General features: G+C 33.2%; 2 protein-coding genes and 5 non-coding genes across 7 annotated transcripts; 6 read left to right on the forward strand and 1 right to left on the reverse strand.

The window, feature by feature from the left end:
• Positions 1-12,701: 12,701 nt before the first annotated feature.
• Positions 12,702-16,031, reverse strand: LOC127110546 (uncharacterized). Its single transcript, XM_051046123.1, has 10 exons — positions 15,966-16,031; positions 15,262-15,327; positions 14,921-15,175; positions 14,427-14,828; positions 14,101-14,351; positions 13,859-14,026; positions 13,654-13,758; positions 13,491-13,557; positions 12,996-13,091; positions 12,702-12,905 (listed from the first exon to the last, which is right to left on the reverse strand). Exons 1-10 carry the CDS (start codon positions 16,029-16,031, stop codon positions 12,750-12,752), a joined length of 1,632 nt encoding a protein of 543 aa, XP_050902080.1. The 3' UTR covers positions 12,702-12,749.
• Positions 16,032-35,845: 19,814 nt separating this feature from the next.
• TRNAL-CAA (transfer RNA leucine (anticodon CAA)) lies at positions 35,846-35,929 on the forward strand. Its single transcript has one exon. It is a non-coding gene; the product is annotated as a tRNA-Leu (tRNA).
• A 15,760-nt stretch (positions 35,930-51,689) lies between these two features.
• TRNAL-CAA (transfer RNA leucine (anticodon CAA)) lies at positions 51,690-51,773 on the forward strand. Its single transcript has one exon. It is a non-coding gene; the product is annotated as a tRNA-Leu (tRNA).
• Positions 51,774-53,990: 2,217 nt separating this feature from the next.
• On the forward strand, positions 53,991-54,074 carry TRNAL-CAA (transfer RNA leucine (anticodon CAA)). The gene has a single exon. It is a non-coding gene; the product is annotated as a tRNA-Leu (tRNA).
• Positions 54,075-56,290: 2,216 nt separating this feature from the next.
• On the forward strand, positions 56,291-56,374 carry TRNAL-CAA (transfer RNA leucine (anticodon CAA)). Its single transcript has one exon. It is a non-coding gene; the product is annotated as a tRNA-Leu (tRNA).
• Positions 56,375-58,589: 2,215 nt separating this feature from the next.
• TRNAL-CAA (transfer RNA leucine (anticodon CAA)) lies at positions 58,590-58,673 on the forward strand. The gene has a single exon. It is a non-coding gene; the product is annotated as a tRNA-Leu (tRNA).
• Positions 58,674-59,123: 450 nt separating this feature from the next.
• LOC127110547 (uncharacterized) lies at positions 59,124-60,659 on the forward strand. Its single transcript, XM_051046124.1, has 2 exons — positions 59,124-59,139; positions 59,353-60,659. Exons 1-2 carry the CDS (start codon positions 59,124-59,126, stop codon positions 60,657-60,659), a joined length of 1,323 nt encoding a protein of 440 aa, XP_050902081.1.
• The last annotated feature ends 427 nt before the right edge of the window (positions 60,660-61,086 follow it).

A 61,086-nucleotide genomic window follows, 5' to 3' on the forward strand; every position in this document is an offset into this window, starting at 1 on the left:
AGAGGGATTGAAACGAACAACTGCGTCCAGCATGATCGTTTGCTTTGGTTAAGATGACATGGATAATCCCCGGTAGGGATCAGTCGGAAGCGTCTTGTTCAGAAGGCAGAAAGCACGGAGAGTCTGAGGACATATGGGGTGTAACCGAGTTGGAACTCGATGAGATCGCGGTTTCATATTGCCATTAGGATAGATTTTTCCTTTTGTGCGCAATTACCTCTTTTCAGGAATTGCTTCCTTTGTATTGCTCAATTTTGAGCCGCACTTTTTCAATCAATAAAATGCATATTTAGTCAAATAATTGTGTTTTTGTTTTCATTATCGCTTTGATGGCAAAAACATCCGTTTATTTTGATAAAGAATATTTGCATTTTGAGACATACAGGTCCCTTCTAGTGCATGTTTATAAGATTGAAAACTTGAAATCTTATTCGGAAGGTTGAGTGACCCAAGTGTTGAAATCTTGGCACACCTGGGGCACGTTTTTGTCTAACAATCTTTTTTGCAGGAGCTGTTAGATATTTTCACTCACTTGCAGGTGTGATGTGAAGCTTTTTGACAAAGGATCCCCGTGGAGTCCAATCTGGGAGCTCTCAAAAGTGGAAAGCTGACACTGGATTGGGATATTGAATACTAAGGCTCGACGAGTCGACGAGTGTTCTGTGCCAGAATTTCCTTGTTTCCCCAAGCAGTGGCGGAGTTGTTATCTCCCCAGCAGATTCAAGGTCTGAGTTTTCCCTAGCAGGGTCGGGATGGTTATCTCCTCAGCAGGTTTGAGATCGGTGTTTCCCCAGCAGCCAGGCCTGAAGGTTGCTATCTCCCAACGGAGGTGTCCGTGGGTAGCTATTTCCCTCTGGCATGGTGGGGCTTGTAAATTCCCCGGCGAGTCGGAGATTGTTGTTTTCCCCACAGAGTGCGTTGGTGGTTTATTCCCCAGCGAAGTCCCCAAGCGGGTTGAGTTCAGTGGAGGTCATCCTTGGTAAGGGTGGCCTATGTCCCAGCAGCAGTGCTATTCCCCAGCAGGGTGGAGGTTGGAGTGTTGTCGGGTTCCTCAGCAGAGTGCCTCGAGCTCCCCAGGAGAGTCCCTTGAGTGGGATACTTTTTATGCATTCATCATATAGATAAGCATATCATATTGCATAATTAATTGCGTAGCATTTCCATGGTTATGGAGCATTACGCTAAAAAATATCATGCATCGGCATTGCAAGCATAGGCTAGTCTCAAGCCGTGGTTATTGTTTGAGAGGTGGTTTCGCCAGAAGGTGAGGATGTTACTCCGAGGAGTTTGGCATCGTGATTTTGAATCAACAGTATTCCCCAGTAGTGCGATATTGGAGGAAGGGTTTCTGTCGTACGGGGATGGAAATGCTAATCAAAGAAGTTTCGGGGTCCAAGAAAAGAACAAAAAGTAAAGAAAAGAGAAGGAGATAATCCCCAGCTAAGCGCAAAGTGTTCGTTGGCTAGGGTTGAATAGAGAATAACCGGTTCGTGGCTTGTTATCCCCAGCATGGGTCGTTGGCACGCGTGCCGCCTCATTTATCACTATTCCTTTTTGCTGATGCTGACAGGCATGACGAGTTTCCGGTGTTCAGGCCGAGGTGGCACTCAGGCCAGTTTCCGATTTTCAGATGAAGAAGTTTCCGATGTTCAGGTCGAAGAACTTGTGGCACTCAGGCCAATTTCCGATTTTCAGATCGAAGAAGTTTCCGACGTTCAGGTCGAAGAACTTGTGGCACTCAGGCCAGTTTCCGATTTTCAGATCGAAGAAATTTTCGACGTTCAGGTCGAAGAACTTGTGGCACTCAGGCCAGTTTCCGATTTTCAAATCGAAGAAGTTTCCGACGTTCAGGTCGAAGAACTTGTGGCACTCAGGCCAGTTTCCGATTTTCAGATCGAAGAAGTTTCCGGTGTTTAGGCCGAGGTGGGTATTCAGACCAGTTTTCGATTTTCAGATCGAAGAAGCTTCCGAAGTTCGGATCGATGCAGCTTGCGGCACTCAGGCCAGTTTTCCGGTATTCAGACCGAAGTGGCGTTCAGGCCAGTTGTTGGGCATTCAGGCCAATCTATCGGTGTTCAGACCGATATTAATACTCTCGTGTTCCGATGCTCAGTATTCAGACTGATGAGCGGCGTTCAGGCCATGGTTATTCCTGTGTTACCATTTATTTTGGTATTCAGGTCAACGTTTCTTTTCGGTATTCAGGCCGACTTTCTCCGTACCAGACGGATTCTTCTTTTGAGATTGCTTCTTCGCCGATTCTGACAGGCGTTGTTAATTATTTCCCATCAGAGTGCAAATTGTTCGTCTGTTCTTTGTATTCAATCACTCTTCACCCTGATCATCTGAAAGTCGAGGCTATTCATGTCGACAGGTTCACAGTGGATTGAATAGGGGCAGCTGTAACACCTCAAAATTTGCCCTCCTCTCTTGGGACTAGCTTAGCATATTGCATTTCATTTTGTAGGACATTAGGCATTTGCATATTGCATATCATGTGAAGTAAGCAAGTCATCCTCCTAGGTCTTTATCAGAAGATGGAGAGGTTAAGAGATGCAAGCCTAGGGGTGTCATGAATTGATCACTAGCCATCTGAGGTTGTTGCTTCAATTAGGGTTTTTTTGGTTCCTCAAGGAGATTGGGTATTATCTTGGTTGAAATGGTACATCATCATCATGGTTTATTATTTCTGCTCAGATTCCTTGGGATTAGGGTTTTGACCTCTGGTCAACCCTAATCAGTTGCATTATACCAATCAAGGTTTTTCAAGGAGACGAGGTCTTTAGTGGGATGGAGATCATCATATGATTTTATTGAGCTTGTATAAGCTAGGGTTTCCTTTTGGAGCCATTTCATCAAGAGGTTGAGGCTCAAAATCATCTGTGCATGGCCAAGTCCTTTGTCAACTACAAAAGTCAACTGCCAAGTCAACTGTTGGATTTGGAGGTGGGAAGTGAGTGGAAATACTTCATTCATGTTCAAACAAGTCTCATTTGACATTTCAAACATCAATATTGAAGAAAATAAAGTCAGGACAAAACTTTCCAAAAATAGAAAGTGACTTGTAATTTGAATTTGCCAAAAATGGAAAGGTTTTCAACTCAAGATTACATCATTAAGAAAGCTTCAAATGAAATTTTGTTGAACATGAAAGTTGTAGATCCTTCTATCCCATTTCAAAAAAGTCCAAGATCATCAATTTCTCATGTGTGGTTAAGGAGATATGATCAAAACTTGACAAAGTGAACATGGAACTTCAAATGGGCATAACTTCTCAACCAAAACTCCAATTCAAGTGGCTCTTTTTGCATTCTTCTCCTTTTAACCTCTAGTTTCCAAAACATACATTTCATTACACCAATTATCATCACATGTTTATTTGCAAATTTTTGGATTTTTGGAGGGAAATTTCAATATTTAAAATTGGTGAATTATTTGAACTTTTGGCCATTACAAATGATTTCAAAACAGCATTTTGAGTGAAATTGGATCAAAATTCGTATTGTTCACCATGCATTTTCAGGCATAAGGGTGAAAAACTCAATTTGCCAAAACACTCCCTAACTCATCCATTTCATTAGCATTTGGTTTAAGGCTTAATTAAACATGATAGTGGAGCATATATAAGCATAACCATAACTGTTTTTCACTAAGAACCATCACAATTTTCAGATCTAGAAAATTCATCAAACTTTTTCTCTCAAATTTTCTTTGAAATTCTTCAAACAACTTGCATTTCTCTTGCTTGATTCATCATCCTGGAGCATTATCAAGGAGATTTGCACGTGGAACTGGTTGAAACAGAGCTGAATTGAAGCACATTCAAAGCATGAAGCATTAATGGTGAATCCAAAATTTGTTGAAATCGTGCATAATTAATCCTCAATTTCTCTTCCAATCAACTGTACAAGCATCATAGAGATGCATTGGAGCATTGCAAGGCTTGAATCCATTGAATTCCAAAGCTGCTCATCAAGAGGTCATAATTTCGATCTCTCTAATTCTTAAAATGATTATGCTATACTTGTAGATCTAAGAACACTGATGATGCTGAGCTTTGAGTCATTGAAATCCATGCAAAATTGAGTGAGATATGGTTATTTGAAGTTTTGATGTTGAATCTTCTTCACTTCGATCCGTGCATGTTTTAGTGTTTCTTGTTGATTTGATTATGGATTCGTGTTGTGTGATGGAAGATCTACACACTGATATGCGCCATGCTAATTTCTGGACACTTTTAATTTTTCTGGAAATTGGTTGATGAAGATCTTCATATGTTCTTCATACCTGCATATTACCTGCGAATTTTGCTATGACCTTCATACGTTTTCCTGCGAATTTTGCTGCGTGTTCATCATGTTTCCTGCGGATTCCATTTGCATTGCATGGCGCGCATGTTAGGGTTTCAACGTCCAAACGTTGTCGTTTTGGACTTGGCGCGTTTTCTCATTCAAATTGCGCCTGGCTTCGATCCTTGGCTGAAGCGTTTCTCACAATGCCATTTCATTTTTTCTCATATTTTCACATGTTAATGTCCACTTCATTTTTTATTTTTCTATCAACTTCATAAACTCAAATGTGCTCCAATTTTTTTCATTATGTCACATTTTCTGTCTAGTATTTTATCATCATAAGTTTGAAAATTGTGCTTGGCTGGAAAATAATTTGTGCTAGGGTTTGTGAACATGTATCATATCTTGACCTTGCCTTGCTTCTTCATTTGTGGAATGCTCATTTTTAATTCAATGCTTTTGAAATTTAACATGTTGAGACTAGACTCATGGCTTGAAATTATGGTGTTGATTTGGCATTTTTATCTTTCACCATTTCTGTTTTATGATTTTTCTAAGTTAGGTGTGACAATTTGTGTCACACCTTGTGATGTTCAACTTGATTGATGAATTTTCCATGCCAAATGAATTCCAATTGCCTTGAGTTTTTGTATGATATTTGATATGAATGTTGTGATTGCTCATGATTTTTGTTAGAAGTTTTGGGATCATTTCTGATTTAATTGAGATTTTTCATTTTGGATGGTCACATTTGAGCTTTTAAATTGCCTTGAACTTCATTTGATTGTGAAATGCTTGTTCTTTATCCAATGAATGTGAAATTTTGCACACTATTTATAGACATGTTGAGTGTTGTTTTGGCTTTGGTTTGATGTTTTTACCAATTACTATTTCTGTTTTATGCCTATGCTAAGTTGGTGTGACAATTGGTGTCACACATGTGCTTGTTGTGTTTGCCTTGACTTATTCTATGTGATTGCCATGCCTAATGATGTCCAATGCCTCTAATTTTTTGTGTGGTGGTCATGTTGTATGTCCTGTTTACTCATGAATTTTGCCAAGATTATTTGAATCATTTTTGATTTAATGTGCATTTGTTCATTCTGATGTCACAATGTGGTCACAATTTGCATACCTTGCCATGTTTGGTTCATGAAATGGATTTGGTAATTGATATTGATGTGAGACCTTTTGGATTATGTTCTTTATTGAATGAAGTTGATTCATGTTAAATTTCATGTTCTGTTTTAAATTGTTTCTCCATCTTTGACCCTAGGCCTTGACCTAGTGGTTGGTTGCTTACCTTTGAGCTTTGATTTCAGGTTGAGTATTCAAGTGCTATAGTTGTTGATGCTCTATCACTTGAGCCTTTGATGTTTACTTGTGACTACTAACCTTGTGTGTTTTGTAGGGTTGTTAACTCATTTGAGTTTGACTTGTTGGCTTATGCCTTTGCTCATTGGGTTTGACTGTGTGATATTCATGATTGTCTGTTTGTCTGTATAGTTGAACTGATTTGTGTGATGTTTCAACAGGTACATAAGTTGCTTAAGTTCTTTTAAACTTGCTTTGCTAGCTTGTGGGTTGCTTAACCTAGGTATAACTCTCTGACTTCATGTAGTCTGGAAGACCTGTCCTGTTATGGGGGCAGGCACCTGTTTGAAGTCCTTCTTAAGAGGCAATGCTTGTGAATGTTTATTTTTGTGCCAAGCAAGAAAAGTCCTCTTGTGAGGCGATTGGCAGATAAAAGAGATGTGTAATCCATCTCCTGCTATTCAGTGTGTCATCCACTCTGCTTACACACCTTGTGTTGATGCATTGTGGATATTAACCCAAGATCTTTGTTGTGTCAGTCATATGTGGAGAAGAGTTCCAACTTTCTGAACTCCCACACTTTCATTTGTCTGAAGCTCTCCCAGGCTAGGGATAAGAGCTGTGAGGTCTTACCCTCACTTCCCATTTCATCTGCTTCACCCTAACTCTCAATGTTAGGGTTAAGAGCTAACTACACCCGATTCCAGTTGGCTTGTGTTTCACAGCCTAACCTTGTATGAGCCCAATTGATTGCATATAGTGTGTGTGATTGTTTATTGTGCTTGTGTTGTTTGACTGTGTTGTTTAGGATAGCTTGCTGCCTGTGCAAGTTAGATAGAAACCTCAACCTAGGACCATTGTGGATCGCATGATAACTATTAGGCTCGAGTCAGTCTCCCTTCTAGTTTGTCATTTCCCAGTCTCTGGTTAGGAGAAAGTTTCTCCCCTGTTAAGGGGAACTACGTTGCCCTGATCCTCATACCAGATGAGGTACGTAGGCAGGAGATCGTACGAGATCTCTCCGGGCACCCTTTTTCCTTTTTGTGTGTGTTTGCTTGATAGCTAGCAGGCTCGAGTACCAGACTCCCTGTTAGCTTATTTGTTCAACTTTTTTGTTGCTTTTGACGACTCAGCGTCCGGTTAACCTCTTGTTTTCTCGGAGTCTGACGTAAGTCCAACGATTGGCAGTCGGTTTCCAGTGTGTGTTTGCTTGGAGTCTGATGTAAGTCCAGCTATTGGCATTCGGTTTCCCGTTTGTTTGTTGTGTGCTTGGAGTCTGATGTAAGTCCAGCGATTGGCATTCGGTTTCCTGTTTGTGTTTGTGTGTTTGTTTTGACGTATCAGCGTCTGTGCGTGTGTTTTGTTTTGGCGTGCGTGAGCCGAACTACGGTAGCTCTGGTTCTCATTCCAGATGAGATACGTAGGCATAGGATGCGATATTCTAGCGAGCCCTTTCCTCCTCTTCTTCCATCTGTGTTTTATTCTAGTGTGCGTGCATTCTTTTGAGCAGTTTTAGCAACCTTTCTTCTATTCTTTCTGAGCGTGGATCCCGTCGAGTACGGCGGATGCGTAGGGGTGCTAATACCTTCCCTTCGCATAACCGACTCCCGATCCCATCTCTCTTTGGTCGCGAGACCATGTCTTTTCCAGGTTTACTTCGAGCGTTTCCTTTCCCTCTTTGGGATAAATAACGCACGGTGGCAGCTCTGTTTGTTTTGTTTTTCCCGCCAGTTGTTTTTCGCGGATGCGACAGGCCCATATCTTATATTATGCCAAAATCACTTAAGTGCATGGTACCTTACCATATTTTGTATTCTACGTAAGTACACCGTACCTTACGATGTTCTACAATTCACTTAAGTGCATCGTACCTTACAGTGTTCCTTAGTTACTCTATCTCTCATCAATTCGTCCTTTTGTGTGTGACCCTGTAGGTTTTCGCGACATTAGAAATTATATTAAATCGCGTATTTGACATAATAAATAGTGAGCGGTATCTAGCAACACATCACTGTTACCCAAGACACGAAAATGTCATGTGATTTGACAAATCCTTTTATGATAATACTTATGTGTGTAATTACCATTTTCCCTTATGTTTATATTGAACACAAGGCATAGACTGTGTCATCCTTTTCCAGTTCAATATTGGGCCCATAGACATTTATCCTGTTATGCAGGATGAGCAAATTCCATCTAGGTCACTCATGTCCCTCAACATGCTTCGTGGAGTACCCATCAACTGTCTTTATGGTCATCCAGTTACGGACAATGTTTGATCAGCAATAAGGAACTCGACTCTACATCTAGGGTCCATAATGGTTTCAGGTCGAAGGGTGGTACACACCATTATCACCATGAGAATAACTTATGACACTTTGCATAAGATTCTATAAAGTATTCTCATTGCGGGTCAATCCAGTATAAATATTACTCTTAATATTCATACCTATGTTTAAGACTTGATAACTCCTTATCCATGATCCATGAGATGTGATCATCAGTCTATATGCATAATAGTTTTAATGCTTTAATATTATCCCACTTCACAATAAAGCTCGACTACAGATACTTTAAGAATAATGTCCTTATGTTTAATGTGATCTCATGATTAAGTCACATTTGATACATTAAACGGACTAGTTATTCTAGGGACTTTATTAAACAAACATAATAAAGAAGAAGCCTTTTATTATTAAGAAATAATTCGATACAAGTACCATAATCACCATGAGAATAACTTATGAAACTTTGCATAACATTCTATATAGTATTCTCATAGCGGGTCAATCCAGTATAAATATTACTCTTAATATTCATACCTATGTTTAAGACTTGATAACTCCTTATCCATGATCCATGAGATGTGATCATCAGTATATATACATAATAGTCTTAATGCTTTAATATTATCCAACTTCACAAAAAAGCTCGACTACAGATACTTTAAGAATAGTGTCCTTATGTTTAATGTGATCTCATGATTAAGTCACACTTGATACATTAAACTGGCTAGTTATTCTAGGGACTTTATTAAACAAATATAATAAAGAAAAAGCCTTTTATTATTAATAAATAATTTGATACAAGTACCAAAAGTATTGGCCTCTAGGGCTTACACCAACAAATGTAATATCCCATATTCCCTTAAATGCTCAATTAGTTGTCAGTTGAGATCAATTGAGTTCCTGTGTACTCTATCTTTTGTCAGTTGGAATAATTAGAGCTCTTATATGCTCTAAGTGTTGCTGGTTGGGACCAATAGAGTAACCATTGAACTCTAAAGAGATTAATTATTAATAAAAGAGACAGACCAATATTAATAAGTTCAAGAGAGGACATTTTTGATAACATTAAGAATAATGTCCTTATGTTTAATGTGATCTCATGATTAAGTCACACTTGATACATTAAACTGGCTAGTTATTCTAGGGACTTTATTAAACAAATATAATAAAGAAAAAGCCTTTTATTATTAATAAATAATTTGATACAAGTACCAAAAGTATTGGCCTCTAGGGCTTACACCAACAAATGTAATATCCCATATTCCCTTAAATGCTCAATTAGTTGTCAGTTGAGATCAATTGAGTTCCTGTGTACTCTATCTTTTGTCAGTTGGAATAATTAGAGCTCTTATATGCTCTAAGTGTTGCTGGTTGGGACCAATAGAGTAACCATTGAACTCTAAAGAGATTAATTATTAATAAAAGAGACAGACCAATATTAATAAGTACAAGAGAGGACATTTTTGATAACATTAATAATTGGTCAATTGGTACTGGAAGATAAAAATATCAATTGAGATATTTTATATTACTACTTAATATGATATATTATTTATATATATATTATATAGTATATGTGTGGTGGATAAGAAGAAAGAAAAAGAAAGGATAAGAATAAGAAGAGAAAGAGTTATCATAAACGTGGGAAAGAGAAAGAAGAGAACAAGAGGAAGGAAGGAAGAAGAAGAGAAAAGCTATGGAAACATTCACCACCATCATCATCACCAACTTCATTTAGGGGGGGTGATAATATATGCTTTGGGAGTTAGGATTTGTGTGAATCCATGTTGTTGTTGTATGTGATCTTTCATGTTGTCATATGAATGGATGTGATGTTGTGATGCATTAATGTGTTATTCCTTGCTTTGGGAATAAATGGAGTTAACTTATTAAAATATGCTACCAATGGGGTACGAACCCAGGACCTCCTTGGTATGGTACAAGGCTTACCACTAGGCCAAGGATTATGTTGTTGAATACTTATGTAATGGATAAATGTTAACCTATATTCTTGATTAAGTCAGATTGTTAAGTTATTTGAGAGTTGTAACTCCATTTTGGATGCGGACGGTTGCGTTAGAAAGATAACGTAAAGGACTCTTATTATTATTCCATGTTATAAAATATCATGTGATTTATAAATGCTATGAATTATATTATGATGAAAGTTAAATATTGTTGTTATGTTGAAGGTGAAATAACATGATTAAAAACCTTATAAAGACAAGTGAGGAAACCTAGGAGAATAACTTGATAAATAACTTAGAAAGATAATTTAGGTTATGGAAATGGGTATACGGTGATGCTTGGGCGTAAAGGTACCTAGGTGTGTATCGTGGACAAGTATTCATATGGTAACGAATCAATATGCTTTGTATGGAACACGTGTGATATATGTATGAGAATGAGACGAATTGTTGCCATGATTGAGAATGAGATGCATTGTATGGAACATGCCATGTTATTATTTGTGTATTATGGTGAATGAAGTCACTTGTGATTGATGGATTTTGTTATGGTTCGTGGAATCGATGGTGGTGGAACCGGTCATGTATTCAAAATGTGTGTTTTCTGTGATGGTACACATCTCTATTAGTATGCTTAGATGAGTAAGAATTAGGATGTGGGACCAATGATTCGAGCCTCAATTGGGTTTGAGCCCAAACCATGGTGGACATGGCGGAAAGGTGGACCCCTAAGTGGGATGTAGCCACATACGGTGAAAGAGACTCAAAGTGGGTTTAAGTCCCATACGAGTGATGGTTCTTAAAAGTGGGTTCGAGTCCCATAGGGGAACCTGATATCCACCGTGAAAGTCGAATCATACGAGCATGCATGAACCAGGCCTGGCTTAGACGTAAGTCCGTTCGGGAATTGATGTCTCGTGATCTGAATAATGATCGTGGTTGAGTTATATGAATTCAAGTGACATGTTTCCATACATTGCGATGATCCTGTAGTTACTCAAGTCCTAGTTACAAGGTGCGAATGATGCACAGGTAACGGAAGGTGAAAACTTGAGTTAGAATTGAGTAGGAACCCTGTAGAGCCGAGTGGACCCATAGGGTAGGAGAACTCACTGAGATTATTATCTCATCCCACTATTGTTGTTATTTTTTAGGTAATCCTTGCAGGTTGAATCTAAGAGAAGTTGTCAATGGATGTTTCAAGGAACGTGGTTATTCATATCTTCCGCTGTGGAGTTGTGTGCAATGAAGATATTGCACATAGTTCTTAGATTTTTATTGTTTAGGCACTATTGTATAACATGTTCCATTGATGTTTTTAGTTTGGACATGTGTGTATATTGATGCCATTAGGCACTTATGTTGGATCAGTACCAATTATTAACACTTTTATGATATTATTCTAGATATATATTATACGGGTTGTTACATAACTACAAATTAAGGGGAATAAATGAATTTTTGATTTGTATCTAATTTATCAAATCTATTCTACAAAAGAGGATAAATATATTTAAGGGTAATAAACCAATTTTCTATTTGTCTCTAATTTGTCTAACCTAGATTGGGAAAGATGATAAAACAATTAGACAGTGATATTATTTCTTGATAGGAAACTGATACCATCATTAAAGGTATAAATAAATGTAATAAAAGTAAGTGTCATTTAGAATAAAATTTGCATCTAATTGTTTTCATGTTTCCTTATTTTAATTGGGAATAAACAACATAATTTATAACTGATAAAGACGTTGAATGACAAATTATTTTTTCAAGTGATGTCATGTGTTCCGACACTAGTATCTGATTAAAAATATTTAATATCTCCATATTTTTGTTCTAAACTTTTAAGAAATTATGTTTGCATCATATATTTTTGGATATGGCTAGACTAAACATGACTAGTAGTTTTCGTAGGCTTGTTGTTGAACAATTTTTTCTTATACTCCACAACTATTTTTGTCTTATTGATACACGTAAGTGATGGTACCAATGAAGTGATGATTACAATATCTTCACTTCTATTTCCTTAAAAATCATCTATATTGCGATCAATTAAATCATATTTCAGACATAATAATAGTAGTCTACTTATGGTAAATCAATGAAAACAACAATATCTTTGTGGTTTACTATGTTGTTAACACTAGTGCAGAAAGAAGATTTTACACCCGTTTTTTATACATATTACACCCGTTATGATAGGGTGTAAATTCAAAGGGTGAGATATGTATGAAGAATTTACACCCGTTTTAAAACGGGTGTAAAAAGAGAATATATTACACCCTATTTTAGATTTAAAAAAAGGGTGTAATTGGTAGATATATACATTAAATTTTAAGACATTTACACCCTATTTAATATAAAACGGGTGTAAATTGTCACCTATTACACCCTGTTTTAGATAAAAAAAGGTGTAATTGGTAGATATATACATTGAATTTTAGGACATTTACACCCTATTTAATATAAAACGGGTGTAAATTGTCACCTACATACATTGAAGTTAAACGAATTTACACCCTATTATAATTCAAACGGGTGTAAAATGACAAATATTTACACCCTATTTTTGATATATCAAATGTAAAATATCTTATAATTACATTTAATTTTAACACATTTACACCCTATTTTGTGTATGAAGGGTGTAAAATATCTCAATTTTTTTAAAAATATTTTATTTGAAATTTCATTAAACCAAATATTTTTATATATTCCTAGATATTCAATAAAAAACAAAAATAACCAAAACAAACATTTCTCTAATCTTTAGAATCTTGCACCAAGTCATACATCAACAAAAATTGTATTCATGTAAGAAAAAAATTCAACCACTTTGTTCATGTAACTTGTACCAATAAATCATTCATGGAACAAAAATATATCTATATATAAGTTTTTTTTAATCGCTTCTGTTTTGTCATTAAATCTTTCTTTTCCTGGTTCTCTTGCTCTTCAACCTTTTGCAAAAAGAATTGAGCCCAAAGTTGTCGGATGTGATCAATTGACTCTTTTTCATATGATGAGGTGTCTGTGAATATCTGCAAGTTCAAACATATAATAAATTAAACAACTACATGTTAAAACAATAATTTACATGTTTTTCATTAAATATATGTAATATAAAATACCTCATTGAATCTTTCAACAATACAAGCATCAATAATGTCAAACATATTTTTCATGACATAATATCCACATGCCCATCCGTTATCTTGTTGATGCCCCTGCATATAAACTCCTAGTTACATTAAAGCCACCAAAAACAACAACATCACAAACTTTTTTCCTTTTTCACAAAATTTGTACCAACACTAACTTTCTTCACTCGACATAGAAACACATACAATTTTAGTTGGTTCAGAGCATGTACAACTATAATTTTATCACCATAAGTGCAATTCAGTAATAAATATACTACATGTTTATAATGATAACTTACAAATATATCACTTGCAATTATAAAATCGGAATTTTCTTTTTCTTTATCTCATTTATAATAATATAAATAATCAAGATATATGGGCATTTAATACCTCTTTATAAATGGTATCTTTCAAGAACTAAAAAATCAAGCCAACACACCAGTATTCCAAGAAACGACAATATAGTAAAACAAATCTTACCATAATATTCTTCCAATTAGGCTTCTTCTTCTTAATACCTCTTAATAAATGATAACCTTCTAGAGCTCTGATAAAAGAGTTGTCAACGAAGTAAGTTATAAATATAAAGACTATGTGTACAAAAATTTAGTATAAATGATATCTCTCTATTTAGGCTTCTTACCCCTCCAATATGACCTTAATATTTTTCTTAGGAGATCTGTTTAATGAACAAAACCAAAAAATAATATTATCTTCAGGACAAATGACAAACAATTGCCAGTGATTGCTGTAAATTTACAAAAAAAAAGTGTTAGAATCAATAAAATTTAAATATTACAAAATAACATATGAAAAACGATAAAACCTTGAAGGAAACATGTACTTACCTATTTAGCAATGGTCCTAAATAACATTTTTTTGGCTCTCCATCCAACTTATTTTGTATGTATGTTTGAATAACTTCGGCCGGTTTTGTGTGAACTAGTATCCTATTTGGATCGAGAAACCCAAATAGTTTGTTGAAATTCTTGGAGATACACATGCGATGTAGATATCTAAATTTTTGAAACAAATATTAATTATATTTGATACATAAAAAAAATAACTAACAATAGAATATGATACTTACGTGCACCATAAAGACAAGATAGATGTGGATAGCCATTTAATACCGGAAGTTAATTCATTAAGATCCACCCTATCAATAAAAACTGAGAGTTCACTTGTTTCATGATCCAAATCTAGAGAGAATGAATTTTCCTTGAGATTGTTAATCTTTTTGAGGTAATCTTCAGAAGCATCCATTTTTTTAGTTAAATCTTCAGTAGTCATAACCTTTGAGCAACTTCCGTTAGTGCTCGTACCCACAGATTCTACATGCTGTATCAAGTGAACATTAATTAAATTAATTTTTTTCTAATTTTTAGTAGATTAATTGTATCCAGTTACGCATACCTCTTTTATAAACATCTCTTTAGGCCTCTCGGAGCGGAGCTCCAATTGCATCTGTTGTAGGAGTTTCATTCCTTGTTGGATTTGAGCTCTCTCCTCTTGCATCTCTTTTTGCATTTGTTGTTGGAGCTCTGTTCTTTGTTGTTGGAGATGTTTTTGTAATTTATGTTGGAAATCTATATTCATTTTTTGCTCCAAGGCTTGAAGGTGGGCTAGAAGGTCATCTTGAGAGACACCTCCTAAGGTGGAGCGTGAACTTTTTCCATAGAATTTCTTAAAGCCCACACCCCTAGGAGCAGTGCGGATCCGACCAGGGTGTTCATTTATTCCAAGGGCAACAGTCAAGATATCGTCACGCCCTTCAAAGACAATAGTACCTTGTGTATTTTTTTCCACTAACTCTCCCTAAAACATTTAGATACATATAAAAATGATGTAAAATGATTACTAAGTTATGAATGAAATTTAAATTTATCAATAAATCTTTTATTACTTACAATCTTAGATGCTACTAAGTTTGTTGCCTCAGATGTAAAATTTCCCGATGGCTTCTGTCGAGCCATCAACCATGCCTCATATCGCTTTAGTTCGGGAGGGTCAACCATCAAACTTTCATCACCTTTGGCCTCTTCAATCACTTTTTTCCTCCTCTCTTCCATTACGGTGGCCCTAAGTTTTTCATAACCACCACGAGACAAAATATGAGGGTGGATATTCTTTGATGCATGTGTCTTTCCTTTTAGCCTTTTCTCCTATTACAAATAAATCACATTAAACTAAACGTCAAAAACCAAATCAATTTAGATAACATAAAAATAAATCTACAAATTTAACTAACTTGAAAATCTTCTTTTTGTCGAGTCTGGACAAACAAATCCCAATCTTCTTCTTTGATAAATTTATACTTTTCAAATCAGGCATGTACAAACTTATAACAAACTTATATGGTTACAAACTTATAACAATAAAACTCTAGCTTCATATCAGGCATGTACATTTTAGCTGATGTCAACTACAACTGAGCAATACTATGGCTGCGAGTGTAAAACCTACCAACAAACAGTTCTATATGGAAAGACACAAGGCAACCCCTAGCTTGGTTGTTTGGGTGATTGAAAAGTAAATTTAATTTAATTCTGAAGCATCAGTATTTCATAATGGATGAAGAGGAAAGTTCAACCGCAGTATGAATCAAAGCATATTGCAGTCAATTAAACAATTACTATAACTTCTAGGTAGTTTTCATCTTTCAACAGAGAAGCAAATGCCACACAAAGAAAGTATTGAGCTTAAATAGATTGGCACGGAAAATAGAATCCTACAAAGAAAGTATTGGGCACTGGTGCTCGGATGTCCTAGACGTTCACGGGGTTGGTTACTGCTCCACTAGGTAAGGTTGTATCCATATTGACGCTTCATAACTGTTTATCAGAATTGTTCAGTTGGCTAATCCTTTAAGCTATTTAAATCCATCTCCACAAAATATAGTTACCTATAATAGTGTCTGCATAATTGAGAAAGTTTTGCAATGGAGACTGATACCATTCCATTGCAGCCCGTGTTGGCATTGCCAAAATTCTTATAACCATATATTGGAGACTGATGCATCGGGCATTTGAGTGGGGGAAGTGTTGGTTCAGAATGGACACCCTATAACCTATTTTTCAAAAATATTAGCACCTAGAATGTAGAAACATTCAGCCTACATCAGAGAGCTATTGGCAATTACAGAAGCACTAGCCAAGTTCAAACACAACTTGTTGGGAAACAAGTTTATTACTAGAACAGATCAAAGAAGTATGAAAATCCTGATGGATCAATCACTGCAAACTTCTGAACAACAGACGTGGTTACAGAAATTTCTGGGGTACGATTTCAAGATTGAATATAGACCAAATAGCTTACCAAATAGCTTACCATATGCAGACTCATGAACATAAAGAACAGGCATGCTCTGTTAAGCAGGCTTGCGACAAATCCAACAATCCTAATATAAAAGAACAGGCAGGCTCTGTTAAGCATGCCAGCAAATTCCAATGAAAATCCCATCTTGGAATTGTCGTTGGGCTTGGGAACTCGCGGAAAATGCCCTAAACGTTCAATCATAACATTGATACTACAATTTTAAATGAAAATCAAACAAGAAGCTGAAACATACTCAAACTGTTTCAGCATTACACAATCTGTGAAAGAGATCAGAATAATAGAACCATACGAAAATATACAAAAACTGTTTCAATGTTAATTCCAAACAGAACCAATGCACAAAACAATCAACACAACCAATGCACAAAACAATTAACACAACATTCAAAATCAACCATGTGTTCAAATATTATAGAGGCAGTGGGAAAAAGATTTACCTGATTGTCTCAAACTTGCAAATCAATAACCCGTTGTTGATGTTGCGTTATGTTTCTATGGAGATGAAAAAACCTTCTTCGATGAGTCGTCGAGCAGCTGCTAGTAGCTTTCGTAAAGATCGTCCAGCACAATGGTTAAAATAATTTTGATGAGTAAAGATCGTCCAGCACAATGGTTAAAATAATTTTGATGAGTAGATGAATGAAAACAAACGAATAAATGAATAAAGTACCTTCCAAGCGAGTTCGAAACTGATGGAATTAACGATGAAACTAGAAGAAACCCAGCAAAGAAAAGTAAGAACAACAACGAATGAATCAACTTTAATATCCAAAGCAGCGTAAAAGAGAGTATAGAAAACGGTAAAGAAGAATGATGAAGCCGTTGTGGGTTGTGAAGATTTCCGAGCAATCACGTTCTTTGTTCCTTTTTCACTATTTCTTGCACTTCATCGATGATGAAAAGTTTCTAAAATGTGAAATGAAAAGAAAATTTGGAACATGAGAAGTCATGGTTATATTTTAGGCGGTAATGATAAATTGTACTTAGGGATTCCTAAATTTACACCCTATTTTAATATAACGGGTTTAATATAAATTTAGTCATTTATATTGTTATAATTATACACCCTATTTTTAAATATAGGGTGTCTATTGTTATATTAATATTCCAAAATTTACACTCTATTTTAATATAACGGGTTTAATATAAATTTAGTCATTTATATTGTTATAATTATACACCCTATTTTTAAATATAGGGTGTCTATTGTTATATATTAATATTAAAATTTATTATTTTTTTAAGAAAATTTAAGATTAAACAAATAAGAATAATAAAAGTTATTGTTTAAGGCACGAATATTTTATTTTTATTTTTAAATTTACACCCTTTTTTTGAATATCAGGAGTAATATAGAGTTGATAATAAATAATATTTGAATTTACACCCGTTATTTAAAAATAGGGTGTCTATTGTTACGTACTAAAATTCAAAATAAGACTTTATTTACAAAACTGCCACCGCATTTGCTTTTTACACCCGTTTTTTGTAAAACGGGTGTAAATTTACAAATTATATTATTCTTTTTGTACTAGTGTAACCTACTTCAGAAAAATATTTTTTCAATAATTTATTTTCTTATTTGAAATTATTTAGAGCCACAAAATAACATATTTTAGAATCGGTTTTTGTACTTAAGATATAAATTTTCTATTGGTGCGATTGAATTCATCGAAAGATTAAATTGACACAAAAGCTCGTGCCACACGATTTTTTTTGAGGTAGATAAATCAATAGTTAAGTTCAAAAACATGGCCTCGGGTTATCTTAAATGTTATATTAATGTGTCATTTTCATCAATGTTATAATTTTCTTATAAAAGGATATGCATCAGAGAGGATTAAAGTCATTTTTATGCATGAAAAAATAAATGACTTTTCACTCTTAGTGAAGTAGGATGAAACTCTTAGCTTGTTAACAGTAATAAAATGAGTGAAACATTTGGGTTTGGGTATGGTTGGGTTTGAATTATATTCCTAAAAGATAGTTGACTCTTTTGTTTTCAACAAAACTATAATATTGAGTTTGACATGATTACTAGTAGTTATCGTTTTCTTCTTAATAATATATACATTGACGTACCTCATTCTTTTTGTAAGAGTAGGAGAATTTCAACTTAGTTTTCATATTTTGATTGGTATTTCTACATGTATCCAAAATACTCTTGTGAATGAAAATGTATAAACATGTTTTCGTCGAGATAGATTTTTGTAAGAGTACATAACTCAATTACTTTAAAAAAAAAAGAGGTGAGTAAATTTTCTTCTAAATTGAAAAAATAAAATGCGATAGTAGTGGAGTTATGGTAAAAACAAATTACCAAGCATAACACGATCACTACTAAGTAAACAATGTTGTTAAAAAGATATAATCCTGCATGTGGATTCATTTTCTCGAAGATAGAATTTAGTGATATATTAAGATAGTGTGTCAAAGAATCATATTAGGAGAATCACCAAAGGCATAAGAATCGCTCACAACAAACACAAAATCAAGAATTAATCGAAACAAAAAAGTAGTAGATGAAATCAAGATATGAACACCGAAAACTCAGAACTAAAAAATGTAAATGATCCACAACCTAAACTTGACCAATAATCACAATCTTAATTCTTAAAAATCAGCAATTGTGAACACAAAATTAATAGACGACGTGTAACATCAAGCCGTTAATGTTTTATATTTAGGAAGAAACATTTTCGAAATGAAAACAGGCGGAAGTCATAAAAAAGGAATTCAAGAGAAAACTAGTAGGGTGTTCCTAAGCAAAACCAAGATATTAAGAATTCGCATGTTTAACCGAACCACTAATCAAATTGGTCTGATACGGTCCAACATAAACTAAACAAAATTAAACTAAACCAAAATGACCCAAATTAAACAGAATCCAACAAAATCAGACATGATCAAGATGATTCAAACCAATATATATATATATATATATATATATATATATATATATATATAGAGAGAGAGAGAGAGAGAGAGAGAGAGAGAGAGAGAGAGAGAGAGAGATACAATCGAGCCAGATGAAATAAAACAAACTAGAAATCCAAATCATACCAGAGAGGGAAAATGAAGGGTATACATGACCATTTCCTTAACCAATGGTCAAAGAGTCAATTAAAGTTGTATTTGATTCAATCTGGATATTTGAGCACACAAAATGAGAAACAATATGTAGCGAACAAATTAGTAATACAACGAATTTTTTCTTCTTCAATGAAAATCAAACCAAACACATGCCCAAACTTTTGGGGAATCAATAATGAAAGCGACGAGTAATTAACGGAGGAGAATTAAACAAACTATAATTTTATGTCAATAACTTTGTCTTGATCCTTTTTCTTTCATATTTCACTAAATATATAGTAGTTACAACATTTGCGGCTAATAACTATAAATTAAGGGGAATAAATGAATTCTTGATTTGTATCTAATTTATCAAATCTATTTTACAAAAGAGGATAAATATATTTAAGGGTAATAAACCAATTTTCTATCTGTCTCTAATTTGTCTAACTTAGATTGAGAAAGATGATAAAACAATTAGACAGTGATATTATTTCTTGATAGGAATCTAATACCATCATTAAAGGTATAAATAAACGTAATAAAAGTAAGTGTCATTTAAGATAATTTTTTTTTCATCTAATCGTTTTCATGTTTCCTTATTTTAATGGGGAATAAACAACATAATTTATAGCTGATAAAGACGTTGAATGACAAATTATTTTTTCAAGTGATGTCATGTGTTCCGACACTAGTATCTGATTAAAAATATTTAATATCTCCATATTTTTGTTCTAAACTTTTAAAAAATTATGTTGTTTGCATCATATATTTTTGGATATGGCTAGACTAAACATGACTAGTAGTTTTCGTAGGCTTGTTGTTGAACACTTTTTTCTTGTACTCCAGAACTATTTTTGTCTTATTGATGTACATAAGTGATGGTACCAAAGAAGTGATGATTACAATATCTTCACTTCCATTTCCTTAAAAATCATCTATATTGCGATCAATTAAACCATATTTCAGACACAATAAGAGTAGTCTACTTATGGTAAATCAATGAAAACAACAATATCTGTGGTTTACTATGTCGTTAACCTACCTGAGAAAAATAATTTTTCAATAATTTATTCTCTTATTTGAAATTATTTTGAGCCACAAAATAACATATTTCAGAACCAGTTTTTGGACTTAAGATATAAATTTTCTATTGGTGCGATTGAATTCATCGAAGGATTAATTTGGCATAAAAGCTCGTGCCACACGATTTTTTTTTGAGGTAGATGCATCAATAGTTAAGTTCAAAAACAGGGCCTCGTGTAATCTTAAATGTTATGTTAATGTGTCATTTTCATCAATATTATAATTTTCTTATAAAAGGTATGTGCATCCGAGAGGATTAAGGTCATTTTTATGCATGAAAAAATAAATGACTTTCCTCTCTTAGTGAAGTAGGACGAAGCTCTTAGCTTGTTATCGGTAATAAAATGAGTGAAACATTTGCATTTGGGTATGGTTGGGTTTGAATTATATTCCATAAAGGTAGCTGACTCTTTTGTTATCAACAAAATTATAATATTGAGTTTGACATGATTACTTGTAGTTAGCGTTTTCTTCTTAATAATATATACATGAAAGACCAAGGTAGAGTATCCTCAGAAGTAAGCCATTGACGTACCTCATTCTTTTTGTAAGAGTAGGAGAATTTCAACTTAGTTTTCATATTTTGATTGGTATTTCTACATGTATCCAAAATATTCTTGTGAATGAAAATGTATTAACATGTTTTCGTCAAGATAGATTTTTGTAAGAGTACTTAACTCAATTATTTTAAAAAAAGATAAGAGGTGAGTAAATTTTCTTCTAAAATGTAAAAATAAAATACGATAGTAGTGGAGTTATGGTAAAAATAAATTACCAAGCATAACATGATCACTACTAAGTAAACAATGTTGTTAAAAAGATATAATCCTGCATGTGGATTCATTTTCTCGAAATTAGTGTTTAGTGATATATTAAGATAGTGTGACAAAGAATCGCTAAAGTCAGGATGGCCGAGTGGTCTAAGGCGCCTGACCCAAGTTCTGGTCTTCGTGAGAGGGCGTGCTTTCAAATCCCACTTCTGACATTTTATGATATAAGTGGCACAACAATATACTAAATAAAGTAGCACTTTTGTTTTATGTTCTTCAAATTGAAAGAACAGAAAAATCAATTATGAATAAACAAGTATAAATATAAAAAAAATCATATTAGGAGAATCACCAAAGGCATAAGAATCGCTCACAACAAACACAAAATCAAGAATTAATCGAAAACAAAACAAGTTAATTACCAGAAAGCAACAACAAAAAAATAGTAGATGAAATCAAGATATGAACACCGAAAACTCAGAACTAAAAAATGTAAATGATCCACAACCTAAACTTGACCAATAATCACAATCTTAATTCTTAAAAATCAGCAATTCTGAACACAAAATTAATAGACGACGCGTAATGTAGCAACCCATATATTATATATATCTAGAATAATATCATACAAGTGTTAAATTTTGGTACTGACACAATCATAAGTGCCTATTGGCATCATATACATACTTGACCAATTATACAAAAATAGATACCACATATGGTTCAAGATATGGAAAGTGCCAAAAAATAAAATCTAAGATCTATGTACAATATCTACCATTGTACAAAATCCACAGCGGAAGATCACAACATCACAACAACGTTGAAACATCATCAAGCAACTCCTCATAATCAAGCCTGCAAAAACACCTGAAAAACAACAACATTGATGGGGTGAGATAATAATCTCAGTGAGTTCTCCTATCCTATGGGTCCACTCGGCTCTACAAGGTTCCTACTCGATTCTAATTTAAGTATTCACATTCCGTTGTTTGTGCATCACTCGCACCTTGTAACTAGGACTTGAGTAACATAGGGATAAACGCAATGTATGGAAACATGTCACTTGAGTTCACATAACTCAACAAATCACTATTCGGATTCACGCAACATCGATCCCCAACCGGACCTACGTCTAGGCCAAGGCTTGGTTCACGCATGCCCGTATGATTCGGCTTCCACGGTGGATATCAGGTTCCCCTATGGGACTCGAACCCACTTTTAATAACCATCTCTCGTATGGGACTCAAACCCACTTTTAAGAGCCATCACTCGTATGGGACTCAGACCCATGTTGAGGATCTTTCACCATATGAGACTCTAACCCACTTAGGTGTCCACCTTTCCCCGATGTCTATCATGGTTGAGACTCAAACCCAATTGAGGCACAAATCATTGGTGCCACATCCCCACTTACGGCTTTACATAGCCTTGAAGTGGTATGTGCGTAATCACAACTAAATCCGAATATGTTATTAGGTCTCAATAATAAATAGGACTTTCGGAGCAATTCTTCACACCAAAATAGGTCTTTTGGAACAAATGTTCCTCACCAAAATATCAAACAATCCTCATGATATCATATTAATTCTCATGGCATCATAACATGATCCATTCTCATACATAAATCACACATGTTCCGTACAAAGCATATTGATTCACTTACCAAGTGAATACTTGTCCAGGATACATACTTAGGTACCATTGCGTCCAAGCATCACCGTATACTCATTTCCATAACCTAGATTATCTTTCTAAGTTATTAATCAAGTTATCCTCCTAGGTTTCCTCACTCATCTTTGTAAAGCTTTTAATCATGTTATTTCACCTTCAACATAACAACCATATTTAACTTTCATCATAATATAATTCATAGCATTTATAAATCACATAATATTTTATAACATGGAACGATAATAATAGCCCTTTACATTATCTTTCTAACGCATCCGTCCGTGTCCAAAACGGAGTTATAACACTCAATTAATTCATTAATCTCTCTTAATCAAGATTTAGATTAACATTTATTCATTACATAAGTATTCAACAACAAAATCATTGGCCTAGTGGTAAGGCTTGAATCATTCTAAGGAGGTCCTGAGTTTGATCCCCATTGGTGACATATTTTAATTCATCAAATAATTAATTCATGTCAATAGATTGATCAAATGAATTGATTGAATGTGAATTTCTCTCAAAAATTTCACTGAAAGAAGTGCAACATGTTCATTCACCTCCAACAACCTTGGAGATATAGCAACACCATCATCCATGGAAGTTTTCATGATTAAGATAACAACTCATCAACTTGTTATTAACCAATCTAATTATTTTATGGTTTGTCCAAACCCTAATGTCTACAATCAAAGGTTCTAACTAGAACTCACCTTGGAGATGAAGATGGTGAAATAAATGTGAAGTTGGTGATGAAGAGGTGATGGTGGTGAATGTTTCCATGGCTTTCTCTTCTTCTTCGTTCCTTCATTTTCTTCTCTTCTTCCTCTTCCTCTTTTCCTCTTTCTCTTTTCCTCTCTCTTTCTTTTTCCTTTCTGATAACTCTCTCTTTCCTTCTTATCTCTTCCTACTACTTCTTATCCTTTTCTTATTTCTTTTCCAATCACCACCACACAAATACTATAATATATATATATATATATATATATATATATATATATATATATATATATATGTATATATATATATATATATATATATATATATATAATATTAAATAGTAATATAAAATATCTCAATTGATATTTCATCTTCCAGTACCAATTGACCAATTATTAATGTTATCAAAAATGTCCTCTCTTGCACTTATTAATATTGGCATGTCTCTTTTATTAATAATTAACCTCTTCAGAGTTCACTGGTTACCCCATTGGTCCCAATTGACAACATTTAGAGCACATATGAGCTCTAATTGTTACAACTGATAATAGATAGAGTACATAGGAACTCAATTGGTCTCAACTGACAACTAATTGAGTATTTAAGGGAATATGGGATATTACATTCTCCTCCCCTTAAATTGAAATTCGCCCCCGAATTTCCTTCACTCAACAAACGGACAATTCTTGCATTAACGTCTTAGACTAGCACTTAGTTTCTCTTCGATTCCAAGCCTCTGACATACTCATTCTTCTAACCTCTCCTCCTTGGAAAACTTCTCTCTTGAGGGAACTCTCAGTACTTCATGGTCTTAACCATATCCTTACTGCAATATTGGATTAACTTTTAACTTTTCTCCCACTTAATTCATCTAATATACCGCTCAACATCAGTTGGTCAATTTCCTTCCGGAAACCATGACTTCCCTTCCCAGCACTAAGTTACATAGAACATAATTACGACATCTTATCTTGACTTGGTTACTCAATACTTATTAATTCTTCATAAGAAAACTTGCCTATTCCTTGACCACACACAATATTGACTACTCTTTTCTTATTATTCCTTCAATAAGTGTGGCAAACTTTGTAATTCATCTATTGATAATCTCATAAACTTCACTTGATCTGATACTGTATGCTGCAATTCTCTACTCCTACTAATTTGCTTCTCTCTTACTACAGCAATGAGATAACACCATTAGCACGAGATTATCTTACTCTCATCCTTACCTCCATTCTTACGAGTAACTATCTCCCTGATCCCCATAGACTTGATTGGGCTCTTTCTTCCATCACCTTCCATTGTGCTACTCTGATTCCAATAGTGGAACACCTGGGATTCCTAGGCACTATTGTTTAGCTCACAATCTACAAAGAAACACACTTACCCTCCAGAGTGCCTACTGTCCAAAATGGTACTAGAACCTTACCGACTCCCATTAGTAAAATAACTTCCTTGATGACTCACAAAAGCTTAGAATAAGACCAACACTCTTCAAAAGATAGGTATCCAAGAGTTACATTACTACAACCATAAAAACGTAGAACATCCAAATTCATCATGTGTTCGATGCAGCTAAACCAAATTAGTTTGACAATATCTGGTTTTGGTTACTATATTCCATATCAAATGCTCTTGTAGGGCTTTGATTCATTCAAGATTTCTACCGACACATGATCTCGTCCAAAAACAACATAACACCATCAAGGAACTTTAAATAATCAACGAGACACCACTTCTAAGGAACTTAAGCAATCTAGGGCGTAACTATGAGTGTCCATACACCTCATAGAGTCACACACAATATTTCACACATATCTAGAGATAACATCTCACTTCGTATCCAAAATCATTCATCCCAATCGTCCTGTCCCATATTCCCTAATCTTAGCTCATGCTCTTACTAATATACAGTCTGAGTTACATGTTTAACTTCATGAATATATGATTCCCGTTCCTCTTGGGAAGTATAATTCATGGAGCCTTCCAATATGGTAGAGTATCATTGTACACACAAATACCACTCTCCTGGGGGTCCTCATCTGAAGCCATGAATCCAAGAAATTATTGAATTACATATTTCGACTAATCAATTTACACCTTACTAACGCATACAATATACTGAACTAATCCCCTCTAGATCACCACTTAGTAAGTCTCTTCTAACATCACTCCTTAGGGTTCTCATTATCTGTAATAGTAATACACCTAAGAGTTACTCACACCGAATATGGTTCACTAGGTTGGTTTTCCCAAACGTCTGACTTCCATGATATCTCTATAGATGACCAACTATGCACCACACCTTCAAAAATCCCAATTTCAAAACTACCAATCTGACTTGTGGTTACTTGTAATTCCATCCTCAATTTGTACATCTACAATGGTACACTTATGACATTTAAGACACCCTTAGCTCCAACACGGTGTGAATGTTTATACTCCGCAACCAACCAACCAAACACTTCTCAAGATGATAAATAACAACTAGACTTCCAATAAGCCACTATTACTCTTGCAATTCAATAAAATGCACTTAAGATGAATCTTATCATTGCCACACACTTATGACTGGAATTTTTCTTCTAACCCAATACCTACTACACACTTCATCATACTGGGGTTACTTGTCTTTGTGACTTGCTAAGGACAATCCATATTGTCTCCCCAGAAGTTCTTACAACATAACTTATTTCACATCCTACTCTTAGTCCACATGCTCCAGCTTGGCTTATCTTTTGTTGTCTATCATCAACTCAACTTCTTAGAATACAAGACTCACTACTCAACAAAATGTGTGTTACTTCGCATCCATCTCAAGACAAGGAATCCGTTACACATACTTGTGACCATAATGCTGCTATCACATACTTCTCTTAATACCAAGGTATAACTTTCTTCACTCCACTACATACTCTAGAAATCCTCGATGCGAACAATCTTAAACTACAAGCCCATAACTTCGTCTTAATGAATCTTAATGGTCCCATTGTACCTTTATCTAAAATGTACCCCATTACAACGGTTGTATTGTAACATTCACACTGCTTCCACACTCTATGTACACTTATCTTCCTATGGTAATTTTCTCAACTCCAGCCATTTAACCATTCTACTAGAATTCCTTAATCCAATTACTAATTCTTTTCCCCAACACAAATCTCCTTCAACCAAAACTCATTGGAGTTTCCATTACTATATAATGTGTGTTCTCTCTCTCCAACACAAACTCTTATAATTGATCCTTAGGTAACTCAACATGCCATAACATTTTCTCATTAACACTGAATCGCTGACGAGCTATCCCAACTCCGATCTCCCTTCTAAGACTGAACATACTTGGTTTATCTTCTAGCTTCCATTTGGCCTATACCTGTTTCACTTGAAATAGATAGTCATGTCCTTGAGTCTCTCCTTAGACTTCACCATTACTTTAGGCTCCCAACAAAACTGAACGTCCTTATCTCTCAAGTCCTTAACCATTTGCAAGATACCATTCCAAATATATACTCCATGAGGTGCTTTCCTTCTTCCAAAAATATTTTAGTGGCCTTAGGAACTGAAACACTACCTCACTTCCAGACCTTATGACATATGCGTAACATAACCATCCTTTCTCCTTTACCATATGGAATTACTTACAATACATACTCCATATCAGTGGGTATATCTTATTCCACTAGAAAATTCACTTATTCCTCAAAATTATGACAAACTCATCCGATAGAATTCCCCAACTTCTCAACTCCGTTTACACTGCAGAATTGCTTGAATGATACACTACCCTTCAATTCCATAATACCCAAATCACAACTCCTCTGAAACTTCAACTGGGCTATGCAGCTCTCCTTAGTTTCTAACTCTTGGCTTGAGCCTACTCTTAAAGCACAAGTTCCACCCACACTTCGGGGTCCTCGTGGTCGCTCAACCATAATCCTACCTACCATGCATATAGCATTAGGCTGATCAGGCCCAATACTACATACAGTGATATTAAGAATCATGTCGGCTAAAAACACATATGAGGTAGGAATAGATTTACTTATGATGTTTCAAGGCTAGGTCGATAATCGACCTGCTCTGATACCAATTGTAACAACTCGTATAATATATATATCTAGAATAATATCATACAAGTGTTAAATTTTGGTACTGACACAATCATAAGTTCCTATTGGCATCATTTACATACTTGACCAATTATACAAAAATAGATACCACATATGGTTCAAGATATTGAAAGTGCCAAAAAATAAAAATCTAACATCTATGTACAATATCTACCATTGTACAAAATCCACAGCGGAAGATCACATCATCACAATAATGTTGAAACATCATCAAGCAACTCCTCTTAATCAAGCCTGCAAAAACACCTGAAAAACAACAACATTGATGGGGTGAGATAATAATCTCAGTGAGTTCTCCTATCCTATGGGTCCACTCGGCTCTACAGGGTTCCTACTCGATTCTAATTCAAGTATTCACATTCCATTATTTGTGCATCACTCACACCTTGTAACTAGGACTTGAGTAACAGAGGGATAAACGCAATGTATGGAAACATGTCACTTGAGTTCACATAACTCAACAAATCACTATTCGGATTCACGCAACATCGATTCCCAACCAGACCGACGTCTAGGCCAAGGCTTGGTTCACACATGCCCGTATGATTCGGCTTCCACGATGGATATCAGGTTCCCCTATGGGACTCAAACCCAGTTTTAAGAACCATCTCTCGTATGGGACTCAAACCCACTTTTAAGAGCCATCACTCGTATGGGACTCGAACCCACGTTGAGTATCTTTCACCATATGAGACTCTAACCCACTTAGGTGTCCACCTTTCTCCGATGTCTGTCATGGTTGGGACTCAAACCCAATTTAGGCACGAATCATTGCTGCCACATCCCCACTTACCGCTTTACATAGCCTTGAAGTGGTATGTGCGTAGTCACATATAATTCCGAATATGTGATTAGGTCTCAATAACAAATAGGACTTTCGGAGCAATGCTCCTCACCAAAATAGGTCTTTTGGAACAAATGTTCCTCACCAAAATATCAAACAATCCCCATGATATCATATCAATTCTCATGGCATCATAACATGATCCATTCTCATACATAAATCACACATGTTCCATACAAAGCATATTGATTCACTTACCGAGTGAATACTTGTCCACGATACATACTTAGGTACCGTTGCGTCCAAGCATCATCGTATACTCATTTCCATAACCTAGATTATCTTTCTAAGTTATTAATCAAGTTATTCTTCTAGGTTTCCTCACTCATTTGTAAGGTTTTTAATCATGTTATTTCACCTTCAACATAACAACCATATTTAACTTTCATCATAATATAATTCATAGCATTTATAAATCACATAATATTTTATAACATGGAACGATAATAATAGCCCTTTACGTTATCTTTCTAACATATCAGTCCATGTCCAAAACGGAGTTATAACACTCAATTAATTCATTAATCTCTCTTAATCAAGATTTAGATTAACATTTATTCATTGCATAAGCATTCAACAACAAAATCGTTGGCCTAGTGGTAAGGCTTGAACCATTCAAAGGAGGTCCCGAGTTAGATCCCCATTGGTGACATATAAAAATTTCCCCAAATCCATGATTCTCACATCCCATTGGTTCCATTTGACAACATTTAGAGCACATATGAGCTCTAATTGTTACAACTGATAATAGATAGAGTACATAGGAACTCAATTGGTCTCAATTGACAACTAATTCAGTAATTAAATAAATATGGGATATTACACATAACATCAAACACTTAATGGTTTATATTTAGGAAGAAACATTTTCAAAATGAAAATAGTCGGAAGTCATAAAAAAGGAAAACAAGAGAAAACTACTAATCAAATTGATCTAACCTGGTCCAACATAAACTAAACCAAACGGACCCAAATTAAACAGAATCCAACAAAATCGGACATGATCAAGATGATTCAAACCAATACATATAGAGAGATAAAATTGAGCCATTTGAAATAAAACAAACTAGAAATCCAAATCATACCATCATCCATGGAAGTTTTCATGATTAAGATAACAACTCATCAACTTGTTATTAACCATTCTAATTATTTTATGGTTTGTCCAAACCCTAATGTCTACAATCAAAGGTTCTAACTAGAACTCACCTTGGAGATGAAGATGGTGAAATAAATGTGAAGTTGGTGATGAAGAGGTGATGGTGGTGAATGTTTCCATGGCTTTCTCTTCTTCTGCGTTCCTTCATTTTCTTCTCTTCTTCTTCTTTCTCTTTTCCTCTCTCTTTCTTTTTCCTTTCTGATAACTCTCTCTTTCCTTCTTATCTCTTCCTACTACTTCTTATCCTTTTCTTCTTTCTTTTCCAATCACCACCATACAAATACTATATATATATATATATATATATATATATATATATATATATATATATATATATATATATATATAATATATATATATATATATATATATATATAATATATATATATAATATTAAGTAGTAATATAAAATTACTCAAATGATATTTCATATTCCAGTACCAATTGACCAATTATTAATGTTATCAAAAATGTCCTCTCTTCCACTTATTAATATTGGTCTGTCTCTTTTATTAATAATTAACCTCTTTAGAGTTCACTGGTTACCCTATTGGTCCCATTTGACATCATTTAGAGCACAGATGAGCTCTAATTGTTACAACTAATAATAGATAGGGTACATAGGAAATCAATTGGTCTCAACTGACAACTAATTGAGTATTTAAGGGAATATGGGATATTACACGTAACATCAAGCAGTTAATGGTTTATATTTAGAAAGAAACATTTTCAAAATGAAAATAATCAGCAGTCATAAAAAAGGAAATCAAGAGAAAACTAGTAGGGTGTTCCTAAGAAAAACCAAGATATTCAGAATTCACATGTTTAACCGAACTACTAATCAAATTGATCTAATTCGGTCCAACATAAACTAAACATAATTAAACTAAACCAAAAAGACCCAAATTAAACAGAATCCAACAAAATCGGACATGATCAAGATGATTCAAACCAATATATATAGATAGATAAAATTGAGCCAGATGAAATAAAACAAACTAGAAATCCAAATCATACCATCATCCATGGAAGTTTTCATGATTAAGATAACAACTCATCAACTTGTTATTAACCATTCTAATTATTTTATGGTATGTCCAAACCCTAATGTCTACAATTAAAGGTTCTAACTAGAACTCACCTTGGAGATGAAGATGGTGAAATAAATGTGAAGTTGGTGATGAAGAGGTGATGGTGGTGAATGTTTCCATGGCTTTCTCTTCTTCTTCGTTCCTTCATTTTCTTCTTTTCTTCCTCTTTCTCTTTTCCTCTCTCTTTCTTTTTCCTTTCTGATAACTCTCTCTTTCCTTCTTATCTCTTCCTACTACTTCTTATCTTTTTCTTCTTTCTTTTCCAATCACCACCACAAAAATATTGTATAATATATATATATATATATATATATATATATATATATATATATATATATATATATATATATATAATAGAATATTAAGTAGTAATATAAAATTACTCAATTGAAATTTCATATTCCAGTACCAATTGACCAATTATTAATGTTATAAAAAATGTCCTCTCTTCCACTTATTAATATTGGCATGTCTCTTTTATTAATAATTAACCTCTTTGGAGTTCACTGGTTACCCTATTGGTCCCATTTGACAACATTTAGAGCACACATGAGCTCTAATTGTTACAACTAATAATAGATAGAGTACATAGGAACTCAATTGGTCTCAACTGATAACTAATTGAGTATTTAAGGGAATATGGGTTATTACACGTAATATCAAGCAGTTAATGGTTTATATTTAGGAAGAAACATTTTCAAAATGAAAATAATCAGAAGAAGTCATAAAAAAGGAATTCAAGAGAAAACTAGTAGGGTGTTCCTAAGAAAAACCAAGATATTAAGAATTCACATGTTTAACCGAACTACTAATCAAATTGATCTAATCCGGTCCAACATAAACTAAACATAATTAAACTAAACCAAAAAGACCCAAATTAAACAGAATCCAACAAAATCGGACATGATCAAGATGATTCAAACCAATATATATAGAGAGATAAAATTGAGCCAGATGAAATAAAACAAACTAGAAATCCAAATCATACCATCATCCATGGAAGTTTTCATGATTAAGATAAGAACTCATCAACTTGTTATTAACCATTCTAATTATTTTATGGTTTGTCCAAACCCTAATGTCTACAATCTAAGGTTCTAACTAGAACTGACCTTCGAGATGAAGATGGTGAAATAAATGTGAAGTTGGTGATGAAGAGGTGATGGTGGTGAATGTTTCCATGGCCTTATCTTCTTCTTCGTTCCTTCATTTTCTTCTTTTCTTCCTCTTTCTCTTTTCCTCTCTCTTTCTTTTTCCTTTCTGATAACTCTCCCTTTCCTTCTTATCTCTTCCTACTACTTCTTATCCTTTTCTTCTTTCTTTTCCAATCACCACCATACAAATACTGTATAATATATATATATATATATATATATATATATATATATATATATTTATTTATTTATAATATATAATATTAATTAGTAATATAAAATATCTCAATTGATATTTCATATTCAAGTACCAATTGACCAATTATTAATGTTATCAAAAATGTCCTCTCTTGCACTTATCAATATTGGCCTGTCTCTTTAATTAATAATCAACCTCTTCAGAGTTCACTGGTTACCCTATTGGTCCCAATTGACAACATTTAGAGCACATATGAGCTTTAATTGTTACAACTGATAATAGATAGAGTACATAGGAACTCAATTGGTCTCAACTGACAACTAATTGAGTATTTAAGGGAATATGGGATATTACACGAAACATCAAGCAGTTAATGGTTTATATTTAGGAAGAAACATTTTCAAAATGAAAACAGTCGGAAGTCATAAAAAAGGAATTCAAGAGAAAACTAGTAGGGTGTTCCTAAGAAAAACCAAGATATTAAGAATTCACATGTTTAACCGAACTACTAATCAAATTGATCTAATCCCGTCCAACATAAACTAAACATAATTAAACTAAACCAAAAGGACCCAAATTAAACAGAATCCAACAAAATCGGACATGATCAAGATGATTCAATCCAATATATAGAGAGAGATAAAATTGAGCTAGATGAAATAAAACAAACTAGAAATCCAAATCATACCATCATCCATGGAAGTTTTCATGATTAAGATAAGAACTCATCAACTTGTTATTAACCATTCTAATTATTTTATGGTTTGTCCAAACCCTAATGTCTACAATTAAAGGTTCTAACTAGAACTCACCTTCGAGATGAAGATGGTGAAATAAATGTGAAGTTGGTGATGAAGAGGTGATGGTGGTGAATGTTTCCATGGCCTTATCTTCTTCTTCGTTCCTTCATTTTCTTCTCTTCTTCCTCTTTCTCTTTTCCTCTCTCTTACTTTTTCCTTTCTGATAACTCTCTCTTTCCTTCTTATCTCTTCCTACTACTTCTTATCCTTTTCTTCTTTCTTTTCCAATCACCACCATACAAATATTGTATAATATATATATAGATAATATATAATTTTAATTAGTAATATAAAATATCTCAAGTGATATTTCATATTCAAGTACCAATTGACCAATTATTAATGTTATCAAAAATGTCCTCTCTTGCACTTATTAATATTGGCCTGTCTCTTTTATTAATAATCAACCTCTTCAGAGTTCACTGATTATCCTATTGGTCGCAATTGACAAAATTTAGAGCACATATGAGCTCTAATTGTTACAACTGATAATAGATAGAGTTCATATGAACTCAATTGGTCTCAACTGACAACTAATTGAGTATTTAAGAGAATATGGGATATTACACATAACATCAAGCAGTTAATGGTTTATATTTAGGAAGAAACATTTTCAAAATGGAAATAGTCGGAAGTCATAAAAAAGGAATTCAAGAGAAAACTAGTAGGGTGTTCCTAAGAAAAACCAAGATATTAAGAATTCACATGTTTAACCGAACTACTAATTAATCAAATTGATCTAATCCGGTCCAACATAAACTAAACATAGATAAACTAAACCAAAAGGACCCAATTTAAACAGAATCCAACAAAATCGGACATGATCAAGATGATTCAGACCAATATATATAGAGAGATAAAATCGAGCCAGATGAAATAAAATAAACTAGAAATCCAAATCATACTAGAGAGGGAAAATGAAGGTTATACATGACCATTTCCTTAACCAATGGTCAGAGAGTCAATTGAAGTTGGATTTGATTCAATTTGGATATTTGAGCACACAAAATGAGAAACAATATGTAGCGAACAAATTAGTAATACAACGAAAGAATTTTTCTTCTTCAATGAAAATCAAACCAAACACATGCCTAAACTTTTGGTGAATCAATAATGAAAGCGACGAGTAATTAAATGAGGAGAATTAAACAAACTAGAATTTCATGTCAATAACTTTGGCTTGATCCTTTTTCTTTCATATTTCACTAAATATATAGTAGTTACAACATTTGCGGCTAATAACTACAAATTAAGGGGAATAAATGAATTCTTAATTTGTATCTAATTTATCAAATCTATTCTACGAAAGAGGATAAATATATTTAACGGGAACAAACCAATTTTCTATCTGTCTCTAATTTGTCTAACTTAGATTGAGAAAGATGATAAAACAATTAGACAGTGATATTATTTATTGATAGGAAACTGATACCATCATTAAAGATATAAATGAACGTAATAAAAGTAAGTGTCATTTAAGATAAAATTTGCATCTATTCGTTTTCATGTTTCCTTATTTTAATTGGGAATAAACAACATAATTTATAACTGATAGAGACGTTTAATAACAAATTATTTTTTCAAGTGATTCTCGTGTTCCGACATATATTGTTTGGATATGGCTAAGACTAAACATGACTAGTAGTTTTCGTAGGCTGGTTGTTGAACAATTTTTTCTCGTACTCCATAACTATTTTTGTCTTATAGATATACATAAGTGGTGGTGCCAAAGAAGTGATGATTACAATATCTTCACTTTTATTTCTTTAAAAATCATCTATATTGCGATCAATTAAACCATATTTCAGACACAATAATAGTAGTCTACTTATGGTAAATCAATGAAAACAACAATATCTTTGTGGTTTACTATGTTGTTAACCTACTTGAGAAAAATAATTTTTAAATAATTTATTCTCTTATTTGAAATTATTTAGAGCCACAAAATAACATATTTCAGAACCGGTTTTTGGACTTAAGATATAAATTTTCTATTGGTGCGATTGAATTCATCGAAGGATTAAATTGTCACAAAAGCTCGTGCCACACGATTTTTTTTGAGGTAGATACATCAATAGTTAAGTTCAAAAACATGGCCTTGGGTCATCATAAATGTTATATTAATGTGTCATTTTCATCAATATTATAATTTTCTTATAAAAGGTATGTGCATCCGAGAGAATTACGGTCATTTTTATGCATGAAAAAATAAATGACTTTCCACTCTTAGTGAAGTAGGATGAAGCTCTTAGATTGTTATTAGTAATAAAATAAGTGAAACATTTGCATTTGGGTATGATTGGATTTGAATTATATTCCATAAAGGTAGTTGTCTCTTTTGTTATCAACAAAACTATAATATTGAGTTTGACATGATTACTAGTAGTTATCGTTTTCTTCTTAATAATATATACATGAAAGACCAAGGTAGAGTATCCTCGGAAGTAAGCCATTGACACGTACCTCATTCTTTTTGTAAGAGTAGGAGAATTTCAACTTAGTTTTCATATTTTGATTGGTATTTCTACATGTATCCAAAATACTGTTGTGAATGAAAATGCATTTGCTTAACTCAATTACTTTAAAAAAGATAAGAGGTTAGTAAATTTTCTCCTAAAATGCAAAAATAAAATGCGATGGTAGTGGAGTTATGGTAAAAACAAATTACCAAGCATGACATGATCAATACTAAGTAAACAATGTTGTTAAAAAGTTATAATCCTGCATGTGGATTCATTTTCTCGAAATTAGTGTTTAGTGATATATTAAGATAGTGTGACAAAGAATTGTTATAGTCAGGATGGCCGAGTGGTCTAAGGCGCCAAACTCAAGTTCTGGTCTTTGTGAGAGGACGTGGGTTCGAATCCCACTTCTTACACTTTATGATATAAGTGGCACAACAATATACTAAATAAAGTAGCACTTTTGTTTTATGATATTAGGAGAATCACCAAAGGCATAAGAATCGCTCACAACAAACACAAAATCAAGAATTAATCGAAACCAAAACTCAGAACTAAAAAATGTAAATGATCCACAACGTTAACTTGACCAATAATCACCATCTCAATTCTTAAAAATAAGCATTTAGAAATAAACATTTTCGAAATGAAAATAAGCGGAAGTCATAAAAAACGGATTTAAGAGAGAACTAGTAGGGTGTTCCTAAGCAAAACAAAGATATTGAGAATCACACATTTAACCGAACCACTAATCAAATTGATCTAATCCGGTCCAACACAAACTAAACATAATTAAACTAAACCAAAAGGACCCAAATTAAACAGAATCCAACAAAATCGGTCATGATCAAGATGATTCAAACCAATATATATAGAGAGAGATGAAATCGAGCCAGATGAAATAAAACAAACTAGAAATCCAAATCATACCAGAGAGGGAAAATGAAGGGTATACATGACCATTTCCTTAACCCACGGTCAGAGAGTCAATTGAAGTTGTATTTGATTCAATTTGGATATTTGAGCACACAAAATGAGAAACAATATATAGCGAACAAATTAGTAATACAACGAAAGACTTTTTTTCTTCAATGAAAATCAAACCAAACACATGCCTAAACTTTTGAGGAATCAATAATGAAAGCGATGAGTAATTAAAGGAGGAGAATTAAACAAACTATAATTTCATGTCAATAACTTTGGCTTGATGCTTTTTCTTTTATATTTCACTAAATATATAGTAGTTAAACCTTTTGCGTCTAATAATTACCAATTAAGGGGAATAAACGAATTCTTGATTTGTATTTAATTTATCAAATCTATTCTACGAAAGAGGATAAATATATTTAAGGGGAATAAACCAATTTTCTATCTGTCTCTAATTTGTCTTACCTAGATTGAGAAAGATGATAAAACAATTAGACAATGATATTATTTCTTGATAGGAAACTGATACCATCACTAAAGGTATAAATAAACGTAATAAAAGTAAGTGTCATTTAAGATAAATTTTTCATCTAATTGTTTTCATGTTTCTTTATTTTAATGGGGAATAAACAACATAATTTATAACTGATTAAGATGTTGAATGACAAATTATTTTTTCAAGTGATGTCATGTGTTCCGACACTAGTATCTGATTAAAAAAATTTAATATCTTCATATTTTTGTTCTAAACTTTTAAGAAATTATGGTGTTTGCATCATATATTTTTGGATATGGCTAGACTAAACATGACTAGTAGTTTTTGTAGGCTTGTTGTTGAACAATTTTTTCTTGTACTCCATAACTAGTTTTGTCTTATTGATGTACACAAGTGATGGTACCAAAGAAGTGATGATTACAATATCTTCACTTCCATTTCCTTAAAAATCATCTATATTGCGATCAATTAAACCATATTTCAGATACAATAAGAGTAGTCTACTTATGGTAAATCAATGAAAACAACAATATCTTTGTGGTTTACTATGTTGTTAACCTACTTGAGAAAAATAATTTTTCAATAATTTATTCTCTTACTTGAAATTATTTAGAGCCACAAATTAACATATTTCAGAACCGGTTTTTGGACTTAAGATATAAATTTTCTATTGGTGCGATTGAATTCATCGAAGGATTAAATTGGCACAAAAGCTCGTGCCACACGAGTTTTTTTTGAGGTAGATACATCAATAGTTAAGTTCGAAAACATGGCCTCAGGTCTTCTTAAATGTTATATTAATGTGCCATTTTCATCAATATTCTAATTTTCTTATAAAAGGTATGTGAATCTTAGAGGATTAATGTAACAACCCGTATAATCTATATCTAGAATAATATCATGCAAGTGTTAAATTTTGGTACAGTCACAACATAAGTGCCTAATGGCATCAATATATATACACATGTCCAAACTAAAACATCAATGGAACATGTTATACAATAATGCCTAAAAATAAAAATCTAAGAACTATGTGCAATATCTTCATTGCACACAACTCCACAACGGAAGATCATAATAAACAACATTCCTTGAAACATCCATAAACAGCTTCTCAAGATTCAACCTGTAAGGATTACCTGAAAAATAACATTAATAATGGAATGAGATAATAATCTCAGTGAGTTCTCCTATCCTATGGGTCAACTCGGCTCTACAGGGTTTCTAATCAATATTCAACTCATATCCAACTCAAGTCAACAAGGGAACAAAGACTTGAGCGATGGGGAAACTATCTCGTAATTGTATGGCAACATGCATCTGAGTTCTCATAACTAAACCACGATCATTATTAAGATCACGGCGCATCAATTCCCGAATGGACTTACGTCTAAGCCAGACCCGGTTCATGCATGCCCGTATGATTCGACTTTCGTGGTGGATATCCGGTTCCCCTATGGGACTTAAACCCACTTTGAGAACCATCAATCGTATGGGACATTACCCACTTTGAGTCTCTTTCACCGTATGGGCCTTATCCCACTTTGGTGTCCACCTTTCCCCCATGTCCTCCATGGTTGGGGCTCAAACCCAATTGAGGCTCGAATTTGGTCCCACATCCCAATGCTTACTCATGTAAGCATACCAATAGAGTTGTGTACCACCACAGAAAATACACATTCTGAATACATGATCGGTTTCACAAATCATCGGTTCCACGAACCATAACAAATTCATAAATCATAGGTGACTTCATTCACCACAATACACAACAATAACATGGCATGTTCCATACAATGCGTCTCATTCTCAATCATGGCAACAATTTGTCCACGACCTCCACATAAGCGTCGTACGAATGAATACCGTATTCTCATACATGTATCACACATGTTCCATAACCTAGATTATATTTCTAAGTTATTAATCAAGTTATTCTCCTAGGTTTCCTCACTCATCTTTTTAAGGTCTTTAATCATGTTATTTCACAATCAAACATATCAACAATGTTTAACATTCATCATAATATATTTCATAGTATTTACAAGTAACATAATATTTTATAACATGGAACAATGATAATAGCCCTTTACGTTATCTTTCTAGTGCATCCGTCCGTATCCAAAATGGAGTTATAATCCTCAATTAATTCGTTAATCCATCTTAATCAAGATTTAGATTAACATTTATTCATTGCATAAGTATTCAACAACAAAATCTTTGGCCTAGTGGTAAGGCTTGTACAATTCGAAGGAAGTCCCGGGTTTGAACCCCATTGGTAACATAATTTAATTCATCAAATAATTAATTCATGTCAATAGATTGATCAAATGAATCAACTCCAATCTCCATTAATTCTCAGTAACTTCTTTCCTTAAATATCTCCACTTCTTTTCTTAAATAACTCCTCTTTTATTTTCCTTTCCATCTACCAATTTTACCTACCATTTTCACATAACATGATTCTTCAACAACCAACTAACACTAAAGGATTCCTCAACCTCATACACATGTTCTTAACAACCTCAACAACCATGTTCAATTACAACAACACCATAGTCATAGAAAACATGGTTAACTCATGATTCATGGAATATTTCATGAATAACTTATATTGTTATAAATTCATGTGATTAACCTCCATAACTTGAACAACAAAACACATCAAAATTAAACACCCAAGTATCACAATTTCAACAACAACAACATGATATCAACATATAGCATGGATGAGGAGTATGAACACAACAAGTTCATCACAAATTCACACAAATCCTAACCCCCAAACATAGGTTATTTTCCCCCAAAGGCTAAATCTATCTAAGAACTCACCTAGTAGAAGAAGAAGATGAAGTTGATGATGATGAAGATGAATAGAAAATGGTGATGAAGATGAGATGATGAAGATGATGGTGGTGGTTACTTCCTCTTCTTCTCTTCTTCCTCTTCCTCCTTTCCTCTTTTCCTCTTTCTTTCTCTTTCTCTTCTTTTCCCTCTTTCTCTCTTCTTTCCTTGTTCTTTCTGATAACTCTCTTTCTCTCCTACCTACTTCTTATCCTTATCCTTTCTTTTCTTTTCCACCACACATAATACATAACATATACTATATGTATATTATAATATTAGGTAGTAGTAAAAATATCCCAATTGATATTTCATCTTCCAGTACCAATTGACCAATTATTAATGTTACCAAAAATGTCCTCTCTTGTACTTATTAATATTGGTCTGTCTCTTCATTAATAATTAATCTCTTTAGAGTTCACTGGTTACTCTATTGGTCCCAATTGATAACATTTAGAGCACATAAGAGCTCTAATTGTTACAAATGATAATAGATAGAGTACATAGGAACTCAATAGGTCTCAACTGATAACTAATTGAGCATTTAAGGGAATATGGGATATTACATTCTCCCCTCTTAAATTGAAATTCGCCCCCGAATTTCCTTTACTCAACAAACAAATAATTCTTGTATCAACGTCTTAGACCAACACTTAACTTCTCTTCGATTTCAAGTCTCTGTCATACTCATTCTTCTAACTTGTCTTTGCTAACAAGTTTCCTTCTTCATGAACTCTTGAAACTTCTTGATTTCCATCACAATCTCATTCTGATATTGGATTAACATTTAAACTTGCTCCCACTTAATTCATCTGATATACCGCTCTACATTAGTTGGTCACTTTCTTCTCGGAAACCATGACTTCCCTTCCTTTCACTAAGTTACACAAACATAATTACGACATCTTATCTCGACTTGGTTAATCAATACTCATTAATCCTTCATAAGAAAATTTATTGATTCCCTGACCACAACAACATTGACTACTTTTTTCTTATTATTCCTTCAACAAATGCGACAACCTTGTAATCCATTATTGATAATCTCATAAACTTCACTTGATCTAATAATGTATGCTATAAGCCCGTACTCCTACTACTTCACTTCTCTCGTACTACTCCAATGAGATAGAACCATTAGCACGAGATTGTCTTACTCTCATTCTTATGAGTAACTATCCCCCTGATCCCCATAGACTTGATTGATCTCTTTCTTTCGTCACCTTCCATTGTGGTACTCTGATTTCAATAGTGGGACACCTGGGATTCCTAGGCACTACTGTTTAGCTAACAATCCACAAAGAAACACACTTACCCTCCAGAGTGCCTACTGTCCAAAATGGTACTAGAACCTTGCCGACTTCCATTAGTAGAACAACTTCCTTGATGACTCACAAAAGTTTAGAATAAGACCAACACTCTACAGAAGATAGGTATCCAGGATTTACATTACTACAACCATAAAAACGTAGAACATCCAAATTCATCATGTGTTCGATGCAGCTAAACCAATTTAGTTTGACAATATCCAGTCCTGGTTACTATATTCCATATCAAATCCTCCTGTAGGGCTTTGATTCATTCAAGATTTCTCCTGACACATGATCTCGACCAAAAACAACATAAACCATCAAGGAACTTTAAATCATCAACGAGACACCACTTCTAAGGAACTTAAGCAATCTAGAGCGTAACTATGAGTGTCCATACACCTCATAGAGTCACACACAATATTTCATACACATCTAGAGATAACATTTCACTTCGTATCCCAAAATCATTCATCTCAATCTGAAATTCTGGTGTAGTCAGTATTCAGATGTTCTACTTCAAGTCATGACATCTGATCTAACATTGTACTTATTACAGCAAGACAGTTATTACACTCTGTACTATTGTGCACCTTTTCACAGTGTCACAACCTCTCCTTCTATGTCATCCTATAGAGGAGGAACAATTTGTTATGTGCACCATAACCTTCACTTCTGTTGTTTTCCTACACAGATATCATCTGTTACATTGTTCCAGTTTGTTGGTCATGTACTTGTATTTCCTAAATTAAAGGTTGTAACAAGTTAAACTAATCTCCACTTATTAAGGAGCTAACAAATATATTATTTGCCAGGTTCATTAATTGTAGCTTAGTTGTTAGTTTCCTAGATTTTAGTTCAGCTGGTGGATTCCTGAAGAATAGCCTGAGAAAAATCCTGAAACAGAAAAACTAACTATCCAACAATTTAGCATATGCAGTCAGGAGTGAATGTCACGACATCCCGTTTGACATCCAAGTCCAGAACCATATCCTAAGTCTGTTTGGTTCCTGAAAACAGACTGGGCTAAATTTGCTGTACTGTAAAAGACCAACCAGTCTATACTTCAGTATCGGCTTACTGGAAGAACTGTCAAGACACCCAGTTTGACAGTTTCACAATGATCTTATGGCCAGGTCTGTGATGCTTTTTAAATCCAGACTTCACTACATACTGAACTGAATTCATCAGCTTATTAAACAGTATGTGCTGTTGTTGGAGAATGTCAAAACATTCTGCTTGACATTCCAACAGAAGGCTATGTATCAGATCTGATATTATCTTGCTGAACAGACTGAATTACATGCTTAGTTTTGGCAGACATGATTATATCATACAGAAGGAAAAACCAACAAAGGAAATTGTTAACCCAGTTCAGTCCAACATGACCTACATCTGGGGGCTACCAAGCCAGGAAGAAGATCCACTATTAGTAGTATCAATTCAGAGTTAAACTCCCCCGTTTACAACTCATCACTTAATCCCTACCCAATGCAATCTATACCTAGGAACTCCTAGATAGAAACCTCCATTTTCCATTCCTATCACTACAAATACAATGTAATGTGCAAACACCTTGAACTTGCTTCACAGCTTCATTCAAGAACATAATCACTCTTGCCTACAGGCTTTGAGTGACAAACACTCTCAGGTTTACCACTGAGAAACACATGGTAACCTTCCCACAGATTGGGAGATTTACCTTACACACACCCCTAAAAATTCATTCTAAGAGGCTTACAAAAACTAGATTACAATCAGCTATTTATAACCTAATCACCCAACTGGATTTGGGCCTTCAGAAAACTGCAGCAGACTTGTTCTTTGCTGTTGCAACTTCAGCAGAAAAATTCTGCTACAAACAAGGTCTTCAAGTTCCTAATCTCTCTCCATATATATCTCCATATTTAGAGCCTATATATATTCTGAATTAGTCTTCAAGGCCTTCACAAGGGAGTTAGGATATTCACCAGATATCCTTGCTGATCCCATGACATATACTGAATTAATCAATTCAGTTTCCTACACATGTGCGATGTCACAGACCTGATGTCGTGACATCGTACATGACATGTTGGTCCAGATGTTGAATTTCTTCAACCCAACATATTAAAACAACAGAGGTGATTACATTATTTGTTTTCTAAGATTAATGCCAATCCTGAGGTATTAACACAATCATTCCGTCCCATCTTCCATAATCTTAGCTCATGCTCTTACTAATATACAGTCTGAGTTACATGTTTAACTTTAGGAATAACTGATTCTCGTTCCTCCTGGGAAGTAAAACTCATGAATCCTTCCAATAGGGTAGAGTATCATCGTACACATCCATTACCACTCTCAGGGAGTCTACATCTAAGGCTATGAATCCGAATGAATTAATCAATTTCATACCATGACCAACCACGTCACACCTTACCAATATATACCATATACCTAACTAATCTCTTCCACACCACCACTTAGTAGGTCTCTTCCAGCTCTGTTCCTTTTAGTTATTCATAATCATAAAAGTGGTACTTCCCAGACTTACTTAAACTGAGCATGGTTCACCAGGTTGGTTTTCCCTCACGTCTGACTTCCATGATATCTCTACAGATGACCAACTACGCACTACACCTTCAGAAATCCCAATTTCAAAACTACCAATCTGACTTGTGGTAACTTGTAACTCCATCCTCAATTTGTACATCCATAACGATACACTTATGACAATTAAGACACCCTTAGCTCCAACACTGTGTGAATGTTTATACTCCGTGATCAACCAACCAAACACTCCTCAAGAAGATAAATAACAACCAGACTTCCAATAATTCACTATTACTCTTGCAATTCAATTAAAATGCACTTAAGATGAACCTTATCATTGCGACACACTTATGATTGGAATTTTCTTCTAAACCAATACCTACTACACCCTTCATCATACTGGGGTTACTTGTCTTTATGACTTGCCACGGATAATTCTCATTGTCTCCCAATAAGCTATCGTAACATAACATATTCCACATCCTACACTTAGTCCACATGCTCCAGCTTGGCTTATCTTTCATTGTCTATCCTCAATTCAAATTCTTAGAATACAAGACTCACTACTCAATAAAATGTGTGTTACTTCGCATCCATCTCAAGACAAGGAATCCCTTACACATACTTGTGACCATAATGCGACAATCACATACTTCTCTTAATACCAAGGTATAACTTCCTCCACTCCACTACATACTCTAGAAATCCTCGATGCGAGCAATCATCAACTACAAGCCTATAACTTTGTCTTAATGAATCTTAATGGTCCCATTGTACCTTTATCTGAAATGTACCCCATTACAACGGTTGTATTGCAACATCCATACTACTTCCACACTCGGTGTTCACTTGTCTTCCCATCGTAACTCTCTCAGTTCCAATTACAAAACCATTCTACTAGAATTCCTTAAATCAAACTTGTTTGCTCTTCTCCTCAACCAGATCTCATACAACCAAAACTCACTGGAGTTTCCATTACTATATAATGTGCGTTCTCCCCCTCTACACAAACTCTTATAATTGATCCTTAGGTAACTCAACATTCCATAATGGTCTCTTACTAACACTAAACTGATGACGAGCTATCCTGAATCCGATCTCCCTTCTAAGACTGGACATACTTGGTTTATCTTCTAACCTCCATTTGGTCCATACATGTTTCACTTGGAATAGGAAGCCATGTACTCGAGTCTCTCCTTAGACTTCACCACTACCTTAGGCTCCCAACAAAGCTGAACGTCCTTATCTCTCAAGTGCTTAACCACTTGCAAGATACAATTCCAAATATATATACTCCATGAAGTACTCTCGTTCTTCCAAAATATTTTAGTAGCCTTATAAACTGAAACACTGATAAACTACCTCACTTCCAGACCTTATGACATATGTGCAACATAACCATCCTTTCTCCTTTACCATACGGAATTGCTCACAATACTTATTCCATAGTAGTGAGTATATCTTATTCCACTAGCAATTCATCCCTTTCTCAAAGCTCTGACAATTCTTCCAATAGAGATCCTCAACTTCTCAACCCTGTTAACACCGCAAAATCGCTTGAATGATACACTACTCTTCAATTCCATAATACCCAAATCATAACTCCTCCGAAACTTCAATCGGGCTACCTAGTTATCCTTACTTTCTAACTCTAAGCTTGAGCATACTCTCAAAGCACAAGTTCAACCCACACTTTGGAGTCCTCATGGTCGCTCAACCATGATCCTACCTACCATGCACATAACATTAGGTGGACCAAACCCAATACTACATACAGTGATATTAAGAATCATGTTGGCTAAACACACATATGAGGCAGGAATAGATTTACTTATGATGTTTCAAGGCTAGGTCGAGAATGACCTGCTCTGATACCAATTGTAACAACCCGTATAATATTTATCTAGAATAATATCATACAAGTGTTAAATTTTGGTATTGTCACAACATAAGTGCCTAATGGCATCAATATATATATACACATGTCCAAACTAAAACATCAATGGAACATGTTATACAATAATGCCTAAAAATAAAAATCTAAGAACTATGTGCAATATCTTCATTGCACACAACTCCACAGCGGAAGATCATAATAAACAGCATTCCTTGAAACATCCATAAACAGCTTGTCAAGATTCAACTTGTAAGGATTACCTGAAAAACAACAACAACAATGGGATGAGATAATAATCTTAGTGAGTTCTCCTATCCTATGGGTCCACTCGGCTCTACAGGGTTCTAATCAATATTCAACTCATATCCAACTCAAGTCAACAAGGGAACGAAGACTTGAGCGATGGGGAAACTATCTCGCAATTGTATGGCAACATGCATCTGAGTTCTCATAACTCAACCATGATCATTATTCAGATCACGGCGCATCAATTCTCGAACGGACTTACGTCTAAGCCAGGCCCGGTTCATGCATGCCCGTATGATTCGACTTTCGCGGTGGATATCCGGTTCCCCTATGGGACTTAAACCCACTTTGAGAACCATCACTGGTATGGGACTTTACCCACTTTGAGTCTCTTTCACCGTATGGGCCTTATCCCACTTTGGTGTCCACCTTTCCCCCATGTCCTCCATGGTTGGGGCTCAAACCCAATTGAGGCTCGAATCATTGGTCCCACATCCCAATGCTTACTCATCTAAGCATACCAATAGAGATGTGTACCACCACAGAAAACACACATTCTGAATACATGATCGGTTTCACAAATCATCGGTTCCACGAACCATAACAAATTCATAAATCATAGGTGATTTCATTCACCATAATACACAACAATAACATGGCATGTTCCATACAATGTGTTTCATTCTCAATCATGGCAACAATTCGTCCACGACCTCCACATAAGCGTCGTACGAATGAATACCGTATTCTCATACATGTATCACACATGTTCCATAACCTAGATTATATTTCTAAGTTATTAATCAAGTTATTCTCCTAGGTTTCCTCACTCATCTTTGTAAGGTCTTTAATCATGTTATTTCACAATCAAACATATCAACAATGTTTAACATTCATCATAATATATTTCATAGTATTTATAAATCACACAATATTTTATAACATGGAACAATGATAACAGCCCTTTACGTTATCTTTCTAACGCATCCGTCCGTATCCAAAACGGAGTTATGATCCTTAATTAATTCGTTAATCTATTTTAATCAAGATTTAGATTAACATTTATTCATTGCATAAGTATTCAACAACAACATCTTTGGCCTTGTGGTAAGGCTTGTACAATTCCAAGGAGGTCCCGGGTTCAAACCTTATTGGTGACATATTTTAATTCATCAAATAATTAATTCATTTCAATAAATTGATCAACTGAATCAATCGATTGATCGAGAATTTCTCGATTGAAGGTGAGAATCGATTGGTTGCAGGAAAAATTCCAATCTCCATGAATTCTCAGTAACTTCTTTCCTTAAATAACTCCTATTTTATTTTCCTTTCCATCTACCAATTTTACCTACCATTTTCACATAACATGATTCTTCAACAACAACCAACACTCAAGGATTCCTCAACCTCATACACATCTTCTTAATAACCTCAACAACCATGTTCAATTACAACAACACCATAGTCATAGAAAACATGGTTAACTCATGATTCATGGAATATTTCATGAATAACTTATATTGTTATAAATTCATGTGATTAACCTCCATAACTTCAACAACAAAACACATCAAAATTAAACACCTAAGTATCACAATTTCAACAACAACAACATGATATCAACACTATATATATATATATATATATATATATATATATATATATATATATATATATATATATATATATATATATATATATATATATATATATATATATATATATATATATATATATATATATATATATATATATATATATATATATATATATATATATATATATATATTATAATATTAGGTAGTAGTAAAAATATCCCAATTGATATTTCATCTTCCAATACCAATTGACCAATTATTAATGTTACCAAAAATTTCCTCTCTTGTACTTATTAATATTGGTCTGTCTCTTTATTAATAATTAATCTCTTTAGAGCTCACTGGTTACTCTATTGGTCCCAATTGACAACATTTAGAGCACATAAGAGCTCAAATTATTAAAAATGATAATAGATAGAGTACATAGGAACTCAATAGGTCTCAACTGACAACTAATTGAGCATTTAAGGGAATATGGGATATTACAATTAAAGTCATTTTTATGCATGAAAAAATAAATGACTTTCCACTCTTAGTGAAGTAGGATGGAGCTCTTAGCTTGTTATCAGTAATAAAATGAGTGAAACATTTGGATTTGGGTATGGTTGAGTTTGAATTATATTCCATAAAGGTAGTTGACTCTTTTGTTATAAAAAAACTATAATATTGTGTTTGACATGATTATTAGTAGTTATCATTTTCTTCTTAATAATATATACATGAAAGACCAAGGTAAAGTATCATCGGAAGTAAGTCATTGACGTACCTCATTCTTTTTGTAAGAGTAAGAGAATTTCAACTTAGTTTTCATATTTTGATTAGTATTTCTACATGTATCCAAAATACTGTTGTGAATGAAAATGTATAAACATGTTTTCGTCAAGATAGATTTTTGTAAGAGTACTTAACTCAATTACTTTAAAAAAGATAAGAGGTGAGTAATTTTTCTTCTAAAATGAAAAAATAAAATGCGATGGTAGTGGAGTTATGGTAAAAACAAATTACCAAGCATGACATGATCAATACTAAGTAAACAATGTTGTTAAAAAGTTATATTCCTGCATGTGGATTCATTTTCTCGAAATTAGTGTACATAGGAACTCAATAGGTCTCAACTGACAACTAATTGAGCATTTAAGGGAATATGGGATATTACAATTAAAGTCATTTTTATGCATGAAAAAATAAATGACTTTCCACTCTTAGTGAAGTAGGATGGAGCACTTAGCTTGTTATCAGTAATAAAATGAGTGAAACATTTGGATTTGGGTGTGGTTGAGTTTGAATTATATTCCATAAAGGTAGTTGACTCTTTTGTTATAAAAAAACTATAATATTGAGTTTGACATGATTATTAGTAGTTATCGTTTTCTTCTTAATAATATATACATGAAAGACCAAGGTAAAGTATCATCGGAAGTAAGTCATTGACGTACCTCATTCTTTTTGTAAGAGTAAGAGAATTTCAACTTAGTTTTCATATTTTGATTGGTATTTCTACATGTATCCAAAATACTGTTGTGAATGAAAATGTATAAACATGTTTTCGTCAAGATAGATTTTTGTAAGAGTACTTAACTCAATTACTTTAAAAAAGATAAGAGGTGAGTAATTTTTCTTCTAAAATGAAAAAATAAAATGCGATGGTAGTGGAGTTATGGTAAAAACAAATTACCAAGCATGACATGATCAATACTAAGTAAACAATGTTGTTAAAAAGTTATATTCCTGCATGTGGATTCATTTTCTCGAAATTAGTGTTTAGTGATGTATTAAGATAGTGTGACAAAGAATTGCTAAAGTCAGGATGGCCGAGTGGTCTAAGGCGCCGGACTTAAGTTCTGGTCTTCGTGAGAGGGCGTGCTTTCAAATCCCACTTCTGATATTTTCTGATATAAGTGGCACAACAATATACTAAATAAAGTAGCACTTTTGTTTTATGTTCTTCAAATTGAAAGAACAGAAAAATCAATTATGAATAAACAAGTATAAATATAAAAAAAATCATATTAGGAGAATCACTAAAACTTGACCAATAATCACAATCTTAATTCTTAAAAAAAAGCATTTAGAAATAAACATTTTTGAAATTAAAATAGGCGGAAGTCATAAAAAAGGAATTCACACATTTAACCGAACCACTAATCAAATTGATCTAATTCGGTCCAACACAAACTAAACATGATTAAACTAAACCAAAAGGACCCAAATTAAACAGAATCCAACAAAATCGGACATGATCAAGATGATTCAAACCAATATATATAGAGAGAGATAAAATCGAGCCAGATGAAATAAAACAAACTAGAAATCCAAATCATACTAGAGAGGGAAAATGAAGGGTATACATGACCATTTCCTTAACCCATGGTCAGAGAGTCAATTCAAGTTGTATTTGATTCAATCTGGATATTTGAGCACACAAAACGAGAAACAATATATAGCGAACAAATTAGTAATACAACGGAAGAATTGTTTCTCTTCAATTAAAATCAAACCAAACACATGCGTAAACTTTTGGGGAATCAATAATGAAAGCGATGAGTAATTAAAGGAGGAGAATTAAACAAACTATAATTTCATGTCAATAACTTCGGCTTGATGCTTTTTCTTTCAGATTTCACTAAATATATAGTAGTTAAACCTTTTGCGGCTAATAACTACCAATTAAGGGGAATAAGTGAATTCTTTGATTTGTATCTGATTTATCAAATCTATTCTACGAAAGAGGATAAATATATTTAAGGGGAATAAACCAATTTTCTATCTGTCTCTAATTTGTCTTACCTAGATTGAGAAAGATGATAAAACAATTAAACAGTGATATTATTTCTTGATAGGAAACTGATACCATCATTAAAGGTATAAATAAACGTAATAAAAGTAAGTCTCATTTAAGATAAAATTTTCATCTAATTGTTTTCATGTTTCTTTATTTTAATGGGGAATAAACAACATAATTTATAACTGATAAAGACGTTGAATGACAAATTATTTTTTCAAGTGATGTCATGTGTTCCGACACTAGTATCTGATTAAAAAAATTTAATATCTCCATATTTTTGTTCTAAACTTTTAAGAAATTATGTTGCTTGCATCATATATTTTTGGATATGGCTAGACTAAACATGACTAGTAGTTTTCGTAGGCTTGTTGTTGAACAATTTTTTCTTGTACTCCATAACTATTTTTGTCTTATTGATGTACATAAGTGATGGTACCAAAGAAGTGATGATTACAATATCTTCACTTCCATTTCCTTAAAAATCATCTATATTGCGATCAATTAAACCATATTTCAGACACAATAAGAGTAGTCTACTTATGGTAAATCAATGAAAACAACAACATCTTTGTGGTTTACTATGTTGTTAACCTACTTGAGAAAAGTAATTTTTCAATAATTTATTCTCTTATTTGAAATTATTTAGAGCCACAAAATAACATATTTCATAACCGGTTTTTGGACTTAAGATATAAATTTTCTATTGGTGCGATTGAATTCATCGAAGGATTAAATTGGCACAAAAGCTCGTGCCACACGATTTTTTTTGAGGTAGATACATCAATAGTTAAGTTCGAAAACATGGCCTCGGGTCATCTTAAATGTTATATTAATGTGTCATTTTCATCAATATTCTAATATTCTTATAAAAGGTATGTGAATCTGAGAGGATTAAGGTCATTTTTATGCATGAAAAAATAAATGACTTTCCACTCTTAGTGAAGTAGGATGAAGCTCTTAGCTTGTTATCAGTAATAAAATGAGTGAAACATTTGGATTTGGGTGTGGTTGGGTTTGAATTATATTCCATAAAGGTAGTTGACTCTTTTGTTATCAACAAAACTATAATATTGAGTTTGACATGATTATTAGTAGTTATCGTTTTCTTCTTAATAATATATACATGAAAGACCAAGGTAGAGTATCCTCGGAAGTAAGCCATTGACGTACCTCATTCTTTTTGTAAGAGTAGGAGAATTTCAACTTAGTTTTCATATTTTGATTGGTATTTCTACATGTATCCAAAATACTGTTGTGAATGAAAATGTATAAACATGTTTTCGTCAAGATAGATTTTTGTAAGAGTACTTAACTCAATTACTTTAAAAAAGATAAGAGGTTAGTAAATTTTCTTCTAAAATGAAAAAATAAAATGCGATGGTAGTGGAGTTATGGTAAAAACAAATTACCAAGCATAACATGATCACTACTAAGTAAACAATGTTGTTAAAAAGTTATAATCCTGCATGTGGATTCATTTTCTCGAAATCAGTGTTTAGTGATATATTAAGATAGTGTGACAAAGAATTGCTAAAGTCAGAATGGCCAAGTGGTCTAAGGCGCTAGACTCAAGTTTTGGTCTTCGTGAGAGGGCGTGGGTTCAAATCCCACTTCTGACATTTTATGATATAAGTGGCACAACAATATACTAAATAAAGTAGCACTTTTGTTTTATGAGAATCACCAAAGGCATAAGAATCGCTCACTACAAATACAAAATCAAGAATTAATCGAAACCAACAAAATCGGACATGATCAAGATGATTCAAACCAATATATATATAGAGAGATAAATCGAGCCAGATGAAATAAAACAAACTAGAAATCCAAATCATACCAGATAGGGAAAATGAAGGGTATACATGACCATTTCCTTAACCATTGGTCAGAGAGTCAATTGAAGTTGTATTTGATTCAATCTGGATATTTGAGCACACAAAATGAGAAACAATATATAGCGAACAAATTAGTAATACAACGGAAGAATTGTTTTTCTTCAATGAAAATCAAACCAAACACATGCCTAAACTTTTGGGGAATCAATAATGAAAGCGATGAGTAATTAAAGGAGGAGAACTAAACAAACTATAATTTCATGTCAATAACTTTGGCTTGATGCTTTTTCTTTCACATTTCACTAAATATATAGTAGTTAAACCTTTTGCGGCTAATAACTACCAATTAAGGGGAATAAGTGAATTCTTTGATTTGTATCTAATTTATCAAATCTATTCTACGAAAGAGGATAAATATATTTAAGGGGAATAAACCAATTTTCTATCTGTCTCTAATTTGTCTTACCTAGATTGAGAAAGATGATAAAACAATTAGACAGTGATATTATTTCTTGATAGGAAACTGATACCATCATTAAAGGTATAAATAAACGTAATAAAAGTAAGTGGCATTTAAGATAAAATTTTCATCTAATTGTTTTCATGTTTCTTTATTTTAATGGGGAATAAACAACATAATTTATAACTGATAAAGACGTTGAATGACAAATTATTTTTTCAAGTGATGTCATGTGTTCCGACACTAGTATCTGATTAAAAAAATTTAATATCTCCATATTTTTGTTCTAAACTTTTAAGAAATTATGTTTTTTGCATCATATATTTTTGGATATGGCTAGACTAAACATGACTAGTAGTTTTCGTAGGCTTGTTGTTGAACAATTTTTTCTTGTACTCCATAACTATTTTTGTCTTATTGATGTACATAAGTGATGGTACCAAAGAAGTGATGATTACAATATCTTCACTTCCATTTCCTTTAAAATCATCTATATTGCGATCAATTAAACCATATTTCAGACACAATAATAGTAGTCTACTTATGGTAAATCAATGAAAACAACAATATCTTTGTGGTTTACTATGTTGTTAACGTACTTGAGAAAAATAATTTTTCAATAATTTATTCTCTTATTTGAAATTATTTAGAGCCACAAAATAACATATTTCATAACCAGTTTTTGGACTTAAGATATAAATTTTCTATTGGTGCGATTGAATTCATCGAAGGATTAAATTGGCACAAAAGCTCGTGCCACACGATTTTTTTTTTGAGGTAGATACATCAATAGTTAAGTTCAAAAACATGGCCTCGGGTCATCTTAAATGTTATATTAATGTGTCATTTTCATCAATATTCTAATTTTCTTATAAAAGGTATGTGAATCTGAGAGGATTAAGGTCATTTTTATGCATGAAAAAATAAATGACTCTCCACTCTTAGTGAAGTAGGATGAAGCTCTTAGCTTGTTATCAGTAATAAAATGAGTGAAACATTTGGATTTGGGTGTGGTTGGGTTTGAATTATATTCCATAAAGGTAGTTGACTCTTTTGTTATCAACAAAACTATAATATTGAGTTTGACAAGATTATTAGTAGTTATCGTTTTCTTCTTAATAATATATACATGAAAGACCAAGGTAGAGTATCCTCGGAAGTAAGCCATTGACGTACCTCATTCTTTTTGTAAGAGTAGGAGAATTTCAACTTAGTTTTCATATTTTGATTGGTATTTCTACATGTATCCAAAATACTGTTGTGAATGAAAATGTATAAACATGTTTTCGTCAAGATAGATTTTTGTAAGAGTACTTAACTCAATTACTTTAAAAAAGATAAGAGGTTAGTAAATTTTCTTCTAAAATGAAAAAATAAAATGCGATGGTAGTGGAGTTATGGTAAAAACAAATTACCAAGCATAACATGATCACTACTAAGTAAACAATGTTGTTAAAAAGTTATAATCCTGCATGTGGATTCATTTTCTCGAAATCAGTGTTTAGTGATATATTAAGATAGTGTGACGAAGAATTGCTAAAGTCAGAATGGCCGAGTGGTCTAAGGCGCCAGACTCAAGTTCTGGTCTTCGTGAGAGGGTGTGGGTTCAAATCCCACTTCTGACATTTTATGATATAAGTGGCACAACAATATACTAAATAAAGTAGCACTTTTGTTTTATGAGAATCACCAAAGGCATAAGAATCGCTCACTTCAAATACAAAATCAAGAATTAATCGAAACCAACAAAATCGGACATGATCAAGATGATTCAAACCAATATATATAGAGAGAGATAAATCGAGCCAGATGAAATAAAACAAACTAGAAATCCAAATCATACCAGAGAGGGAAAATGAAGGGTATACATGACCATTTCCTTAACCCATGGTGAGAGAGTCAATTGAAGTTGTATTTGATTCAATCTGGATATTTGAGCACACAAAATGAGAAACAATATATAGCGAACAAATTAGTAATATAACGGAAGAATTGTTTTTCTTCAATGAAAATCAAACCAAACACATGCCTAAATTTTTGGGGAATCAATAATGAAAGCGATGAGTAATTAAAGGAGGAGAATTAAACAAACTATAATTTCATGTCAATAACTTTGGCTTGATGCTTTTTCTTTCACATTTCACTAAATATATAGTAGTTAAACCTTTTGCGGCTAATAACTACCAATTAAGGGGAATAAGTGAATTCTTTGATTTGTATCTAATTTATCAAATCTATTCTACGAAAGAGGATAAATATATTTAAGGGGAATAAACCAATTTTCTATCTGTCTCTAATTTGTCTTACCTAGATTGAGAAAGATGATAAAACAATTAGACAGTGATATTATTTCTTGATAGGAAACTGATACCATCATTAAAGGTATAAATAAACGTAATAAAATTAAGTGTCATTTAAGATAAAATTTTCATCTAATTGTTTTCATGTTTCTTTATTTTAATGGGGAATAAACAACATAATTTATAACTGATAAAGACGTTGAATGACAAATTATTTTTTCAAGTGATGTCATGTGTTCCGACACTAGTATCTGATTAAAAAAATTTAATATCTCCATATTTTTGTTCTAAACTTTTAAGAAATTATGTTGTTTGCATCATATATTTTTGGATATGGCTAGACTAAACATGACTAGTAGTTTTCGTAGGCTTGTTGTTGAACAATTTTTTCTTGTACTCCATAACTATTTTTGTCTTATTGATGTACATAAGTGATGGTACCAAAGAAGTGATGATTACAATATCTTCACTTCCATTTCCTTTAAAATCATCTATATTGCGATCAATTAAACCATATTTCAGACACAATAATAGTAGTCTACTTATGGTAAATCAATGAAAACAACAATATCTTTGTGGTTTACTATGTTGTTAACCTACTTGAGAAAAATAATTTTTCAATAATTTATTCTCTTATTTGAAATTATTTAGAGCCACAAAATAACATATTTCATAACCGGTTTTTGGACTTAAGATATAAATTTTCTATTGGTGCGATTGAATTCATCGAAGGATTAAATTGGCACAAAAGCTCGTGCCACACGATTTTTTTTTGAGGTAGATACATCAATAGTTAAGTTCAAAAACATGGCCTCGGGTCATCTTAAATGTTATATTAATGTGTCATTTTCATCAATATTCTAATTTTCTTATAAAAGGTATGTGAATCTGAGAGGATTAAGGTCATTTTTATGCATGAAAAAATAAATGACTCTCCACTCTTAGTGAAGTAGGATGAAGCTCTTAGCTTGTTATCAGTAATAAAATGAGTGAAACATTTGGATTTGGGTGTGGTTGGGTTTGAATTATATTCCATAAAGGTAGTTGACTCTTTTGTTATCAACAAAACTATAATATTGAGTTTGACATGATTATTAGTAGTTATCGTTTTCTTCTTAATAATATATACATGAAAGACCAAGGTAGAGTATCCTCGGAAGTAAGCCATTGACGTACCTCATTCTTTTTGTAAGAGTAGGAGAATTTCAACTTAGTTTTCATATTTTGATTGGTATTTCTACATGTATCCAAAATACTGTTGTGAATGAAAATGTATAAACATGTTTTCGTCAAGATAGATTTTTGTAAGAGTACTTAACTCAATTACTTTAAAAAAGATAAGAGGTTAGTAAATTTTCTTCTAAAATGAAAAAATAAAATGCGATGGTAGTGGAGTTATGGTAAAAACAAATTACCAAGCATAACATGATCACTACTAAGTAAACAATGTTGTTAAAAAGTTATAATCCTGCATGTGGATTCATTTTCTCGAAATCAGTGTTTAGTGATATATTAAGATAGTGTGACAAAGAATTGCTAAAGTCAGGATGGCCGAGTGGTCTAAGGCGCTAGACTCAAGTTCTGGTTTTCGTGAGAGGGCGTGGGTTCAAATCCCACTTCTGACATTTTATGATATAAGTGGCACAACAATATACTAAATAAAGTAGCACTTTTGTTTTATGAGAATCACCAAAGGCATAAGAATCGCTCACTACAAATACAAAATCAAGAATTAATCGAAACCAACAAAATCGGACATGATCAAGATGATTCAAACCAATATATATAGAGAGAGATAAATCGAGCCAGATGAAATAAAACAAACTAGAAATCCAAATCATATCAGAGAGGGAAAATGAAGGGTATACATGACCATTTCCTTAACCATTGGTCAGAGAGTCAATTGAAGTTGTATTTGATTCAATCTGGATATTTGAGCACACAAAATGAGAAACAATATATAGCGAACAAATTAGTAATACAACGGAAGAATTGTTTTTCTTCAATGAAAATCAAACCAAACACATGCCTAAACTTTTGGGGAATCAATAATGAAAGCGATGAGTAATTAAAGGAGGAGAACTAAACAAACTATAATTTCATGTCAATAACTTTGGCTTGATGCTTTTTCTTTCACATTTCACTAAATATATAGTAGTTAAACCTTTTGCGGCTAATAACTACCAATTAAGGGGAATAAGTGAATTCTTTGATTTGTATCTAATTTATCAAATCTATTCTACGAAAGAGGATAAATATATTTAAGGGGAATAAACCAATTTTCTATCTGTCTCTAATTTGTCTTACCTAGATTGAGAAAGATGATAAAACAATTAGACAGTGATATTATTTCTTGATAATAACTCATACCATCATTAAAGGTATAAATAAACGTAATAAAAGTAAGTGTCATTTAAGATAAAATTTTCATCTAATTGTTTTCATGTTTCTTTATTTTAATGGGGAATAAACAACATAATTTATAACTGATAAAGACGTTGAATGACAAATTATTTTTTCAAGTGATGTCATGTGTTCCGACACTAGTATCTGATTAAAAAAATTTAATATCTCCATATTTTTGTTCTAAACTTTTAAGAAATTATGTTTTTTGCATCATATATTTTTGGATATGGCTAGACTAAACATGACTAGTAGTTTTCGTAGGCTTGTTGTTGAACAATTTTTTCTTGTACTCCATAACTATTTTTGTCTTATTGATGTACATAAGTGATGGTACCAAAGAAGTGATGATTACAATATCTTCACTTCCATTTCCTTTAAAATCATCTATATTGCGATCAATTAAACCATATTTCAGACACAATAAGAGTAGTCTACTTATGGTAAATCAATGAAAACAACAATATCTTTGTGGTTTACTATGTTGTTAACCTACTTGAAAAAAATAATTTTTCAATAATTTATTCTCTTATTTGAAATAATTTAGAGCCACAAAATAACATATTTCAGAACCGGTTTTTGGAGTTAAGATATAAATTTTCTATTGGTGCGATTGAATTCATCGAAGGATTAAATTGGCACAAAAGCTCGTGCCACACGATTTTTTTTGGAGGTAGATACATCAATAGTTAAGTTCAAAAACATGGCCTCAGGTCATCTTAAATGTTATATTAATGTGTCATTTTCATCAATATTCTAATTTTCTTATAAAAGGTATGTGAATCTGAGAGGATTAAGGTCATTTTTATGCATGAAAAAATAAATGACTCTCCACTCTTAGTGAAGTAGGATGAAGCTCTTAGCTTGTTATCAGTAATAAAATGAGTGAAACATTTGGATTTGGGTGTGGTTGGGTTTGAATTATATTCCATAAAGGTAGTTGACTCTTTTGTTATCAACAAAACTATAATATTGAGTTTGACATGATTATTAGTAGTTATCGTTTTCTTCTTAATAATATATACATGAAAGACCAAGGTAGAGTATCCTCGGAAGTAAGCCATTGACGTACCTCATTCTTTTTGTAAGAGTAGGAGAATTTCAACTTAGTTTTCATATTTTGATTGGTATTTCTACATGTATCCAAAATACTGTTGTGAATGAAAATGTATAAACATGTTTTCGTCAAGATAGATTTTTGTAAGAGTACTTAACTCAATTACTTTAAAAAAGATAAGAGGTTAGTAAATTTTCTTCTAAAATGAAAAAATAAAATGCGATGGTAGTGGAGTTATGGTAAAAACAAATTACCAAGCATAACATGATCACTACTAAGTAAACAATGTTGTTAAAAAGTTATAATCCTGCATGTGGATTCATTTTCTCGAAATCAGTGTTTAGTGATATATTAAGATAGTGTGACAAAGAATTGCCAAAGTCAGGATGGCCGAGTGGTCTAAGGCGCCAGACTCAAGTTCTGGTCTTCGTGAGAGGGCGTGGATTCAAATCTCACTTCTGACATTTTATGATATAAGTGGCACAACAATATACTACCTCCGTTCCTATTTGTAAGAGACAAACATAAGAAATCACACAAACCAAGGAATATTTTTTTTAATTAATTTTTCTGAAAAATAAACTTGTACTTCCAAAAATACCCCTAAGTTAAACATTTAGTAGTATTAATGTTATAATTAAGCCAAATGTTGATATAATAAAAATTGGTCAGCATTTATTCTATCCAAGAATAATTACAACAAAAAAATTGGCTTTCCACATTCTCATCGTGAAAAATTAGATGCAAATTAAATTTCCCTCTATTTTTTTTATACATCTTCCCACCAAATTTTAAAAACCAAAATAATCTTCCCACCAATTTTGGTAGTATATTTGTCTTTTTTATAGAAAGAGAGTTGGTGTTTCATTTCAATCATACTAGAAATTTAGTTTTCATCTACTAGAATTAAGTCCATGGCAGATGAAAATGGTGAGCAATCTCTTTATATATTGATTACTGTGTGACACGTTAATATACTTGGCTAACATATATAGTTATATGCATGGTAATATACATGATGATATCCATTAATATATTTATACACTACCATTTTTCTTTTAGTTTTTTATTAATTTGATTGAGCAACACATATATGAAAGTCCACTGTGTGTTTTGATTATACGTTTTGATGATTTATTGCAGAGTCGGTGATAAGTGAAAGTTCTAAAAAACGGGGTTTCCTGAATAACGAAGATAGAAAGGCTATATGTCAAATATTGCTTTGCTCTAGTGATGCTAATGGAAATCTAATTGGAATTGGAGTAGTAGAACGGGTAGCGGCATCATACAATGTTCATAGAAGTTTTATTTATCGCATATGGAAACAATTAAAGGACACAGGTAATGTTTGTCATAATAGAACACAAAATTGTGGAAGGAAACGAGTTCAATTAGATTTGGAGTTAATGTGTCAAGTTCCATTATCAAAACGGTCAACCTATCGATCTCTCGCTTGTGCTCTAAATATTCCTAAGACATCATTGGTAAGGTTGCATAAGGTCGGAGTGATACGACGGCATACAAACACACTTAAGCCTTATTTAAAAGAGGATAACATGATTGCTCGTTTAAGGTTTTGTTTGTCGATGATTGACAAAAACAGCTTACCTCATGATCCGAAGTTTATTTCTATGCATAATATTGTGTTCATCGATGAGAAGTGGTTTTATATTACCAGGAATAAAGTTACTAATTACTTGCATGTGGATGAAGAAGAGCCACATAGAACCTGTAAAAGCAAAATTTTTATAAGTAAAGTTATGTTCTTATGTGCAGTAACTAGACCAAGGTTTGACAATGAAGAAAATGAGACATACTCTGGAAAAATTGGTATATTTCCTTTTGTGTATGAACAACCCGCAAGAAGGAGTAGTGTCAACAGAGTTGCGGGGACAATAGAAACAAAGCCTATAGCTTCTGTTACAAGAGAGGTGAACAAAGCATACTTGATCAATAAAGTTCTACCTGCCATTGAGAACATGTGGCCAAGAGAAGATGTAGGGAAGAAAATCTTTATTCAACAAGATAATGCAAGGTCACATATTAATAAAGATGATCCGGATTTTTGTCGTGCGGCAAGTGAAAGTGAGTTTGATATTCAATTGACATGTCAACCCCCTAATTCACCAGATTTGAATGTCTTAGACTTAGGCTTTTTCAATGCCATTCAATCTTTACAGCAAAAGGAACCGGTAAAGTCAATTGATGAGCTTGTTGGTGCAGTTCAAAAAGCATTTGATGAGTTTTCTACTGTGCAATCCAACAAAATTTTTAGCACTCTTCAATCATGCATGATTGAAATAATGAAGATAAATGGATCTAACAAGTATAAAATTCCCCATATGAAGAAGGACATGCTATATAAACAAGGTGGCATACCGGTTCAAATGAGTTGTGATTCTTCACTGGTACAAGAAGTCACTGAATATCTTCAAAATTATGATTCTTAATTTTTTCTTTTACATGGAATGCAATATTATAAGAATATTTAATGATACTGCAATATTATAAGAATATTTAGTAGTGTTATTTTTTGGAACGTTATATATACTGCATGCTTTTTAAGAATTTCCAACTATATACTTCATTCTTATCATTACTATGTTCTATTCTAAAAAAATCTATTTTTATTAAAAAAAAACAACAATAGCAGTAACATATGAAAAACAATAGAAATAAGGTACTACTCGTTAATTATCACAAACTGCATCGTCAAAACAACACTCCATGGCACAAACTGCATCGTCAAAACAACACTCCATGGCACAAACTGCAAATGTTTCGACAAACTATATTTTGGTTCATAGTGCAAAACAACACTCCATGGCACTTGCAGTTCATTTTCATAATTATATTCTATTCTAAAAATTCAATTTA

This window comes from Lathyrus oleraceus, unplaced genomic scaffold, assembly GCF_024323335.1.
Source record: "Lathyrus oleraceus cultivar Zhongwan6 unplaced genomic scaffold, CAAS_Psat_ZW6_1.0 chrUn0001, whole genome shotgun sequence".
Taxonomy (NCBI): domain Eukaryota; kingdom Viridiplantae; phylum Streptophyta; class Magnoliopsida; order Fabales; family Fabaceae; genus Lathyrus; species Lathyrus oleraceus.

Excerpts from the sequence above, each read along its gene's own strand:
- LOC127110546 (XM_051046123.1), bottom strand. The coding sequence starts at position 16,031 with ATGCATCAGTCTCCAATATATGGTTATAAGAATTTTGGCAATGCCAAC. Across the intron at positions 14,352-14,426 it reads AAGAGATGTTTATAAAAGAG|CATGTAGAATCTGTGGGTAC; the intron begins GTATGCGTAACT and ends CACTTGATACAG. Across the intron at positions 13,558-13,653 it reads ATTAAGGTCATATTGGAGGG|AGCTCTAGAAGGTTATCATT; the intron begins GTAAGAAGCCTA and ends CTCTTTTATCAG.